This window comes from Psammomys obesus, unplaced genomic scaffold (assembly GCF_907164565.1).
Source record: "Psammomys obesus unplaced genomic scaffold, mPsaObe1.curated_primary_1811, whole genome shotgun sequence".
In the NCBI taxonomy this organism is placed as follows: domain Eukaryota; kingdom Metazoa; phylum Chordata; class Mammalia; order Rodentia; family Muridae; genus Psammomys; species Psammomys obesus.
This window is the reverse complement of record NW_026596046.1, coordinates 17,057,463-17,127,917: the sequence shown is the minus strand read 5'-3', so window position 1 is coordinate 17,127,917 and position 70,455 is coordinate 17,057,463. Positions and strand designations below refer to the sequence as shown.

Here is a 70,455-nt window from a genome sequence, read left to right as displayed (position 1 = left end):
CTTCCATACTGTCAGGTTCTTCATCTTCAGAGGCAACCTACTATAGATTGAAAATGCTTTTACAGTTTCTCATCTTTATCGAACATGCTGCTTTTGTCACTTTTTCCTAAAGTATACCGTATATCAATAATAAATACAGTGTTTCCACTATATTAGCTATTGTAAGTAATCAAAGAGATGGTTGATATATACAATGGATGGATGTAAGTGCATAAATACAATAGGTGTATTCATAAATAGAAGGAAGTTGGACATCTGAAGAATTTGGCAACCAGAGTAGGAAGCTGTAAATAATACCCCACAGATAAAAAAGGGATGGCCACACACAGAAACCACACACACACACACACACACACACACACACACACCCCTAGCCAAGGAAACAGGGTAGGGTGGAATTCTTGAAGGTTGTTAGGAACACATATATAAATCGACATGAAAACCGCTCTGAACCAGCCTAAGCACCAGTTAGTCTAACAAAACTGTAGCCAGACTTTTGATTGCGTTATTGGATTCTTTTTCCTACCTCCCTACACCACCCCTATCCCTTCTATCGCCCCCAGCACTAGGTAGGACAGAAAGAAGGTTAGAGGAAAAGGGGGCATGGATATCATTACACTACTCTTGGTGATTAGGGGTATGGAGTTCCTTGGGCAAGTCTGATCTTTGTCATCAGGATATCCCCAACCAGCAACCAGCAACAGGAGCAAACAGTAGCCAACACCAGCAGCAGGAACAGCAGGGACAGCAGCAGCTGCCACCTTTCTTGGGGCTCTGGCATTTAGATACCCTCTGAAGAGTCCCCAGAATTCCAAATATAAACCATCTTCAGTTGGCAAAATCATGCCCCGGTTAGAGCATGAAACAAATCATAGCTATTATGAACAATCTGAAGCAGCCTCATATCCCACACCTGGGGTTAAAACAAAACCACATTCCCATAACATTTCTGTGTTTTTAAAGAAGCCAAAATTCTCACTATGTAAAATGATCAAAATTCTATTTTTGCCTGTTTTCTTCACCAAAATTATTTGCGCATAGCTGCCTCTGCTATGCTGGTGGCCCAAGCAGGAGCTCTGGCGCAATAAACACATCTAAGTCTGTTGAAGGGCTACTTGGCCTGAGGCTGAGAAACAGTGGGAAGATGTAGATTCTGTCCCCAGTAGCTCAGAGCAATATAAACACAGAGCACTGTCCACTGTGGCAGGTAATATGTCAGGACTTAAAGACAATGCCAGGGTTGGGACCCAGGCAAATGCCCTGAGAGCTGACAAGACTGCCCATGCCATAGATGGATCTGGCATGGCCTCCTGGCTTCCTGACCTTTTCTTGACCCCTTCCAAACTGCCTGGGGCTCACAGGCTCCTCCCAGCATGCTCACACCACAGGATTTCCTCCTGCATCTGTATGTTGAGGCTTTGACACATACTGCATAAGAGAATTAAGGTTGGAGTGTGGCTCAATGGCAGTGCAATCTAAAAAGTTAATTAGGTAGAAAAGAGAATTAAAAGGCAAAAGTTTATACTATCTGAAGAAAAACTAGAGTATTGAGGGCAGGAGGACAAAGGGTCTAACAGAGAGAAGAGAAACCACGGGCAGGGGCATCTCTGTGACAAGCTGGAGACCTAAAACAGGGTAAGTTTCTGGGAGGATATGGGGATGACTCTAGCTGAGACTCCTAGTAGCAGGGGCCATGGAGACTGAAGAGGACACCCTCTAATTAGACAAGACTCCTAGTGGAGGGAGAGGAACACCAACACACCCACAAAAACTTCAACCCAATGTTTACCTTGCCTACAAGATGTGCAAGGACAAAGATAGAGCAGAGATTGAGAGAATGTCCAACCAATGCCTGGCCCAACCTGGGAATCACCCCATGGAAGACAGCCAACTCCTGACACTGTTAATGATACTCTGCTCTGCTTGCAGACAGAAACCTAGCATAGTATTTGAGAGGCTCCATCCAGCAGCTGATGGAAACAGATGCTGAGACTCACTTCCAAACATTAAGTGAGCATAGGAAGTCTTGTAGAAAAGTGGGGAGAAGACTAGAAAGACCTGGAAGTGACAGAAGTCCCACAAGAAAACCAACAGAGCCAACTAACCAGGGCCCAGAGGGACTTGCAGAGACTGAAGCACAAATCAAGGACCATGCATACATAGACTAGATGTAGCCCCCCTACACAGATGTAGCCAATGGGCAGCTCAGGCTTCATGTAGTTTCCCTAGTAAGGGGACAAGGTGAGGGGCTGTCTCTGACATGGACTCTGTTGCCTGCTTTTTTATCACTTTCCCCTGGTGGGTCAGGCCACAGGGGAAGAGGACTTACTCAGTCCTGATGCGACTTGATGAGCTGGGGTGGGTTAGTTGGAGGTGCTCCTCTTTTCTGAGACATAGGAGAGGGGGGAGGGGGACGAGGGAGGAAAAGGGTAGAAGAGGAAAGGAGAGTAGGACTGAGAGGAAAGGGGGAGGGAGAGGATATGATCAGGATGTAAAGTGAATAAATTAATTAATTATTAAGAAAATTAATACGGTCCTGTATCAAATCCATCCCTGTCTATAAGCAACTTTAGCTCATCTCCATGGAGCTGATCTGCAGGGCCAGAGATGCTCTTTTGCTGGCCCTGTTCCTCCTGGAGTCATGGAAGCTTAGTTCCATCCGGAAGGCTCAACATTCCATTCCAGCCTTACCCTAGGGGAACAGTCAATTAGAAGAGCAGAATTCCCCTTGGGATTGATTCCTGCTCTGAGACTCTGAAGCTTGAAGACTCCGGGGACTTGCAGCAGAGCTTCAGCTTTGCCGCCTCTGCGGCTGGAAGGTTTCTGGCAGTCGAAGGGAAGGGTTTTATATTTTGTCTCCTGCTTTTCTTTAGTAGCAAAGGGATGGAAAATGCAGAAAATCCTGTGCTCAGCAAAACCTCCCTCCATAGGAAATAGCTGGAAACCGCTTCGGGATGAGCAGAGGCCAGCAGAGGTGATTCCTGGAGCTGATGGCCTGGTTACATAATGCCGTGGCCTGGTCCAGGAGAGTGAGTTACCACTCAGGGGTTCAGCAAGCTCCCTTCACTGTGCTGAGCTGGGCAGGCTTGCTATTATTAGCCTATTTACTATTGGTTTATTTACTATTCTCTATGTTTATTTACTATTCTCTCCTGCTCAGAGATCCTTTTGTTTTCCTGGGAAAATCAATCATTCCCACTGATGGATGGGACAGGGGCTGAACCTGTCCAGCTTTTTCTTCACCTTGGAGGAGAGGTCTGGCTTAAGTGATAGAGTTTTGCTAGGAGCACATGTTCTATGATTCCAGAGTTCACTCCTGCTCTCGAGACTGCAGACCATCATGAGGGGAGGTTTCCTGGCAGGCAGCATCAGCTGGGGCTAATCCTGTCCTTTCCCCCGCCTAGCAACGACAACACAGAGACACATGATATCAACCAAGCGAGCGTGTCTCACTTGGGTTTCCTTCTGCTTTTCATTCAACCACCCATCCATCATTGATCCCTCTGCCCATTCACTCACTCGTTCATTTGTTCCATGAACGTTCACTGGGCAGCCATGAGGTTTTGGCAACCCAGAAGTGATAATCAGCATCCCACCCCTGCCCTTAATCTTATAGCCTGTTGAAGGGAGGGGCAGTGTGCAGATTTGGCCTGACAGCACCAGGTGCCAGGGAGTGTCAAGACAAAACGTCCCACAGCATTCACGCCATTGGTCTGCCTCCACTGATGCTTGCTTGCTCTCCTGATCTTCAGAGTGCGGGCGTATCTATGAGGTCCTCCACACAAAGGAGATGACTCCATCCTTAAGCTTAGGTATGTAGACAAGGTCATTAGACAGGCAGCCTGAACCATACTGGGGACCCCTAACTGTCCTCAGACTGGGGTTTCTTACCTTGACTATCCTACCCAGAGTTACCCAGGCTCTAAAATGAGATCAGGTGAACAGTGTGCTCTAGCCTCACTGCAGAATTCTACTGGCAGCCACAACATCTGTTTCAGGATTCTCTTGGCAAGCGAGGAAACTGAGGCATAGATGCTTGAGTCATCTCCCCAGTGTTCTCTAGCCAGAGAGGCCAACCTGGGACAGTGCCCAGCTCTCCTGACTGTTACTGGCCAGCTCCAGTCCAGGCACATGGCTGTAATTGCTGACATCCTCACTTCCTAGAACTTTCCCTGGGAGGTCTTACACAGACTGTCTGGCCACAGCCAGTGCTCCTGGGCTAGCAGACCAGAGTGAGCTCATCCTGAGTGGCGTGGCAGGAAAGCCAGCAGCTTGGCCTCAGGCTCCTGTCTGAAGTCACAGATGAAAATAGCTTGCCTGCGGTCTATCGATATCCAATACTCTATCATCAGATTTAGGAAAGCCAATTGAGTTTCTGGGTTTCTCCCAAGAGCCGGGAACTACACAGAAGATGGAGACCCATGGCCCCTACAGACAGGACCCTGGCTCCCGTTCCACTGCTCAGCTCCATCATAGACATGAAACTACCAGTTGACTCACTGGTTCTCCAGGCAGAACCAGGAGGAACATTCTCCTGGAGAATGCATGGGAAATGGCTGAGGATGGAAGGACCCTGGGATTACCCAGAACCTTCCTGTGGGCAAATGGGCAGAGACCAGAGCACCAGGCTGATATTAGTTAGGAACAACTGTTGCTGCTCCAAAGAAGACCTGAGGGACATTGGTCACTGTGCTGACTAGAAAAATTAGCACCTGCCATGTGAGGAAGGCCAGAAGGTGGGGATTCTCCTTCCCAGCTCCATATTGACCAAGCCAACATTTGAAACACAATAGCAGGCTGTTCAAGCCCCAAGCTCCTACCTGGATTCACCCCCTCCAAATATCCTGGTCTTCCCGGGCCTCAGTAGACCTAAAGCGTCAGGTCACAGCCTTTAACCTCACTGTCCTTTCTCTGCTTGGGTAATCAGGTTTCACTCTGAAAGGTGACGATTGTGATGACAAAGAGAAAATATGCTAGGCGAGTACTTTTCCAACCTGAGACTCCATGTTTGGAATCACCTATCATGATTGTTAAAGAAAATTCTGGTTTCTACCCTCAGAGGGTCTGGGCTGGGTCCTAAGATGATGCTTTCTGAAAATTTTCCTGATGTTGCAGGCTGGGTACCATACTCTGAGAAACCACTGTGCAAGACAGCGATTGGGAGGGACCAGTTTATACTAACACAAGTCTCCCTGTGAATACATGTCCAGCTGGAGCCTGACTAGGTAGGTTATGGCCATGAAAATATCTTGGGAGTCCTATACTCTTTAACAATACAATCTTGGGGGAAAGGATGATGTCTATGGCCCCTTCCCTGAATGATACTTTTATGTATATAAACATATTTACCAGAGGATTACATTGGAAGCAACTACATTGAAATCCAGTCTAGCCTGTGGACTTGTGAACTTCCAGGTGACACAGAGGGTTTCAGTAAGCAGGAAGGGAGGAGAATATGAAATTAAGGGGGGATGTAATGAGGCTAGAGATATAAGGAGTGTCAGACAGAGGGCAAAGCCATAGAGTACTTGGTTTCGGATTCTTGGGCCAATGGTTTCCTCTCTCTCTGGTCCTTGGGCTCCAGTGGACTAAGCCCTGGTTGCCTGAGAGTCTGCGGCACTCAGTCAGACCTGTGAACCCCTTAGCTAGAGGGTGTGTTGCCAGCAAGGGCGATGCCTGCATGCCTCCGGCACTGGGGTGGCAGCATGGGTTACAGGATACAGTACGAGCCAGGTGGCCGGGCTCCTCCATTTCTCTGCCAGTGATGACTGTGCAGGCCAGCAGCATCACCCAGAAAAAGGAGACTCTAAGTGGGTGTGACTGATGCTGTTCCACTCTTCCGTGAGGAGTAGCTAGAGGGAAAAGATGGGATGAAGGACAGACAGCTACAGAAGCCACAGTCAGCCCCTCAGCCTTACCCCTGTTGAAGGAAGCCCACTCCAATGAGGAAGCTTGGCCCATCAGTTAGCTCTCCAGAGTCACACTTCCTCCCTCCCTCCCTCCTTCCTTCCCTCTCTTCCTGCTGCCCTCATTCCTCACTGACTGCTCTGAAATTGCATATAGACAGTTGAGATCCAGAGGTTCCATCATCGACTAAGTCAACAATTTTTACTGAAAAATAAAACAACAACAACAAAATCAAAACACTTCTTTCCTGCCCTGTACTGGTCCCTGAGGTCCCAGAGGACTAAATAAACTGAGGCTCAGTCCCTTTCATGGGAGAACATCCAAGCTAGTGTTCAAGAGATATATGGATTGATAGGCATGGGATGAGTTCCTACCGATTGCCAGGTCTTTGAAACAGGGGATTAAAAGCCACATGTTAAGCTATACCATGTCCACTTTACAGATGAGGAGAGTATGACTATGCAGTGTAGATTTCAATTGTGGGTGAAACTGATTTTTACAAAATGTAAAATTTAAGAGAAACAAAAAAAAAAATTTTTTTTTTTTTTTAGAATATCCAAAGACCTTCTACAAGCCCTGAAAGAGTGGCTGTAATTTTAAAAAGACAGTGTTGCTTTGCTTATAGAGAGATGAACACACTGCAACTTTTCTCTCATATGCAGACCGTGTGTGAGTGTGTGTGTGTGTGTGTGTGTGTGTGTGTGTGTGTGTTAAAATTAGAAAGAGATGAAGCTATATGGTATCGGTGTACAACAGAATACTATACAGTAATAGAAAGGAAGAACCAGAACCATCCTTAGATAAATCTCACAATTTTGAATGAAAAAAAAAAAAGACACAAAAGAGCACATACTGTATGTTCACATTTCTGTGGGACTTAGGAAAGGTCCTGATCCAAGGTAGCAGAGGCCAGAGCAGTACTGACCTTGCGAGGGTCCTGATTGGAGGGCTCCGTCTGTGGAAGCAGTGATCTCTGCTCGGACGGTTGCTGCAGAGGCTTATGCTGCTGAAAATGGATCAGTCCCCACATTGCAGGCCCAAAATAGTCCCTGAACCCCAACTCAGCTCAAACAAAATAGAACAGGGCTCTGGTGAGTATACTAGGAGAAGAGAGGAAACACAGGTGTCTAATGGGCCTGGGAGACAAACTGGCGACTGACAGAGGAAAGCCCTAAGAACATTTGGGGAAATGTTCAGAGTGGCTGAAAAGATGCTCGCTCTCACTGTAGAGAGATGAATCTCACAGGGGCTGGTGAGTAATCGGAGGTGGAGACATCACAGAAAACTTTATTATTTCAAAGCAACATTTGTAGATTTTTTTTTTTTTAAAAAAAAGGTCACATGAAACAAGCAGAAAAGAAACAGACTTGTAGCCAAGTACCATGTATAGAAGCAAGCTCACATACAGCAGACCTGTTCAGTTAGGAGTACACTCACACATCCAAGGCAAGCATCAAATACCTAAGTGGGTGACGGGAATGTCGGGGATCAAGGGATAATATGACCCAGTCACTCTGCTCCAAGAGAGGAATGGTGTGTATACAGGTATTCATGTCAGTTTTGTTTTCGGAACTCAACCGTGATAGATGATCCATATGCCCCTCAACAGATAAATAGATAAAAATAGATGGCTGTGTTGCCATCTTAGCAATCAGACGGAGGACCATTGACACAAGCAATTGCATAGCGCTGCAGAGGAAGTCTGTTGTGCGAAAGGACCCACAGGTGTGATTCTGTTACATAAACTGCAGGGAAATACAAAGGCAGAAAGCTGGTGGGTAATTAATTGCCTTATCAGACAGGAGAGCACTTTGGGTAATGAGGAAGCCCACTCTCATCACTATGATGATCTCCTGTCTGGTATATATACATACATAAACTTATTGAATTGATTTTTTTGAGACAAGGTTTCTTGTATCTCAGGCTGCTCAGGCTGGCTTTGAACTCATTATATTGTCAATACTCAGACTTCTGATCTTCAGTCAAGTTCAGGGATTACAGGTGTGTACCATTACATCTGGTTCAAATTACTCACTTTAAGTAGCTGCTGTTTGTAGTGCGTCAATTAAAGCCCTGAAAACAACTAGAATACAAGAAGGAATATGTAGTTAATGGCTAATGGCAACCACGTGCCTTGCACTACAGGCTATAATTAACCTTTTCTAAACTACAGGAGAGAGTTAACACCTGAAATTAATTACTAATGCCAACGCCAGTAGCAAAGAAAAGCAGCTAAAACAAAGAACAAGACTGACGTGCAGGGAAGAATTGCGCATACGTCATAGCTGAGACACTTTGTGGCTTGGATATTTTTCTAGTTAAGGTTTCCTCTGAGTTCGTACATGCAAAAAGTACTTATACCTAGTGAAGAGAGAGGTGGATATCACCACTAACTAACCCTTGACTTTACCCCAGGGAAAGACTCCAAAGACCAAGAGATCAAAGACAAGCCTTCTCATCCAGTCTGGGGGAGAGAGACAGCAGATGGTCATTGTGCTGAGGAAAGTCAAAAAAGGCTTCCTGTTGGAGGCGATGCTTGAATAAGCACAGTTGTTTTGGTCCAGAGTGATCCCGGATGTTAGGTGTTGGTTATTCTGGTTCCCTACTATATTAGAGAGGATAGATGTATGTCAGAGGTGAAGTGGGGAGGTCCAGATAGCAAAAAGCCATTTGAGGCAGGAGAGCATACTGGGAATCACAGATGATGTAGTCTATGACAGACAGTGGGAGTGACTTTTAAAGACTAGCAGAACACTCTTGAAAGCAAGCATGGTTTAGGACTGAGGGAGAGAGTGGTCTAAGAGCATCAGAGGCTCCCTTGGCTGTGCAGTTCAACCTGGTCTCAAAGTTAGGCTTGCTGGGTACCCCTAACCTCAGTCCATCACATGCAGTGTCTGTGGGCAGCCTGGCCTGCCTGATGCATAATCGGTACCAGCTTCCTGTCTTACAGCTGAAGCTGTGACTCCAGTGCTAGACCATTCGCCTTGAATGCTCAGTCTTCAATACGGAAAGGAAGGAAATAAAGACAGGAAGGAAGGAAAGGGAATAGAAAGGAGAGGAAGGAAAAAAAATCCTAATGGTCCCTGTCCTGTTAATTCCTTTCCTAGAATATTGCCTGGCTCTCCTCTATACCTACCCACTAACCCACTGTCCCTACCAGGCCATGCACAGGGGACAGAAAGGATTGTTCTAGGCCAGGTAGACTTTTCGTCCTAGCAAAGTCAGAGTAAGGGTCTTTCCTGGATCGGGTGACTAAAGGAGGCCACCCCTGGTGCTGTGTTGTGAGGAAGATCTATTGTGGGGTCTGGGGAAAACGGTTTTGTTGTTGTTGTTGTTTGTTTGTTTGTTTCATTTCCAGAGCAGAACATTGCACCACTTCATGGAGGGGGCTCTGTGTGACCAAGAGACAGCATTTCCCACCCAGGCAGCTTCAAGTCAAAAAGCCCATTCAGCCAGACCTGTGTGGCCAGCAGGCAGCTCAGGCCCTTCCTTGCACTGTGCTTGGGGGCAGTCTGCTCTGCGGGCTCTCCCTAGGTGCTGGGCCTGGAACTAAATGTTTGTGTGGGTGGTGGTACTGGGGACTCTACCTCCATCCCCTGAGAGGTCCCTGCTTGCTTTCGGGTAGGATTTTTGAGCTACCTGGCCAGTGGAGGGATCCAGCACAGGGCATGGGCTTGGACACAGGGAGCCACTTGGCCTGGGTTCAGCATTCTCAAAAGACCTAGAACACGGATTCTCAACCTTCCTAATGCTTCGACCCTTTAATACAGTTCCTCATGTTGCGGTGACCCCCAACCATAAGTTTATTTTTATTGTTACTTCAGAATTGTAATTTTGCTACTATTACAAATTGTAATATAAATATTTGTGCTTTTCTGATGGTCCTGCTTGATCCTGGTAAAAGGGTTGTTTGACTCCTCCCAAGGGGTTGTGACCCACTGATGATCTAAAGACTTGTTATGCTACTCTTGGAGATGTTTCATATCTAGCCACAGCTTCAAATTCATGTTCATCCCCAAGCTATATCACCTTCAGGCCTCTGAATTAATGCTTAGCTATTCCTTGTGCTTACTTTGGAAACTGTGTGATTGTGCTTCTGTGTGTGTGTGTGTGTGTGTGTGTGTGTGTGTGTGTGTGTGTGTGTGACAGACAGACAGGGTTTTGGACTTTTCTAACCTCAGAAGGCTCTTGGCCAAGGCACCCCACCTGAAGATGGACATGGGGCAGAGGCATTCAGGCAGGGTATCTGAGCTTCTACCAGCCATGGGGCCCGTCAAGGGTTGGATCTTAGCCAGTCATCCTCACAGCAATCCAAGAAGCTGAGGAGGGGCCCTTCCCAGAAATTCGCTGGCTTTCTGAACAATCTGGACCCTGTAGGGAACATCGAGTTTAAATCTGGTACTCACTGTTTTGCAAGGCTCCTGGGCCAAGCATGGTCTGCCTCTCACTGGTTTTGCTACCACCCCCGTCCCTCACCAGATGCTGCTGTTAGCCTCATCCTCACATCAGTTCCCCAGCACCTTTGTTCACACTGTCTGCCTGGACTCAGTTGTTGAGTCTGGGGCCTAGCCTGAGGAACTGGGAAGCCCAAAGCCCCACTGCCCTGGAGTCTTTATGTCTTTAAGAGAAGTTTCTGCTCCTGGTCTATGTGACGTTACTCTGAGCTCGTGGAACAGGCGCTGGCTTAGGATGATTTACTCATCCTGATCTAGAGTATTCTAAGAAGGATATATTCTAGTTTTTTTGTTTGTGTGCTTGTCTTGTTTTCCTGATGCTTCGATAAAATACCCTGACAAAAAGCAACTCGGGCCAGTGCCTTGCGTTGAACACCGTTGATCACAGCAGAGGCAGGTGATCTCTGTGAGTTCCAGGCCAACCAGAGCAACACAGTGAGACCCTGTCTCAAACGGCAACAAAAACCAAAAAAAAACAAAAAACAAAACAAACAAACAACCCCCCCCCACACACACACAAAAACAAAAAAACCTGAAAGAGCAATTTCAGTTCAGTATGATAACTCCATAGATGTAAACAGTGTGTGAAGCTCATGTCAGGGCAAGTAGTATTTTCATCTCTGAAAACACCTGTTAGAGCTGGGTAGTCACGGCTTAAAATTGCCTTTAATCCCAATACTTGGGAAGCAGAGGCATGTGGATCTATGAGTTCAAGGCCAGCCTGGTCTCCAAAGTGCATTCCTAGATGGCCAAGGCTACAGAGAGAAACCCTGTCTGGAAGAAACTAAACCAACCACCACCACCACCATCACCATCACCATCACCATCACCAAATTAAAAAAAAAAAAAAATACCCCAAAACCAAACCAACCAAACAAAACAACAAACAAAGATACCTGTTAGTTCTCTGTGTTGGAGAACCTGTCTTGTATTTTTTCAAACCTTTTTGTGTGTGTGTGTGTGTGTGTGTGTGTATTTTTTTCACACACACAAAAGCCCACAATAGATTGCTGTGAACTAGCGACACCTTGCTACTACAACATGCTACAACTTACCCCTCTTCTCCAGCTGGGTTGTGATGTCTGCCATCTAATGACTCCTCACCCCCAACCCTTCCCAGCCTCCCGTGACAATTGCTCTTTGCTTCTAGAAGATCGGCGCTTTTCTTTTTTGAGACAGGGTCTCATAGAGCCCAAGCTGACCACAAACTCTCTATGTAGCTGAGGATGACCTTGAACTTTCTAATTTTCTGGCCTCTACCTCAGGAGTTCTAAGATGAGCCCTGGGTCACCATGGTGATGCTGGAAATTGAGCCAGGGCCTCACACACTTGACCGACTGAGTAACACTGACAGCCCGGAGTTAAGTTTCTTAGTGTCCTTATACAAGTGAGACCCTGGGGGATTTGTCTTTTCGTTTCTGGCTTACTGTGCTTAACATGGCGACAATGACTTTATTTGAAGTCTGTAGGGAAGAAAATTGGATGTGCTCTGAAGGACACGAAAACAGAAATTTGGGGGGCCAGTGGCAAGGGGCAGTCACAAAGGAAGGATCTAAGGAGGATCTGGCTACGCTCTGGAAGACAGAAAAAAGAGGTTTGGTTTTATTGTTGGTTTCGTTTTGCTTTACTCAGTTTATACTTTGGGGCTTTCAATGATTGCTTCAGTGACCTCCTGATCACTGTTTATGGTCACCTCACCAGAAATGTCTAGGATTCTGTCAGGACTGGGGCCCCTGAAATACAGCCTGTGTCCTGCCTTGGACCATCTGGTTCCTCAGAAAGAACTCTCTGCTGTGTTTCACCTGACGTCTGCTTTTGCCGTTGCTCAGCACCTGAGCTGTCGTGGTAGATGCTTCAGCCAGAGGCCTTCATCGCCGTGTGAGCGAGCTCCTTACCGCCTATTATCCTGGATTGCTGCTCACGCTGGGTTCTCTTGAACTTAGCTGGTACTCAGCCCTGCTCTGTGAGTATACTTGTGGAAGGAATGGTTTCATGAATGACGAGGTAAATGACAGTTGGCCCATCTATAAATCAGATAATCTATGACTTGGCCTTCTTGCTTGGGACCATCTGGGCCGGGTAAGTCTTTGCAGATTATCCACTTTAATATCCTCAAGGATAGTGATTAAGTCACTTCTTGACACGACTTTCCTCCCTGATCAGTGACAGGATCTTGAGAAATTACTACTAAGAGGCCACTGAATGAAAAAGAAATCATTTCCAATTATACGAAGATCCTCGAGAGACACACAGAAGGATAAATAGCACAAGGTTCCCACAGTCCACAACACGCCACAGCATCTGCCAGCCACTTACAAATTATCCTCAGTGACAGGACGGGATGTGTCCCCCATGGCCAATGTCGGCTGTGACATATGCACGTGGATTTTTGCAGCTCTGGGTTTGGACTTGTCCGGACATCTGGCAGCCCATCGACTCAGCTCTCTGAAGGATCGTGTCTGGGGCTCTGCCACAGCATAAAAGAGAGCCTGGAAAGTGACCAGAGGCAAGTAGCCAGGATGGTAGACGATCTGGAAACATCATGAATGCTGAAGAGAATCAAGGATATTATTTGCCAAAAGAGAACGATGTGGCTATTGCTGTGAATACTTCCTCCTGTCTACGCTTGCTCGGACTCTGTGATTTCCCCTGTGTGGGTCTCCAGAGGACCAACCTGCTGTCGGTGGATAGGAGTGAGGGAGGCCGATTTCAGGGCTGTCCGAGGATGGAAGATTGCTTTTCAAGTGAATTATAAGAACACGGAATTGACTGTCCAGTGGGCTAAGGAATGGACCCGACACCTCCGACTCTGAAGGAAAGCCATTGACACTGACTCTGCGCGGGGTAAGGCCACTTCTCCAGCTTGGAGGTCCCAGGACTCTTATAAAGCAGCACAGTGGTGGGAAGAAGGCCCTGTTTTGTGAGCCTAAAAGCCGCTGCGGGTCTTCCTGTGGTTCCTCTCGTTCCTGGCTGCTCTCCTCCAAACATATTTTTCTGTTCAGTGGTTTTGGCCTCCCAACTGAAATGGCTGCAACCTCACTCCTCTCTGTCTGTGAAGGGGGAAGGGAGAGAGGGCTGAGCAGAGAGAGGAGAGAGACAGAGAAGAGGGACCTGAATTCCCTAACAAAGAGCTTAAGAAGTCTGGAGAAGATTATCCAAATAGAGAAATCCCACAATAAGCAAATGTACAGTAACATCCCCCAAACCCAAATTATAAAACAGTGGCAGCCAGACTCCCCATATTGTATCTGTCTGTCTATTCAGGAAGCAGAGCTCTGCCTCCCCTCAAGATTTCTTTAGGAACAATGGACCTGCCTGACCCATGGACCGGCTTCCATGGAGATTAGGTCTAGGGATGGGAAAGTGGGAGCCTTCTAAAGCTCAAACCTTCTGAAAATGGATGAAAGGGAAACTCATGGTCACCATGGCAACAGAGGGCCCCAAACATAACACCCTCCTTCCCACCTGGGGCAAACCTACCCGAGGACAGCCACTAGGCTAAGGTGTGAGATGCTAGAGCCTCCAAAGTGCCGGTTGGTGACGTCAGTAAAGCTGCCGATGGAGTGATTTTTCTTGGAATTATTCAGAGTGTATCCCATAAAATAGAAATTAATCTGTCAGCTGCAATGTCTAAAATAAAAACCTAGTTCACAGCCGCTTTATTTGGGACAACACCACTGCCAACCAGAAACGGCCCTCACCCCCATCCCCGACTCCCGCCTTGGCCCTGGGGGTGGGGGCCCATTGGGCTTTCTTTTCATAGTACCATGAGCTGTCAGAGCCAGAAGGGCTCGAAGGGACCGGCCAACCCCTCATTTTACAGATGAAGTTTCGTTTGAACCTGAGTTCCAAGAGGCCTTGGCATCCAACAGGAAAGCGTTAACATTTTCCAGAAGCAGTTGTCGCCTCTCTGCTGAAGGCTACTTTAACAAGAAAATCCACGTCTTGTTTGAATTAGGTCTCAGGCTCTGGGTGCTGAGACTAGAAGAGAGGTGAGTGAGAGGGAGGAAGTGATGTCACAGGGAACCTCTAATAAAAGCCACTGGACAGAAGGACAGTTGACACCAGAGCCTACCTTCTGGTAGTCATTAGCGTAGAACAAAGAGATAAGGCTGTTTTTCTGGAGCAGCTGATTTGGGGGTGGGGGCAGCGAGTGACCAGGGGCCACTTCAGGAGAGGCATCTGTAGATGGAGCTCAGGAGGTGACAGGACTCATGCAGGAGGTAATGGGAGTCTCTCTGCCTTATTGGATACAGACACTTATTGCATAGGAGGCTAAAGGCTATCCATGTTGGCACTCACCGTGATCAAGGAAGGGGCCAAACTCACCAGACCTCTTCTCAGAGGACTTAAGCCACTAGAAGAGGAAAAAAAATATCCTTTCAGCTGAACCCCCAACACTGCTCTCCACTACAATACTGCTTCCTCCACCACCTATGTCTTACAGGAAAATTGGAGTCAACCTCGTGGAGCATTTATCTCAGAGGAAGGACTCTGATTCCATAGGACTCTAGGCTCCCTCTGAACCCACAGAGACCCTCTCTGCCTGGGTTTCTTTCCCATGTTCCTGTGGTGTGTGGCAGGGGGAAGGGGTGGGGCAGGGAGAGAGGCCGTGCCGACAATTGCAAGTCTGTTCAAAAGCCCAGAGGAAAAAATTAGTACAGACGAAGTAGGAGAAAGAAAATTTCAGTGTTTCCAAGAATACCTAAATAATTGCTGCTGTTCCGGCCCTTGGACTGGCGGTTTATTTGAGTAATAAGTCTGGCATGAATCCTTCATGCCATACTTTGGTCCTGGAGGCCAGACTGGCTCTGCAGTGTCTGCAAGGGATATCCCAAGGGTGTGTGGTATTCTGGACACTCCACACTGAGGCAATGGAATGAAAAGTTGGGTTCTGGAGCTGGAGATATTGGTAGAACAGTCACCTAGCATTCAGGGAGCCCTGGGTTTGATCCCCAGCACTGCGTTAGTCAGGTATCATAACACACGCCTGTAATCACAGTGCTGGGGAGGCAAAGGACCAGCTGTTCAAGGTCTCGATGCATTGGAGGCCAGCCAAGGGGATGTGAGACCATGTTTGGAAGAAAAGTTTGTCTCTATGATGGTTGATGTTGATTGTCAATAACAGGATCTAGAATCACACAGGAGACAAGCCTCCAGACAACCCCTGGGGGTTATTGTGGTTGGGAGTTCGCTTCTGAGCACGCCTGTGAAGGATTATCTTGACTGGGCTAGCCTCTTGCTATCACAAGCAGCATGCTTGTGCGGAATTATCTTGAGTGGGTTAATTGAGGTGGGGAGACTCATGCTTAAAGTAGATGGCACCTGGATTTGGGTCCTGTGCCACATATTATAGAGGAAGCCAGCTGAACAACAGGATTCCTCTTCCTGGCCGTAAGTGCAATGTGACCAGCTCCTTCAAGTTCCTGCCACTGTGGTATTGATACCACACTGGACTGCACCCTTGATACCACACTGGACTGCACCCTTGATACCACACTGGACTGCACCCTTGAGCAGCGGAACCAAATAAGCCCTTTCCTCTAAAGCTACTACTGTCTGAGCATTTCATGACAGCAAACAGGAAAAGTAAGTAAGACACGATTAATGCCAGGTGGTGACGGCGACATTTCACACTGGAGGGACACGTCCATGGACCCACAGGCTCGTCATTTCTGAGCTTCCTGGGCAGTCTTTCCTGGGTGTGAATTTCCTACCATGCAAACTCTTGGCCTGCCTTATTCTCTTACCAGATCTTGGTGCAGAGAAAAAGGGAACACTCCAACTCGCATCAAATTCACCTGGCCTAAGCCAGAGGCTGGTCATTTGTAACACTCCTGCGTATTCATGCTCTCCACAGTGCCTCAGAGGGGTGTGTTAACTTTGGCCATGGTCTTGGGTAGTAGCCATGCTCGTCGTCGTATACCTGAAGTCAGCTCCCGGGAGTAGGGAGGTTTTTGTTGTTGTTGTTTTACCCCCTCTGTGATGCAAAAGGAAGAGTTAGATTTTTGACACCTAACCCCAACCCCAACCCCAACCCTAACTCTGCCATGAAGTGGCTAGTCACCTTTGTGCAACAGGCCTAACCCCAATGCCTGCGCGTCCAAACTCGGCAGTCACCAATAGTCACAACATCGGTGTGAGTGGAGTAAAGACTGGGGGATCCCACAAGTAACGTGAGGGTGCTTATTGACAGGAAAGCAGTTTCTCTTGCAGTATGATGACGATGATGACCATGGTGGTGGTGGTGATAGTGACTAATATTAAGTTCAAGTCTTCTAACGAAGTGGGAATTATTATAATTGTCCTACTTTATAAATAAAGAGAATGGGGCTCAGAGAACTAAAAAGACAATTATTCTCTCTGGCCATGTGATTCCCTGAGCCACCTCGGGGCTCTACAGTTTCCCCTCAGGTGAAAAAAAAAAAAAAAAATTCAGCATTTGCAACTACCATCCTTCAGAACCATGAGCCAAACACATTCCTTTTTCTTGTAAGTTACCCATCTACTCTTTTGTTGTTGCACCAGAAAGTGGACTAAGACAAAATCAGAGACCTCTCAGGTAGTCTCTGTCTTTGATACTGTTGCGCATCGCTGCCATGCAAGGGCACCGTGGGCGGCACCCTACATGCCCCAGCTTCCACTCTGTTGCTGGTTTGCAGGTCCATCTGCCTCTGAGTGAGTGCAGTCTTCACTGCTCACACCTGGCCAGCCAGGACTCTCCAGATCCTGCCTTTTCAGGCTGATTAGCATCTCTTTTCTGAAAGACAGTGTGCCCTTCCATTCCCTGGAACCCTCACACCAGCAATCCGTCACCTCTCCCCACCCCCTTCTCACTCTCAAAATTTTTCAGGAAAGTGGACTCTCTGAGCCATGGCCCACGTGAATAACGTGGTTCTTCCAGAGGATCTACAAGCTCTCTTGATACATCAGCCCATAAGCTATGTGCATCCTAAAGTGGCCAAGGCTTCTGCCTCTACTTCTGCCCTATAAATCTCTCTCTCTTTCTCTTTTTTTTTCTCTCTCTCTCCTTGTCTCCCTCTTCCTCCCCCTTCCATTCTTCTCTCTCCTCCTTGGAAACACAGTCCCTCATCTTTCCTCAGGACCGTTGTGAAATTAACATGGCTCACCCTTATTTATCAGGCACCAACAGAGTGGAGATACATGGCTTACAGTGACTGCTAGAACTCAGATGTACCTTTACCTTCTGGAACAGCTCTGGTTGTATATCTGCCACTATCAGATTAGGAGGAGAAGCTCCTAGATCAGTGATTATCAATCTGTGGGTCGCAATCCCTTTAGGGGTCAAATGACCCTTAGAGGGCATATCAGACACACATTATGACTTGTAACGATAGCGAAATTGCAGTTATGGAGTAGCAACCAAAATAAATTTATGGTTGGACGGTCACCACAACATGAGAAACTCTTTTATTTGTTTATATTTTTAAAATTAATTTATTATTTTATTTATTACAATTTATTCACTTTGTAGCCCAGCTGTAGCCCCCGCCCTCATCCCCTTCCAATCCTACCCTCTCTCCCTCTTCTCCTCCCATGCTCCTTCCCCAGTCCACTGATAGGGGAGGTCCTCCTCCCCTTCCATCTGACCCTAGCCCATCCGGTCTCATCAGGACTGGCTGCATTGTCTCCCTCTGTGGCCTGGCAAGGCCGCTCCCCCCTCAGGGGGAAGTGATCAAAGAGCCAGCCACTGAGTTCATGTCAGAGACAGCCCCTGCTCCCCTTACTAGGGAACCCACTTGGAGACTGAGCTGACATGGGCTACATCTGTTCAGGGATTCTAGGTTATGAGGAATTCTTTTAAACGGTCACAGCATTAGGAAGATTGAAAGCCACTGTTCTAGGTGCTTCCCTGTTATCATTATTTTCATGATCATGGATCCATTATAAACTGAGAATGCCTTCTCTCCATTAGACACTCCCTCTCTCCGTGTCCCTTCCTTCCCTGCTCTCTCCCTTCATCTCTCCCACCCTCCCTTCCTCTCAGACACACTCACTTCTCCCCAGCCCTTGCCTTCTATGATTGTTGGGACAACTAGGCCCCAGTAATTCCTGGTTCAACAGTGTCTGCCTTGCCCAAAGGCTTTCCCTGGTATCTTCTATTGGACTGTATGACAGTGTGCTCCAATCTTCCTGGGTCAGACAAAGAAAAGATGATCATAGGGATGTATGTGGGACATCATTTCTCTGATTCAGGCCTGTGGTCCACTAGTGTTCTTTTGTTCATTGGGGACTTCCGCACTAGGGGCTACAGTAAGGGTAAGCTCTGACTGAGAACCCAAGATTCATCATGCTCACATCTAAGATGCACATTTGGCTTGTGTCTAATGTGTAGCTTGTCTGCTCATTTTCTCTATCTTTCCGTGAACAGATGCCTTTAATTAATTTTTTTTATAGTCTGGGGATGAAACCCAGGCTTCCAATAGATTAGGCAAATGCTTGGCCACCGAGCTACAATTTAAGCCAGAAGCTTTTAATTTAAAAAAATCCAATTTAGCAAAACTTTCTCTTATGGTTATTGCTTTCTGTGTCTTCATCCTGCACCATATTCCCCTGTTATTTCTTCTGAAAGCTTTTAAATATTTAAAAAGTTTTCTCAATATATTTGGTTGTTTTTATTATATTTCTACACATTTATTTTAGAGAGTTCTGGGGATCACACATGTACTGCAGCGTGCCGTGAAGGTCAAAGACCAGTTTGCAGGAGTGTCTCTCTCCCTCCTTATGTGGGTCATCAGGCTTGTCAGAAGTCATCCTTACCCATCCCACCCTCTCACTGGCCCTGGCTTTGTTATTTGGGCATATCCATTTAGGTCTGAGCCATACACAGGATATGGGGTAGAAGACACGACTTGTTTTTCATTGCGTGTGATGTTCAGTTGTCTCGAGAACTTTTTTTTTTAAGTTTGTTCTTTATAAAAAAACTTTTTATTGCTTTTTTTTTGTGAATTCCACATCATACACGCCAATCCCACTCACCCTGCCATCCCTCCATATCCACCCTTTTACTCTGGCAACCTCTCCACCAGAAGAAAACAAAAAACATAAATAAATAAATAAATAAATAAATAAATAAATAAATAAATAAATGGAAACAAATAAAACAACAACAAAAACTACATCTCATCACAGAAGCTGCAATGTGTCACAGTGTGTCCCACAGTACCCCTTTGCCCAAACAACTTTATTTGCAAATGTCCATTGCAGTGAGTTAGTGGTCTGGTTTGAGGCCTCTGGCTTCTGCTACACTATCAATATTGGGTCCTCAATGGGACTCCTCTCGGATAATCTGTTGTTGCCCTGAGTCGGGGAGATCCTGCAGCTTTGGATCTGTAGCAGCAGCCCCTTTATGCACTCCAGCAGTTCATTGAGGGGTAGATGAAGGAGTGGGCCAATTCAAAGCCCTGGATCTGGGTCTGGGTGATAGCTGAATTGTTTTCATCCTGCCAGATGCTTCTGTGCCCTAGCCACCAGGGCCTGCTCCCCTGCATTGCTCCGGCAAAGGAAGGGGCCATTTCACCCAAGCCCATGCCCTCAGGGCTGTTTCTCTCATGCCCACACCACTAGGGCCTGCTCTCCTGAGAGCTGCAGCTTCTGAAGGTTGGGGCCAGCTCTCCCATCCTCATGCTTTTGAGACCAGGTCTTCCATGCTGCCAAGGTGAGGGATAAATTTCCAAGAACTTTTAGTGAAAAAGACTTCTCTTAGCCAGGCTCAGTGGTATATGCCTGTACTCAGGGAGGCAGAGGCAGGAGGATCTCTGTGAGTTTGGGGTCAGCCTGGTCTACAAAGCGAGTCCAAGACAGCTAAGGCTGCACAAAAACAACAAACAAACAAACATACAAACAAAACCCTGTCTCAAAAAACAAAAACAAAAAAGAAAAAGACCTTTCTTTACTCCTTGGAAACATTGTTGAAAATCAGTTGATCTTGTAAATATGAGTCCTATTCATTGTGATTCAATTAAAACAACAGAATGACAAAAGTCCATGACTACAATGGCAATTTCTTGTACTAATTATCAGAATACATTTTTGCAGAGGACAAAAGGTACAGTTTGGTAATTGTTTGCTTTGTTCATACCTCGTTTCTGCTCTGTTTATTTTTTTTTCTTTTGAAATGTAACCTTTATGTTCGTTGGATCTAATCTTACAAATCTGTATTTGCATTTAATTTTAATTTTTATTTCATGTCTTTAATTTTTCTAGTATAATTTTTTTTTAAAGACAGAGCTTTGCTATATAACCAGTCTGGCACAAGTTGCAAACTGGATCTTATCTAGACTTTGGAAACCCTAAATCCTCACCTACCTGTGAAAGGGTTAGACTAACTTTGTAACCTGTATGTCTTCTAAAGCCTATAGCTTTGAATTTTAGGTTCAGGTTAAGCTAAAGCCTCTTAGTACCTTTCCAGAGAATGGAAAAATGTGATCCTATCTGTGAGGACAGAAAAAAAAAAAAAAAGGGCAAGCAAGCAATGACCTTCACTCAGCAAAAAGAAGGACCAGACCCTTGTCTTTGAGATAGTGTTTCTTAGCAACGAACCCTGACTTCTTCTGAGTAGCTTTTGACCTCCAGCCAAAAGTCTGCAGCCCCTAATCTTCAAGGATGAGCTAACCACCCTCACCTTAAATTGCAGCTGCATCCACATTTGGCAGGACTGGCCAAGCTTGAGCACTTAAGACTAACCAATTATCTTACTTTATAGCTTCCTCATCCAATCCTAAATTGCCAAAACTGCAACTTCAAATTTCCCGCAATTTTTCTTTTAAAAACCTAAAGGCCTTTGTCTCCCGGGGCCACTCTTTGCTGACCAGCAGGGGTGACCCCATTGCACAATGGTTGATAAACCTCTTGCTTTTGCAACGAGTCGTGGTCTGGGGGAGTTTCTGGGAAGGGTGTGATCTTGAACTCCTGAGCTGTGAGAAGCAGGTCTTACACTTGCTTCTGCTTCCCAAAGGCCAGGATTGCAGGAGTGTGCCACCATGCCTGGCTTCATTTTTATTTCACTTATAAAATTTTCATTTAATATTTTTGTGTTTCATGTGTATGGGAATTAACCTGCATGGATGTCTTTGCACCACTTGTGTGCTTGGTGCCTAGGGAGGCCAGAAGAAAGTGTTGGATCCCTGGAGTGGTAGGTGCTTATTAGACACCATGTGAGCACTGGGAATCAAACCTGGGTCCTCTGGAAGAGCAGCCAGTGTTCTTAAGTGCTGAGCCATCTCTCACTGTCAGCCTCACTGTTTTTATTTCATTCTTAAGGATGTATAGGTTTACAAGGGAGGGATTATTGATAGTTTGAGGCTGTCTGCTCCATACCATACAAGTCCCATAAGATACAAGCATTCACAATATAATGAGGTTGTACAACCAAATATCAATACCTTGGAGGAAACCTTGGTTTAAAAAGTAAGACAAGGTGAGGTGGTAGTCAGTCACACACACACCTTTAATCTTGGCACTCAGGAGGCAGAGGTGGGCAGATCTCTGTGAGTTCAAGGCCAGCCTGGTCTATAGCTCCAGAACAGCCAAGGCTGTTACTCAGAGAACCCCTGTCTCAAAAAACAAAACAAAAAAAGGCAAGCTAAGCAAGCAGGAAGAGTGTAAGAGCCAGAGCAGGTGGAAGACACCAAGAAAGCAAGGCCCTATAAATCAACATGATCAAAGATGATATGAGCCCACAGAGACTGAAGCAGCATGAACAGGGCCTGCACATGTCTGTACCAGGTCCTCTGCCTATGTATTATGGGCTTCCAGTTTAGTGTTTGTATGGGATTCCCCAGTGTGTGAACAAGTGGGTCTTTGATTCTTGTGCCTTCTCTTGGACTCTTTTCCTTCTGTTTGTTTGTTTTGTCCAATTCCAATGTTATTTTTTTTGTTTTATCTTATTATATTTTATTAACCTGGAAAAGCCTGTTTGTTTTCTAATAAGAGACAGGGGATGAATTCAGATGGGAGTGGAGATGGGGAGGAGCTGGGAGAAATAGAGGGAGGGGAAACTGTAATTAAGATATATTATGTGAGAAAAAAAAATCCATTTTCTTTTCTTTTCTTTTTTTTTTTTTTTTTTTTTTCTTTTTTCAAGACAGGGTTTCTCTGTATAGCCCTGGCTGTCCTGGAACTCTCACTGTAGACCAGGCTAGCCTCAAACTCAGAACATCTCCTGCCTCTGCCTCCTGAGTGCTGTGATTAAAGGTGTATACCATTCCACCAGGCCCAAATCTATTTTCAATAAAGGTGTGTGTGGAGGGGGTAAGCCAGGTTTATCACAGGACTTCACATGATTTTTTTTTTTTATTGTTGGTACTGGGGATCAAAGCCAGGGCCTTATTCATGCTAGACAAAGCTCTACCACTATCTGCACTCCCAGGCTCCTTAAAAATCTTAACTATATTACATATTTTATAAAACTGTCCAAAGGGGAACACAGGATTGAGTGTCTTCTGAACTGACAAAGTCAGAGAACCCTTTCTTCACAAAGCACCTTGAGGACAGGTGCTCTGTGGGACATTTTTGGGGGCAGCCGACTCATGCTGTCGCCCACGAGCAGCACTGCTGGAAGGGAAGTTTCCAGCAGTATTTTCCAGTCTTCGTTTTAGGCATGCTTCCTGCCCCAGAGCTCACAGCCTCTCTGCTCTCCCTGCTCCAGCTGTCCCAAGTATCACAGAACAGATGCTGACTCCATCTCCATCTCCATCTCTTGGAACATTGTCACTATCCTGGAGCCTCCTCTCTCTCTCTCTCTCTCTCTCTCTCTCTCTCTCTTCCTCTGAACTGCACATCTGGGCCTTAAGCTATGTGCTCCTCAAGAGCAGAACTGAACATCGCTTGTGTCTCCAGTGCCTGGTGACAGTAAATGGCTGTTTGATACACAGGTGAATTAAGCTGTCCCTGCTTCACATCTGTCTTGCTTCCATCTTCAGACTTCACGAGTGAGCCACACAACCAGGTGTGCTGATTCTTGAGTTATCTATGGCACCCAATCTCAAATGTCCATGCTTCCTGGGATACTGTTCATTCTCCACATCCAACAACCTTTTTACCCTCGTCCCGATGGGGCACTGACGGGCCCCAAAGGCCTTGACTTAGGTTGTTCCTTCAGTCAGGATCCTTGCCACTTTCTCCCCCTCATTCAACTCTCAGATGAAACACTACCTCTAGAGAGGACATTTCCATATCATTCTCCAATCACATGGCCCCTGACCTGCTTTTCGTTCTTCACTGTATTTATTGTCCTCTGCCCCACTGTTATCTAGTACTTATCTCCCGTGTCCAGCCTCTGCAGTCACTGGACTCCTGGGCTAGAGCAGTACCTCAGACCAGACACAGGACATTGGGTTAAACGAACAACTCAACCCAGTAATCACAGCCAAGGACATCTTTTTACCTGGGACAGCAAAGACACCCCAACACATATCATCTGGATATGGCTGTCACTGTTCAGACTCCCAGGGCAGAGGAAGGCTTCAAGAGACTGGCCTTCTAACATAGGCCGATTCACGAAGGGCGTCCTCCAGCCGCCTGGCCAGATCCACGCAGCAGGACTGTGAAAAGGGTCCTTGTCACTTTTTGACTGTGTGGTCATTCATTGGAGTTGGCTCTCCTGCCACAGAATTTTATATTTAAAAAAAAAAATACAAACCATGTTGAAACCCGCACCCAGGCACAGGTGGTGGGACAGGATGGAGGGGGGAGAGATGAATAAAGACATCTCTTTGGAAAGGTTTCGGGGGAGATGGCAAATGACAGGAGCCAAGTTCATTTCTCTGAACCTGGGCTCAAGGACCCTTCTCTGTACTTCCTTTCCGAAGTGGTCATCGTTGAGCTCTCGGAGTATAGGAGAGGTGAGTGTGAGAAGACAGGAAGCAGCTAACAGGGGCTCAGAGGGCGCAGAGCATGGTTGAAGGGGTCCAGAGATACAGAGAAAGCTATTTCTGCTCTAGGGTGTTCCAAAGCTCTGGAGTTCTTGAACTTCCCTTATAAGTAAGACTTGGGGAGCGTTTGATACCTGAACATTCTACACATCTTCCATATTCCCTATCTCCAAGCTGCCATTTCTTAAGGCTCATCAGCATACCCCTGAACTGTGGAACTAGCTCCCAAACCAATGGCCTGACTTCTCTGGTAGTATATATTGCATTTTTCTGGTCACAAAATGGAGAAACTGTTACTTAAACAGCTTCAATAAAGCATGGTGCTTATAGCTGAAATGTGCCTTCCTGACTGGCATCCAGTCTCTCCAAGTTGGGTCCTATCTGCTGTTCCGGCAGTGCCCCCCCCCCCACCATTGCCCACCTGACTCCGTGTGGTATGTGAAGTCTAGAGAGCTTGGGAGATTCTGCCCAGACCACTCTGCTTCATAGAAGGGACACTCAGAAGCCCTGTGCGATGGAACTGTGCAATCTGGAAGGGCTTCCCAGAAGAAGTGGTAGCGGAGAAGTTAGTGTTAGCAAGGCGAAACGTGAGTGGTGTTGAGGTAAAATGATTTGCTCAAGGAGTGTGTGGATCATGAGTGAGAGAGGATGCCGGTAGATGAATCATGGGAAGACAGAGCTGAGCCTGGGATCCCGCAGCCCAAGGTCTTCATGCTTACCTGGGCTAGGAAACGATGCGTAAGAGGGTACAAGCTAACAGGCTCCCATCAAGACATCTAAATAAGTCCAGGACTTATGAGTGTGCAGCCTCAGAGCAAGACCAGAGGATGACACACCACAGCTAGTGGCAAGAAGAAATGACAGGGCTTCAATCTGTCTCCACCTATGTGAGATTTGGACCAAAACAAAAAACAAAAACAAACAAACAAAACAAAAACTGTCACACACTTGTAATCCCAACACTCAGGAGTCTGAGGCAGAAGGATTACCATGAGTTTAGGGCTATTGTGGGATAGGTGGTGAGTTCCAATTCAGCCTAGGATACAAAGCAAGGTTCTATCTCAACATGCACATGCTAAAAAGAAACCTACAAGGAGTAAGCAAATTCCATGCTTTTTCTTCATGTGGGGTTTGACCAAAGTGTTCATGGCCTCTGAGGTCTCAAAATCTTAAGGAATTATCAAAACGAGTTGCCCAAATTAGCATCATATCTCGCAGGGACCGTAGAGGAGCTAGTACAAATTTATCCTGAACAGATGTTCCCAAACTCAGGATACAAGGAATTTCCACAAGACCATACAGAGTCTTGCCAACCAGAGCTGGGTTTTGACAACTGATAAACAAGGAAACAACCCAGCATGAGGGGAGGGAAGACAGAGTCATGAGGACATCAGCGAGCAGAACTCCAGTCTACAAGAGCTACGGGCGCAAATACCGGAACGCTGCCCAACGCATTAGAGCGGGCGCCATGAAGAAAAGAATAGAGGGATCGGAAAGAGAACTTCAGGGGTTGGCCAGTATCCCCTGAACTCATGGCCACTGGGAACTTCGGATGTGACCCCAATTGGAGAACTTCCACTGCAGACAGATGGAAGGAAGCTGGAGATGAAAGCAGGGGTTGCAATGCTGTGTCTGTAAGCAGAAGCTCCAAAAGGAGGACTGATCGGGGCACCTGGAGCTCCCAGAGAAAGCATAGCCTACCAATACTTTGATTTCAGATTGTATGTGTCGCCCTTTCTCTCCCCCCCTTCTTCTCTCCTTCCGTCTCTCCCTCCCCCTCCTTCTTCTCTCTCCCTATATACATGTATGTTTACGTGCACATGTATTTGTGGATGTGTACTCACACATGTCAGCATATGTGTGGAAACCAGAGGTCAACCTCAGATGTTGTGACAGGAATCATCCACCTTGTTTTCCGAGACTGGGCCTCTCGCTGGTGGGCTGGGCTGGTTGGTCAGTGAGCCCCAAGTACTCACCTGTCCCTGCCGCCCCAGTTCTAGGTCTGCAAGCCTGAATCAACACACGGAGCTTTTCTACATAGGTTCTGGGGACTGAACACAGGTCCTCGTGATTGCAGGACAAGCAGTTTACTGAATGATATCCCCAGTCCCTCATGCTTTCTTGGGAGCATCTCATTACCATAACATGTGATCCTCCTGCTTCAGTCTTCCCAGGAACATATTCCACTAAACCCAAACGTTTCTGAGGTTTCTAAGTCACTGACTTTGTGGTAATTTGTTGCTGCCATCCTAGAAAACTAAGGACACTTTCTAGAGGTATAATGTGTATTTGCTATATTAAAAAAAATACTTTATAGGTCAAGTGTTACTCAATGAATTCTTCATTTTTTTTTCTCTTTTCAATTTTCACAGCCTTGGAAGCTTGTAGTTATAGATAAGGACTGAGCTATCCTGGGTCTCCATAGACAATGGCATAACATAAAGAAGCCGATGTTTGTTCATGATCTGAGGCCGGACCATGCCCAGATATGAGATGTGGGGTAAGACAAGCCCATGACAAACTAAGGGTGCTGGGTGGGGTGAGTAACTGGATTGGGTTAGTCACAGGGTTCACTGATACCAAACCATGGGGTCCAGATTACTCTAGAGCCACTTAGGTCTCAGAAGCTTCCAAGCAGGTGTTTGGGTGTAAACACACCGACACACTCAAATCTTCACTGACACTGACTTCTTCCACAGGCCCTGGACACCAGAGCTCTTTCCTCCCCTCTCTAGGGCCATAGCCTGTCCTTGAGGACAAAGTAGTTGGACCCTTCCCAGAATGTTCCTGGCTCCTGAAGGAGTGTTGTCCATACCAGGGAGCCCTCTTTAAGGGCCTGTATGTATGTGCCTGTGTGATGTCCTTTATGGTGTGTGGGATCCTTTATGGTCACCACTGTTTGGGAGGTTATAAACCATTTTTCTGTCTGATTCCCAGCCACAAGCTAGGCTAGACAAGCAGAGAGGCGAGGAATGGTCCACAATGCAGTCGCTTGTACCCTTGCAGTGAAGAGGCACACATTCATTCCTCACAGGTCCCTGAGGAGTCACCATGCTCGGGTCAGGAGGCTCCCAGGTAATGGTCCCATCCCAGACACAACTCATGAGGTTGGTATGCGTTTATTTCACAAAAACCCTATGTCTTTATATTTTCCTAAACCTCACTGAAGCAACCCCAGATGCCTGCTTCCCTGACTTTGAAGGCTGGTGAGAAATTCTATCTCCCTCCCCTCTGCTTTAGCACAAGAATGCTGAGAAATAGGCTCAGTGTGGGTGCCTCTGAGACCTTCATTGTCCAAGGCTATGACGTGATTCATGACGGCAGCTGCTCCACACCCTCTCTGCGTGGTGGCAGTGAAGGGTCATTTGTCATAACTCCAAAGCCAAGGTCCAGTCCTTTCACTAAATCCACACTTATTGCAACCCTCTTGTCATAGAGGAAGTGAAGCTAGACCCGGAGGAGAAGGATCACTTGTCAAGAGCCGTGGTGTGTTTATCCAATAATTCACCTAAGGTTTCCCACTTCCCGGACCATCGACATTTCCACCAGGCACAGCCTACTTACTACCACTACGGAAGCAACATGCTCAGGCCACATTTATGTCACGCCCCCCCCCCCCCCCGTAGCTCGTGGATCAAATCTACCCAAGGAGGTCACGTCACTGCTGAGTGAGTCAGATCTCCATTTACAACATGGTGGTAACAGAGCTCCCCTGGGCCAGTCCGGGAGCCTTCACCTTCTTCCCACACCTTCTAGACGCTCTGAGTCTTAAGATCCAGCTCAGCTGGGTGACTTCTCTTCCAACAAGCTCAATGCCCTTTCAGAAGGGAGAGATAGCAAACAAAAACCCAGAGCAAGTGAGAGGCAGATCTTGGACCCATGGCAGGGTCTAGGGCTGGGTGAAGGGCTTGATCTATCAGCAAGTCCATGACCAGCTATGGCTGCTCAGTGCTGGATCTATAGCTAGATCTAGGGCTGAGACCATGACTAAGTCTATGGTTGACTCTATAGCTGGGTTAGGGCTGGGATTAGGGATGGTCCATGACTGAACCCATATCATAGGATGGTTATAGCTATGTTTATGGCTTGGTTCAAGACTGACTAGGTCCATGGCTGGAACTGGAACTGAGACCAGTGATCAGTCTACATCTGAGTCCAGGGTCAGATACACAACTAGACCCATGCTGCATCCATGACTGGTACCATACTGGATATGGCTGGGTCCGTGCCTGTGTCCATGGGTTGCTTCTGAGAAACTCTAGTCTGAATCTACAGCTGGCCCCTGGATAGGCTTGAGGCTAGATCTGTGGCTGATAGCCAGATGCCCTGTCCCTGCAGCCACAGTAACCCTTCTATCTTTCCTTCTAGCCAAGTGGCCTCGGAGCCCTACTCCGGGCCTTCTGCTGTTATTGTGAGCAGAGTCAGGTCTGTTCTGCAGTCCCACTTCTCCCACAGCTAATCCTGTGAGTTCCAACCAGCCTTGGCCCTCATCTAAGTCCTAATCTTCCTACCTATGAAACGATCAGACATTCTGAAATTGTGGCCTACGAGCTGGGTCTTATGGGGCCCTAAGTTCTTTGCGTACTCCTTCCAAGGCCTGGCATGGACAACGGAGTTCGCAAGTTGAAATGTTGGCCTCACTCACTGTCTTCTCTAATGGGATCAAGCTGGTATAAATCAAGCCTTCACACAGGAAGGCTGAAACAATCCAGCTGTTCCTCTTTACCGTCTAGTTAACACGTGATATTACGGCCACAGAGAGACTACTCTACAGTTGGAAAAATGAAGATGCTAAAAGAATGTAAGTATCTGATCAAGATACTTGAGCATTTTATTTGAGCTTTAATAAATTCACAATGTCTGAAGGAAAAAAGAGAAACCAAGATGCTTTTTCCTCCCCCTCTCCCCAAGACAGGGTTTCTCTGTGTAGCCTTGGTTGTCCTGGACTCGCTTTGTAGACCAGGCTAGCCTCTAATTCTCTGAGATTCTCCTGTGTCCCCAGAGTGCTGGGATTACAGGCGTGCACCACCACGCCCAGCTCCAAGATGCTTTCTTAATGCTAATAATACGTTTAACCACAAAGCAAAACCACAGAACAATATATTGTATGTAATTTATTACATAGTAAAATAAAGTAATGAAACGAAAGTAAACATGTCAGCACATTCCCAATTTGTACATCAAAACCCTGTGAGGATTTGTTTGTTAGAGACAGAGTCTCCTTATGTAGTCTTGGCTGGCCTAGAACTTGCTACATAGACCAGGCTGGCTTAAATCCACAAGATCTGTCTTCCTCTGCCTCTTAGTACTGAGATTAAAGGCATGCACCACCAAACAAACCTGGCCAATCAGGGGCACAAGTGTATCTTGCTATGAGGTGAGGGGGGTGGTAAAAAGAAGGGCAAATGAAATCCAGGTGAAAGTGAGATTTATATATACCAATACATCTATAGCTCTCTATATAGATATACCACTTTATAGCATTTAAAATGTGAGCCATGTAAATATACTACTCTTTTTAAAGGCTTGTTTTGAATTGGATAGTTAGTTGAGGATGATCTTGAACTTCTGAATCCTCCACCTCCAGAGTGCTGGAGTTATTGACTTTACCAACATGCCGAGCTTGTGCAATGTTGGGGCTCAAATAAGGACCTTGTGGTGCATGCTGTGGATACAGCTCTAACTGAACTGTATCCCCACCTTTTCAAATTAAAATTTAAATAAAAAAATAATACACTAAGTCCAAAAAACGAGAGGGGGGGAGTTGTTAGGAAAAAACCCAGTTGAAACCAGCTGACTAGTTTCTAGATTGTCTTGCAGCCTTGATGAGCAGCTGAACCTCAGGAATAGCCGCAAATGCCTGTCACCAAAGGCAGAAGGGGGAGGGAAAGCCTGGGGTTCAGTAATGCTACCTGTGGGAGACTCCAGGACCTGCCTCTGCCCTTCTGTACACAGCGGCCATGCAGGCACCCTGGTGCCCTAGCCCCGAGAGCTCCTTCCCATCCCCAGCCACCATCACCCTCCTAGGCTCCAGAGGGTGGAGGCTAGTGGCTGCCTTTTCTTCAACCAGCAGGCCAGAAGCAGCCCCACCCACCCGCCAGCAGGATGCAGGCCTGTCTCCAGCCGACGCCAGCTACAGACTGTGGCCTGAGCGGAGTCCAGGACAGAGCCCAGGGCACAGATGTTCCTTTTCTCCCGCTCCCCGAAGAGCTTCTTGAAAAAAGCTTGGAGCCAGCCTTCCTCAATCCACCTTTGAGTGGAGAGAAGAGGGGCCCTTCTCTCCTGCGGCTGTGGGCACCTGGCTGCCCGCCCTCGGGGGCCAGCCACAGGCTGCAGGTCCATGCTACCCTTGTCTGCACTGCTGGCTGTTGGCCGAAATCCCTGCAGAGAGGCAGTGACTGAGAAAGGGCAACACAGATTCCAGTTGGCCTCTGTCTGAAGGTCTCTGGCTGCCTCACACTTTGGGAGGTTTCTGGCTGAAGTGAGGGGCAGACTTGCAAAAATCCCCCAAGTCCCCTGAACTGGGTCCTACAGCCAGATCAGGACACAGGCCCCCGGTCTCAGAGAGGAGGGAAAAACTCAGTGTCCACCGAGATACTCTTCTTACAAGCCAAGCATAACAGTGCACAGGACAGCCTAAAAAGCAAGGTTCTGGGGGTTGGGAGTGGGAGTGGGTTGGGACTAGCTTAGTCTTTAAAGAGCCCTCTGTACAAGCAAGGAGAAGGACCTGAATTCCATTCCTAGCACCCACATTAAAAAAAAAAAAAAGTTGGCGATTGCTGGCAGGGAGGCTCCCTGGCACATGATGAGGTGAAGGCACTTGTAACCAAGCCTGATGAACCGAGTTCAAGCCCCAGGACCCACATGGTGGCAGAGCACTCCACACATTGTCCTCTGACCTCTACACATACACCGTGACATGCACGCACATAACACACACATATGCACACACAATAAATGCAAATTTTGAATTCTATTTAATAATAGTAAAAAGTTAAAAAAAAAAAAAAAGCCAGGAACAGTGAAAGTGCCTATAATCCCAATGCTGAGGAGGCAGAGACAGGAGGTCCCCAGGGCTTTCAAGGAAGCCAGCAAAACTGGTAGACTTCAGCTTTAGTGAAAGATCCTGCCTCAAAAAAATAAGGTGGAGAGACACTCAAGGTCTTCCTCTAGTCACACACACACACACACACACACACACACACACACACAGTATTTACACACCCATATAAACAAATTAATAAAATCCAGGCTCTGTCATGAGCCATGTAATCTGGGTTAGGCAGCATGACATAAAGCTCTGAGCCCCAGTTTCATCATCCATCAAGTAGGATGATAATAACAACATTCCTGAAGATGACGTAGAGATGAGAAGTCATCTAGTCAGACAGCTGGTCTTTAAAAAAAAAAAAAATGAGATTACCCCTCTGCCTCTGGGGTAGAAGGAGCAAGGTTAGCACCAAGTGAAGTTTAAGATTCGGAAGCCAATCACCCTGTTTCAGATTCTAGCAAGCTTTGTCATCTTGGTCAAGTTATTTACATTTTCTATGACTGTGAAAATAGGGATCATGAGTACATGGTACATAGGACTGCTGGGAGGAAAACAACAGTGTTTAGGGCACTGTTAATGCCCTCTTCTGCTCCTGGCTGCCTGGTTCACCCCAGACTTTTCTGGATCTACTTCTAACCAGAGCAGGGCAGGGTGGGACTGTTGATCCAAGCTTTCTCCTCAGGATGAGACACAGGGCCTCTCTTCATCCTCTCCAACCAGCAACTGGTTTTCATGTCTTTAACTCTATGCCTTAGGCAACAAAACCCTCCAAACCACTCATTGTGGGATGGGCAGGTCCCCTGGGCCTCCTGCTCCCTTCCATCCCTAAGGCCCTCACCACCTCTCCACGCCTCTGTGGAGGGAGGCTGCTTCCTTTTGTACTCTCTGTGGTGTCTGCCCCTCTGGCTTCTGGTTGGCACAACTATCAGCCACATGCCATCCTCCAGCCTGCCAGATGACTGCCGTGGTCAAGTGCATGCTGTGCCAGGAGCCTGGGACACATTGGTAAAGAACTGTGGCCACCAATAGCACAGCTGCTGTCTGTCTGGGGCTTCTCTCCACAGGAGCTCCTTAAAGAAATTGTTTGGGCTGAGGGTATAGCTCTGTTGGTAGAGTGCTTGCTTATCTTGCAAAAAGCTCTAGGCTCCTTCCTCAGCACTGGGCACAGCGGCACACAGAGGTCAGTACTCTACTACAAGTGAGTTCAAGGCAAGCCTGAGCTATAGGAGAACTTGTGTCAAAAAATAAGTAAGGATTAAAAAAAGAAAAAAAAAATGCTATGTGATTCTTTCTGATGCGTCGGGAGGAGGGAAAGACTTCTAGAGCATTCTGTGTCTGGACCCCAGTAGAGGCTGGCAGGATCCATGTCTCTTTATTAGTCCCCATTGTTTCCCCCTATTGCCTTGTCTCTGCCTTCTCTCCATAGCTGACTCAGTTTAAGAGTCACTTTTCATACCACCCAAAATGTACCATTTCTTAGGCAAATGAAGGGGAGCAGCCACATTACCCTTTTTGTAGGAAGAATTGCTTTTGCACTGAAACAAGCCCTGATATGATAAGTACATTTCCCTGATCCCACATGGAACAGAATACAGACACTGACACTCATTTCCAAGCAAAATGTGCCACAAACACTAGAACCTAGATGCCCCAGAGCCCAGGCTTTGTCTGTTTTGTTTATGAATATTCTTAGACACTGCCCCCTCTCCCCTCTAACCTTTTGTTCTTACCTAGAGTTAGGGAGTTGGAAGGAATAAGGGTGATACAGCAAGGTAGAAAAAAAAAAAAAAGAACTCAATAAAGCAGCCAAAATTTGTCTACACAGATGCTGAGAACAGGAATCAGCGCCTGAGAGGGAAGAGGAGAGAACGCAGCGACCCCAGGCTTCTCTGGGGAAACAGCGGCTTCGAGAGGACAGAGAGATACAACCATGACCGGAGAGGAGCCCAGGCTCACCAAACACGGCTGTACAGTGGGTGGTGTGGCACCTACTGTTTGGAGACTTCAGTCCAACAGGACGTCCAAATATTGACCCAAGCTTCCAAAGGGGAAAACATTTTTTAATGCCTGACACATGATCAGCCATGAATCACGATGACAGCAGATTGAGTCTGCTATGTAAATAGTGGGGTGTGTCTGCTTGTTATCAGCCTGTGTACGAGGTCCAGCTCTTTTAGATCAAAACAGGAAGCCAAATAAAAACAACAACAAAAAAAGTAATTACAGAGCGATCCTTTGCTACAAGCTCAAAGCCATCATTACTGCTTTCGGAAGTTGTTTTATTTTGTTTTGTTGAGATGAGGTCTCATGTAGCCCAGGCTGGTCCCAAAATCACTACGTCGCTGAGGCTGGCCTTGAGCCTCTGATCCTCCTGCCTCCACCTCCCAGCTACAGGCATTTCAGGCATGCATTACTATGTCTGGTTCATTCTTGCTTTCTTCATCAATCCATTTCTTCGAGGAACAGGTTATATCTCCCCTAAGTGCTCTTTGTTTGTTGCTGAGATCCCAAGTTTTCAATAACTATCTGCTGTCAGTGGTTAGTTATGTGCAGTGAAGATAATAATCCTTTTGCTGCCAAAGGTTCGTTGGGACTGCCCTGCTTTATACAGCCACGTGTTTAGGTATGGATATGATCCTGTTCATTATTTCCTCTTGCTCTGTTTCTTTCATCAATTTATAAAATGCTTACATTTGCCACCTAAAATTATTTGGTCAGAATTTCAGCTTGTAACCTAGGCCTTATTTGCTTTAATCTTGATGAAAATATCTTTCTCCATATTGCTGTTTGCTTGTTTCCTAATGCACCAAAACTCTCTTATTTTTTTATTTTTCTGAGACAGTCTTGCTTTGTAGTCCTGGCTAACCCAGAACTTGCTGTATAAACCAGGCTGGCCTCAGATTTGTATTGATCCTCCTATCACTGCTTCCTGAGTGCTCCCAGGTACTCCTGTGCCCAACTACGGAAATAACTAATATCGACAGCTTTTTTAAAAGAAAACGTTTTAATTTTCTTGCTACTCAAAATGATAAAGTAGTCGCTGTAAATGAAAAGACATTTGAGGGATGACAAGATGGCTTAGCGGTTAAGAACACTTGCTCTTCTTGCAGAGACCTAGAGTTTGGTTCCCAGCATCCAGCTTGGGTGGCCCACAACGGCCTACAACTCCAGATCCCGTGTCTTTGTCATGGGTACCTTCATGGGTACCCACAGAAATGTGCACATACACACACATACATTTAAATTTTTAAATAAATTTGATATAAAACTGATCCCATCAGTTGAAAAGATACATATTCAGCCGGGCAGTGATGATGCATTCATTTAATTCCAGCACTCAGGAGGCAGAGGTAGATGAATCTCTGAATTGGAGGCCAACCTGGTCTACAGAGTTGAGTTCAAGGACAGCCAGGGCTACACAGAGAAACCCTATCTTGGGAGGGTTTACACATCCAAAAACTTCATGCTGACTGATTCAAGTTCATTTACTTGTCATTCAACAATTACTTTTCTGTTCTTACTGTTCCCCTATGAAAATTTCTCTGAGGGTTATTTCCTTAAATTCAGTCTCCTCAGTGGTATTCTGAAAAGTGCTCTCCCAAAATATAGCTGCACAAATCCCTGGGACCTGTGAACCTCCTTTGTTTTGGAAGAAGCCCCGTTTGAGATAGGCCTTGATGTGAGGACATGCTCCTGGTTGCCTGTACGGCCTCTGATGTCATTTCAACTCTCATAAGAGAGAGGTAGGAGAAGATCTTCCACTGCGATCACAAACACAAGGAAGGTCATGAGAAGACTGAGGCAGAGATGCTAGCGATGCTCACAGGCCGAGGGACACATGGAACGCTAGCTGCCACCATAAAGGGAACAAACAAGGCAAGGGAGAGCTCTTCCTTTTTTTTTTTTTTTTTTTTTTTTTTTTTTTTTTGTTAGCTGTGACAGGACAGTATAAAAGAGGGGAGATTTGCTTTGGCTCATGGTTCCCATGGGTTCCACACATGGCTGGATTGCCCCTCTACTCTTCGGCAGAACACCGTGGCAGCGGGAATGTTTGGTAGAGAAGGTTCCTCACTTTTTGGTGACCGGGAAGCAGACGGAGAGGAAGGAATTGGGGGCAGATACAACCTTCAAAGACACAGCTTTTTGTCTTCAGCTGTCTTCAGTCCTAACCCATCTCCCAGTGTGGTACCAGCTGGAGTGTAAGCATGTGCCCTGTGAGCCAGCAGGGAACCTTCCAGACCCAACTCGCCACACCCCCAGACCCTTCGAGGGAAAGCAGCTCTTGCCTTCAGACTTCCAGCCTCCAGCACTGAGGGAATAAACTTTTATTGTTGTAAGCCCTCAGGGTTGTGGCAGTTTGTTGCAGTAGTCCCAAGCGGAGGTGCGGCGAATATAGCCCTATAGCTCAACACCAGGACCCAACTGACTTCCCACCAGGGAGTTTGTAATTCCTCTACTTCTCCAGACTATAATCCAAGATAGCCACGTCCGCACAGCACCCCACTACTCCCTCGGCACACTTGGGACTGTCCTCTTTTTCCCAGCCCATGTCTTCACCCGTGCTCTGTCCCATCGTCTACACGCACGGCCTGAACTTCAGTGGTCCTCTCAGAACGGCATTGTTTCTCAGTTGCTATATAAAAAACGCAACTGAGGGGTGCGCAGCAGGGGCAGGCCTTTGTCGCCGAGCCTGACAACCTAAGTTCCATCCCCCAGGATGCTCATGGTGGAAGGAGGGAACCAACTCCCAGGACTCTGGCCTCTACATACATGTTCCCACACACATATGCCCACATAAACAAACAAACAAATACATAAATGTATCAAAACTCTCGTTATATATCTGACACACACAGAGATGTGTGTCACATTTGTCACCTGAGAAAGAAAACATTATTAGTGTTGAAGTCGCCCTTGTGACTCCTAAACTCCACTCAAATATCTCCATTACGGCATACTAAATTTTGTTTTTCTATAAACTTAACCCCTGAACAATTTTTTAAAAGAAACTAAAACAATGTAACAAATCTTATCACAGCCAACAGTGGCCCAGCTCCCATCACCTACAGAAGCCGCCGTTCTGTGGTGAGCATTTTCAGTGTACGTAACTCTTTCTTCTGGTGATCACCTCTATTTTCTAAGTAGCACCCACATGTTGGGTATTTCCTGTCTGGAAAATCACTGACTCCCTGTGAATAGGTGTGTGTGCACGCATTCCCCACATCCTCCTAAAATAGTTACATCGTTTGGGAGTAAGGGCATTAAATCAACATTTAACATTTGTGATATTATTATGTGAAAATACTACTTACTATTCTTGCACAGTTTTTTTGTTTTGTTTTGTTTTGTTTCTTGGTTTGAATAACTATCTCATTTTTTTTTTTAAACGGGGTTTTCAATGTGCCCATAATTGGTTCAGTTCCAACCAACCAACTCTCTCCTTTTGGAATGATTCCCTTCTCTATTTCACAAGATCCAGGGCTCCTGACAGCTTCCCTGTGCTCTGCGTTGGCTCCGCTCTGGGCTCGGCACATACAGCTTGTTTTTGGAGGTGGCCCTTCCCATTTCACCTAGGAACACCTTTCACCTGTCTCTCAGACAGCTACATTCCTCATTTTCTTCCTTTGTTTGTGTGAAGCACAGCCCCAACCCCCAATAGCTTTTTTAAAAAGGATTCTGAAAAGTAAGTATTTGGAAGTACAGATATATATATTTTGTGCTGGTTGGTCTGGTGCTCAATATGAAGCTTAGACTTGCCTTTAATTCACAGCAATTCTCCTGCCTTAGCCTCTGAAGTGCTGGGATTATAAGCATAAACCATGTCTTAGTCAGGGTTTCTATTGCTGTGATGAAACATTGTAACCAAAAAGCAAGTTGGGGAGGAAAGGGTTTATTTGGCTTACACCTCCACAGCACTGCTCATCACTGAAGGAAGTCAGGACAGGAACTCAAGCATGGCAGAAACCTGGAGGCAGGAGTGGACACAGAGGCCATGGATGGGTGCTGCTCACTGGCTTGCTCCTCTTGGCTTGCTCAGCCTGCTTTCTTATAAAACCCAGGACCACCAGCCCAGGCGTGCCCTCCCCCATCAATTGCTAATTTAGAAAATGCCTTACAGCTGGATCTCACAGTGGCATTTTCTCTATTGAGGTTCCCTCCTTTCAGAGAACATTAGCTGTGTTGTCTCCATTTTCTCTCAGATACTGACTTCCTAGTTGGATCCTTTAACTTTCCTCATCTATTCTATTCTCTCTCTCTGTCTCTGGAAGATATATATGACTTGATACTTTTTGGTACAGAATTTAAAATTACTGCTATATTTTTTTTATTGTAAAGTTGTTTTTTTTTTTTTTTTTTTTTCGAGACAGGGTTTCTCTGTATAGCCTTGGTTGTCCTGAACTCACTTTGTAGACCACTTGTAGACCAGGCTGTCCTTGAGCTCACAGAGATCTGCCTGCCTCTGCCTCCCTGAGTGCTGGGATTGCAAGCATGCACTACCATGCCAGGCTGTAAATAATATTTTTATTGTTAAAAATATTTGTGCAAATTCTCTTGAGTATATTAGTTACAGTTTCCTTACCCCCCCTTTTCTCTTTTAGTTCTCTTCCCACATCCTATCTGTTTTATCTCTTCTCCCCTTCTGTTTGTCTGACTGTGGACGTCACATCCTGTGCCGACCAGTCACACTGAAGAGTGATGCCTTACAAGTCGGCTGCCTTCCTGGTACAATGGCCTTGACAGCCAGGTCACTGGGCAGTGTTTCAGTTGCTTCCCACTGCTGTGGGGAATATGGAGAGGAAAGTCTTCTCTGGGCTAACTGCATGGTCTCGGTCCATGACTGCTTGGTCCTGTCACTCAGAGCCCGTGACGAGCCAGTGCATCATGCTGGAGAGTATGTGGCAGAGCAGCACTTCATGGTGGCTGAAAATCAGAGAGAGACAGAAGAAAAGGGCCAAGGTCTCCAAGGGTCTCCCTCTAGCTAGCGAACCAAATCCCTTCATTAGACCCCATCTCCTAACGTTTCCACAACCTCCTAGTAGCATCCCAGGCTGAGGACCAAGCCTTCAATAAGGAGCCTTTGGGGAAAACTTAACCAGATTCCAAACTACAACCGGAATCCTAGGCAGCAATTTATCTGTAGGTTGTTGCCATTGGCTTGGCCAGCTTCCTGAGAGAAATCCTTCAGTCTCACAGCAGGGAGAAGACGTAAGAGATACATTCGGTGGGTGTAGCATGGAGAATCAATCCTACAGTCAGGAGAGAGCTCCCTCTCAGAATGCTACACTGTCCCCCAGACTTAGCCCCTGACGACGACAAAACTAATCTCAGTTGAGAGCTATATCATTTCAAGGCATTTCAATAGATGGAACCATACAGTGTCTACCTGTTGGGACTGAGTCTTCACTTGCCATAATGTTCTGGAATTGCATGCTATGGACAGAATATCGTTTATCTAAACATTTACTTGTCCAGGACACCCGGTTGCTTCCACCTGGGGAGTATTACGGGGAGGACTGCTAGACACACTTGTGTTCAGGCTCTCGTTGCAAACATGCACTTTTGTTTCTCTAAGATAAAAACCCAGGATCGCAATTGCACACGTATTCTGACTAGAGGCTAAGGGTTAGGGACGGCAGGGTGTGCTGTCTCAGAGGAGCAGCTGACCGCACCTGGTGCGACTCCTCCCCTGCGGTCTCCCACTCAGAGCGAGCCCTGCTGCATGTTTGCTTGTAGCCTCCCTTTGGGCGTTGATGGAGCCCAGCATGTACAGTGCTGTCCCTGACCCTGACCCTAGCCCTCAGAGGAATGTCATCCATCATCCTCCAGCTACGGCTCAAGAACCAAAGAACCAGAGAGGGGACAGATTCTGTTCAGAGTCACCCAGGCAAGAAACAAACCAGCCAAACCCAGTCTGTGTGCTTGCCACCTGGCAGGATCTGCTCTTTTCTCTGCTGCGCCCTTGTGCCGGAGGTATGCCAGTCTGTAAATGCACAGTCCCAGCCATTCCATGTCCCTTGCAGGAAAGGTGCTAACTCCACAGAAAGAATGCTTATTTTAAATCTTTCCCTCACCCCTAGATCTTCTACCAGACATAGGTTGGGGGGGGGGGGTTAGGCAAGCAGAGCTGTTCCAGGCCCCAGAGTGGAAACTGAGTCTAGCCTCAACTATAGAGAATGGGACAGCAGAGGGGCTGGGACCTCCAGCTTACAATCATGGCTTTAGACTTTGTTCCCGAGGGCCTCCCTGGAGCAGAGGCCTCCAGGTTCTGCCACGAAACACATGTGGCTTGAAAGGGAAAGTGCTGGGGCTGGGCCAATGCCCCTGCCTTTTCCTCCGGCTTTCTCATCCCACAGCAGGAAAAGCATATGTTCTTTCCATATAGAGGAGAAATTGTTCCGAGGGTGAGTAAGTCTCCTGGCCATGAAGCTGGCACAGCTCACAGAGCACTGGGCAGGAAGCTGGGCAGCGCTGGTTCCCATTCTTGGAAGCCGGAGCAGGCTGAGTTGGCTGATACCCTCCAAGAGGATGAGATGATTCGGGGGTGCTGGGTTGGGGTGCCTAGGTCGTTGACCTTTTCAGGGCAGGGGCCCAGGAAGATGCTGAGGATCTCTTTTATGGATGGGGAGGGGGAATGCCTTTCCCACTCAGCTGCTGGGCTGGAGAAGAAAAGAACCAGGGGTTTGCCAGCGGCAGGCGACCTACAGTCTGGGTCTGAGTCAGGGGTGACTCAGGTGTATGCTCAACCAGGCAGGGTCATTTCTAGACTGTTGTTTCCAATACTTTCCCGAATTTTCCTCTATGCTTCAGGGCTAGGTGGCAGGGGGTGACTCAGCTTCAATGCCAAATATCCTTCCACCAGCCCTGGACAGATAGATAAACAGATACTTCTCTTTCCTGACTGGGCCAGGTCCAAATTGTTATTCCAATTTCCCCCAATTGATTAAAGACCCTACTATGTGTGGGGTCTGAGGAAGGCGGGGAGGGTGGGCTTGGTACAGGGTATATAGACTGTTGGACTGGTCAGGGGGTCACAGTGAAAACGTTAAAGAAGTATGGGACACAGTCTAGAAAGTCAGGAACTTTGGGCAGAAGAATGAGACAGGAAATCGTCTGGAGATGAGACAAATATGAGACATGGTCCTAAGCATGATCTGAAAGGGTCCACCTAGGGATCCTCTGTTTAAGGAGTCATTTTAAAGTCATCAGACCACTTCAGGCTCAGGATAGACAGCTCCAGGTGAATAAGGGGGCTGGCGTCAGCCAGGAGGTAGTACGCAGCTTAGAGAGCACACCCGTAGTCTTCTAGGCCTGAAGTTGTACACGCTGGCCAGTCTTTCTTTGTAGCCACAACCATGCTCACTCCGGCGGGGTGAGCACCCCAGTTCTCCATGGCTAGGCTTGCTCCTGGGGCATTTCCATCTGGGTCAGAGCAGATGCTGACCTGGTGTCCTTCTCTTTCCCCAAGTCTTGCCCTGAGAGTCCCTTCAGGACAGCTGAGAACAAGAAGCAGGCACCTGGCAAGATTCAAGCTCTTCCCATAGGGTTTGTGCCCTTGGGTAACAGCTAGGCTCCAGGGCATCCAAATGTCCCTTTCTGATAGGCTAGGATCAGACAGTAAAGGGAGGAGGACTTCCGCTATCAGTGGACTAGGGAAGGGACATAGGGGAGGAAGAGGAAGGGAGGGTGGGACCAGGAGGAGATGAGGGGGCTACAACCAGGATCCAAAATGAATACATTGTAAAATAAATAATAATAATGATTTTTTTTTAAAGGAATCCAGGTTTGTCCTGCCTTTCAAGAGAACTTGAAGCCACAGAAAGAACAGTGGGCTGCAAGTTGAAGAGCCTGGGGCCATCTTGGACCTGGGCCACGTCTCAGCTCCTTTTGGAGACTAAGCCCCTGACCGGCCAGCACTTAAGCTGTTTAAGTTTCCTCACAGCTCATCTCAAGGCAGCCTGTTAGGCAGATGGTACGTGACTGCCACCTAGTGGTTAGTGGAAGCCAGACAGGGTAAATGCCGACAGTTTGGGAGGTTCCTAGAAAACAGCAGAAGCAGCAATCATGGGGGGAGAGGGAGAAGGAGTGAACACCCAGACAATGAAAACTGCACTTTCCCATCTTGGGAGAGAGTCCCAAAGTTCCTGGACTTCAGTAGCACAGATGCCAGGCATCGCCACTGTAAAGCACCTTAGGTTTGTGGTGAAGTAAGAACAGACCTGAAGCCCTCAGATCCTAACCTTACCTGTTGCATTGTGTTTTGTGCTGTGTTGAGACGGGGTCTCAAGTAGACTATGCTAGTCTCAAATGTGCTGTGTAGCCAGTGGTGGCCTTGAACTTCTGATCTTCCTGCCTCAGCCTCCCGGGTGCTGAGATTCCAGGTGTACAGCAGCATGCCTGGTTTCTGTGGTGCTAAGGACAGACCCCAGGGCTTTTCCGATGTCAGGTGAATACCCTAACAAATCAGCCTTCTTACCGTGAGCCCCCGTCTGCAAAGCGGGGCTACCTAAGACCCAGCCCGTAGGGCCTCAGACCTTCCTCTGTATAAGTGCTCCAGAAAGAAGAAGCTGGAAAGGTGACCAAGCCCTCCACTGCCTAGGCCAACTGTCAACTGTAGCTGCACGTTGCACTCACCTGTCACTCAAGCAGTATTTTTCAGAGCCAGGATCCCCGCTGAGTGTGTGGTGAGGTCTCTGCTCATTAGAATCAAGTGCAGCTTGCTGTTCTCAGCTGTACCGGTGTCCCTCTGCAGAGCCAAGGAACTAGGAGCCCACTCCTGTAGTAGGGCCGAGGGGTCTGTTTGTTGCTGTTTGAGCTTTGTGCGTGATCCTGATCCTCTGCAGTTTGAAGCCAGGAGGTGCTTTCTGAGGAACCCCAGGACTTGACTGCCCTGTACTCACACTTAGTGTACATCAGGTACTGATGGACCCCCGTAGCTTCTGTTGGTCTGGGCTGAAGCCTCTGTTAGGTAACTAGATATTAGCAGGCTTGGAAAACTTAGGTGCTCAGCCCTCCCTCCCTCATTGTCTGCAGTCTATAAAACAGAGGACAGGGACTTCTCCTCCTAGGCTAATGTGACTCCCTGGCAGCCTGAAGTAACTGTCTGAATCAGGTCCCGTGGAGCCCTGAAGTTCATGAAAAAGGGGAGCCTTCTAATAAAAAATAAAACACATAGTCCACAACACACATCACCTATCCTCCTCCCTGAAGTCAGAGAGAACCAGTCCAAAGAGGTCTATCACCTTGCAGTAGAACAAGGGCCTCAAAGGAATGCTGCTGTTTTGTTCTGGGGATTACAGAAATCATATCAAGCCTGTCTGGTGGGTAGGCCCAGGCACTGGTGTCTTTGGTCTGCTGTCCCCTTGCTGGCGCTTGTTTTGCAATAAATTCTGTTTTCTACATTGCGCTCTCTGGATCATATCCGAATTCTTCCACTGGAAATCACAAGGGCTAGAGATGGGAGTCCAGATGGAAATTCTGACAACCACCCAAGAAATGATGGGAGTTACTGACACTTTGCATGCGCTTACCAAAAGTTGGGGACGGTGCTAAGGGTTGCAGAAGACAGTCTGTAATACCCAGTGAGTTGTTAGGATGTCCAGTTGTACAGCACAGGAAAGTCAGATGACTTGTGGGTCACACAAATGCTACAGGGCAAAGCTAGCCTTCTGACCTAGCTCCCTCATACTCCAGACTTTCTCATTTTACGAATAAGGGAAGGCAGTGGCTCCACACACTTCCGGCGAATCTAGTCTCAAGATGAGGTTGGGTAGACCCCAGAGCAGGAAGCCTAGGAAACAATGCCCCTCCCTGTATATGCAACAGGAACAGGGGGTCCTTAAGACACATGTTACTCAGATTCCAAAGTGGCTTCCTTGGATGTACAGGACTCAAGATACTAAGAAAGGCAAGGGTGAGGCAGGGGGATCGCAAGTTCAAGGTTAACCTGGACAACTTAGTGAGGACCCTTTTCAATGTAAAAAAAAAATGTGGGGTGAATGGGGTGAGTTAGGGTAGCCCAGTGATAGAGTACTTACCGAACTTGAACAAGACCTTGGGTTCAATCCTCGGAACTGAAAAGGGGGAGAAAGAAGGGAGGAAGGAAGACAGGGTGGGGCAAGATGGATCAGCAGATAAAGGCACTGGTCACTAAGCTTGAGGACCTGAGTCTGTTCCTTGGCACCCATGTGATAGAAGTAGAGGACTGACTCCCAAGGTCTGTGCTCTGAGCTCCGTGCCTGGGCCATGGCATGGGCACGCACAAAGAATGGAGGGAGAGAGGTAGGAAGGAGGGAAGAGATAGAGGGAAGGAGGGAGAAAAAAGGAAAGGAAAGAGAGAAGAGGAAGAGAAAGGGAGAGCCGATAGAATGAAAAAGGACTGTCCTGGCATAGACATGTCATGAAGGAGGATATAAAGCTAATTGTTTTTCTAGTGCTCACTCTGCCATGGTTTTTTTGGTCTTGATGGTGGACAGCCCACGAACATATATTGTGAGGGTACAAAATCTGATGTGCTGCTCCACAGCTTTCGTTCCAGGTGGCTACTCTAATTGTATAGACGTTTGAGTTCTTTGAATCTGGTTGACTTGGGTGTGTGATTTTTTTCATCTTTTTTATAAGAAAGGTTAAAATTAAAAAAACTAATAGTAACCAATGGCAAATACATAGAGAGAGGACAGGGGATGTGGCTCAATGGTAGAGCACTTGCCTAGCATACATAAAATACCTAGTTCCAATCTCCAAAAGAAAGAAAAAAAAAGAGCAAAAGTCTATGTTTCTAAGGTCACACATATCTACAATACTAGCACTCGGAGGCTGAGTCTGGACAGCCATGAGTTTAGGTGGGCTTCAAGAAGAATAAAAAAATTAAAAAAAAAAAAAAGCAAGTTCTCCTATTACTGTGATGTCCAGTGCTCTCTTTGCTATGTGCTAAATAAACCCATGGGTGGGAGAGGGAGGAAGGAAAACAGAGAGAGAGAAATGAGGGAGAAAGGAGTGAATGAAAAGGCACTTGCCCGATTTCTGGGTATAAATCTCCATTCTCTGTCACCCTCGTGCACACTGGGTCCTGATCACCATTAGCCCATCTCAGAGAAAAGAAAGACAAAAGAGGTCCCAGTGAATGATTAGACAAAATCAGAGCCATTTATTACTAAAGGTTTTTCCCCCTAAAGCAAAAGAATTGCTGTAATGGGGGAGCAGTCTTGGTATGGGTTTTGTGGTTGACGTCAGGAAGAGGTCTTGTCTTTTTGGAGTGTAAGCCTCTGATCCTTTGACAAGGATGAAGTTCAGTTCCATGCCCCGAGGCAGGACAGCCCTTGCTGCTGCACTCTGGCTCTGAGTTGCTGAGAGATTTTGTAGAGCTCCATTGTGGCCCTGGCATCTTCCACAGAGCTGTGGCCCTGCCAGTTGTTCTGCAGACACAGGGAGGGTGGGAGCTGAGGGGGCTGCCTCTGCAGTCCTGGCCCAGCAGGTGAGCATATCCCTGAGAGCCCTGACAGGGTGTCAGCGGGTGGCTGGAGCCGGGCAGGGCAGGGCAGGGCAGGGCAGCACACAAGAGGAAGTAGGGAACTCCAGTGAGAGGTGGGAAAGCAAGGCTGCTCAGGCGCAGAAAGGGCACCAATAGCAATACTGGCCATTCCTATGTAGAGGGTAAGAAGGGAGGAGGTCAGGGCCTGGCTAGCTGGGTCCTCCATCCCCGAAGAGGCTTGCCAGTACCTGGGAAACAGGAGAAGGGTGAGCCACTAACATAGAAGCTCTTTGAAGAGGGGGCCAGGCCATGGGGTAGAACTGGGTTCTATATATTTTCCAGTGAAGAAGAAATGGCTGCCACCTGCCACCCCTATGCTAATCACTTGGCTTGTGGAACCTCCTACACTCCAGGAGCTACATCTGATCATCCCCAGTTTTAGTGGTGGTCAAAACTGAGGCTCAAATACTGCAAATATTATGGAGCAGGGGCTTATATCCAAGAGCCAGGCCAACTCCTTGCAGCATCTTTTACTTTCTGTGATTTCCAGGTCTGGCCTGAAGCCTTGCCTGCAATTGCAGGGGGCCCAGCAGGCTGTTAACCTGATGTCCCTCTACCAGGGTGGCCTGCTGTTCCTCCCAGGGGCTCCTTCCCCACTACCGTCCAGACTGGGTGCTGGGGAGTCCCAGCTCAGGCAGGCTGCACTATCCCATCCTGTGTTGTTAATAAGCAGGGGGCTGCAGTGTCTCCTACAGCTCAAGTGCTACTTGTCCTGGGTGCCTGAAAAGACTTGCCCCATCACCACCATCACTTGACAGGTGAGGAAACTGAGGACAGGTTTCTGAACTCTCTTGCTTTGCTGTCTGAGGCAGAAGCAGCAGGTGGCTGGAGGACCCTCTTTCAGTCAGCCTGGAGAAGCAGACAGTTCTGGCCTTGGTTTTAGTCCCCTCCTGGGGCCTCAGGCTCTACCTCTTTAAAATGATCCTGGGCACACCTGCCTCACAAGGCATGAAAATATATCCAATCCCAGTATGCACAAGGGCCAAGTACAGAGAGTCTTTCCTTCCCTGTTGGGCTCATGCCCTTGAGGGGAGGGACCAGCCTGTGACAACCCTGATCAGTATGGTCACTGCCCTCAGGCAGGAGCTGGAAGCCAGGGGACAGCAGTGCAGGTGGGAGCTGGTGAGGAGGGTAAACTGAGTCCCTGGAATAACCACAGATAGGGACAGAGCCTAAGGGTCCTACAGACCAGGTTCAAAGCCCCCCAGGACAAGGCCAGAGCTGAGAGCCAGGGGACAGACACACAAATATCCTTAGGGCTCCTGACCCATCAAGCACACTAGATCACAGCATGCCCCAAGGGTACAGGAAAAGCCAGGACCATTATCATGGGTCAGGAGACTAACAGTGGCCAGCCAGGTTCAGGCCCACTCCTGCTCCCAAAACAATTCCTGCAGGTGTGGGATGGGACTTCAGGCCACTAGCTGCTCACCTAGTCAAGTGATCTCCATGCTACAGGCCCTGGCTCATGTACCCCCTCCAACCCTCTCCTCCCTCTCTCCAGACCTCTATGAGTGGTTCTGCAAATGGTGCTGGCCTCTATTCTCCCCATCCCCAAGACACTGCCCCATCCCCCCACCCCACCCCCACTCCTACATTCCAGGTTAGCCTCAAACTTACTACGTGGCTGAGGATGACCGTAAACTTCTGATCTTCCTGTTCTACCTCCCAAGGGCTAGAATTTCCATGCTCGGTTTACGTGGTGCCGGGGGTTGAACATGGGGCTTCGAGCATGCTAGGAAAGCATTCTACCAACTGAGCTCTATGCCCACTGCCCTCCCTTTTATCCGACAATGCCTATGGTCTACCTCCATTCTACCAAGACCTCCTCCCAGACAGGGGCATGGCACGCTCACCTCCAGCGTCTGACACACAGTAAGTGTTCAGTGAAGAGCTAGTGTAGCTGGCCATATACTCAATACCAGCATTCAGTAGTCTGAGGCAGAAGGATTGGAAATATAAGGCTATGTAGCCAAACCCTAGATAAGAAAACAAAGGCTGACTGGGATATAGTTCACAGCAGAGCACTTGCTCGGCTTATGTTCAAGGTCCCGGGTCTGATCCCCAATGCTGAAAAAAATTAAACAAAACAACAACAAAACAAACAAACAAACAAAAAACGTTGAGCAGTGGTAGCTCACACCATTAATCCCAGCACTCGGGAGGCAGAGGCAGGTGGATCTCTGTAAATTTGAAGCCAGCCTGGTTTATAGAGAGAGTTCTAGGACAGCCAGAGCTACACAGAGAAACCTTGCCTCAAAAAAACAAAACAAAAACAAAACTGTTGACTAGGAGGGCTCTTGGGTAGTGTTTGGCTGTCGATGTTTGTCCGCTGTCTGTATCTCTTACTTGGGTGAGGGTGAGTCCTCCCCCCACATACCAAGGAGGTAGCACTTTGGAGCAACACTGACTGATACATGACAGGAACGTCCAGCTTTCAGGTCCCGATATGGCACAGCAGAGGTGCAGGCTGTCTACTACTTCCCTGGGGCTGCAGTGTCACAGGCTTCATAATGCACGGGGTATAAACTAAGAAGCCTGTACCAAGGGTTTTCCCCTGTTCTTCCCTACCAGTGCTCCTGTCATCACCTAGCAAAGAGGCTTTCTGCATTCCCTTCCTGGTCTCTGGGACCCAAAGAGACCCCACACCTACAACATCCAGTCTCTTGGGAGTGGAGGGAAAAAAGTCTTGGGGTCACATGCCTGCACTGGGGTTCCTAAAGTGCTGGTGTGGAGTCCTGCAGGAGGATGCCTAGACCCAGGCAGCTGCAGAGGCTCCTTACCTGAAACCAGCTTAGGTGTGTGGAACTGATCTGCCTTGGGAGGAGGGGAGGGATGGGAAGGAGGAAGAGGAAGAGCCTCACTTTTTAGGAGCAAGGGAGGACAGGAGGACTAAGCGACACAATATGAGAGGAAGGAGGAGGAGGAAGAGCAGGTTACTCCTCATATGACGGGGGAGGAGGAAGATGAAAGAGACAGAAGGGTATCGACCGCAGGGGAGGTTCCTTACCTGGATTCTCTTGTGCAGCAGGCGCTCAGCTAGCACCCGCAGGGATACACGCTTGTAGTGGCCCAGCCTGGCCTCATGCCACAGCAGCTTGTCTGTGAATGTGTCATAGATGGTGTATTTGCTCATGTCCTCCTTTAATGCATCGAAATCGTGCTTCAGGTCGTGGCCCACCACCAGCTTGCCTTTCAGAAGCTGCAGGATCTGTCCGGGAAGACAGGTGGTATCATACAGGTCCATCCTGGGTGCTCCAGGTGGGGTGCCCCGCTTCCCCATAGCCATGGGGCTGGGTGGGGAGGAGTAGCCACTCCTGGAGTTGCTATGTGACCTTGGGCAAATCACCCTCCCTCACTGGAGGGAAGTGAGGTCCAGAGCCCTTCTCAGAGCAGTCTGAGTCTGTGAGGAGCCCTACCCTGGACTGTTGCCGTGGCTCATGGGAATGGCCTGTATGGACAAACAGCACATACATTATATTCTTTAATCTTCTCGGCAGCTGTGCTGGAGCTGGGCAAGTAATGAGTTCCCAAGGTTGTCCATACCCCTTTCAGGAGAATCTGTGAATACATACCTGGAAAGGGGTGGATGGCTAAGGCGCATGTGGAATTTAAGTTGTTAATGGAATGATGATGTTAAAATAGGGAACTTGTTGGCTGGGACTGTAGCTCAGTGGGAAAGTTAGGAGATGCAATCCCTATCACTGGGCATAGGGAAAAAGAGAGTTCCAGAAAAGATCCCCATTACCAAGGGCCTTTATTTTTGAAAGCCAGGGATTCTTTGGTTTGGTTTTGGTTTTGGTTTTGGTTTTGGTTTTGGTTTTGGTTTTGGTTTTGGTTTTGGTTTTGGGTTTGGGTTTGGGTTTGGGTTTGGGTTTGGGTTTTTCAAGACAGGGTTTCTCTGTGTAGTGCTGTCCTGGAATCACTTTGTAAACCAGGCTGGCCTCAAACTTACAGAGATCTGCCTGCCTCTGCCTCCCTGAGTGCTGGGATCACAGGTACCCACCACTGCGCTAGGGATTCTTAATGAGGAGACTTTGTGGGCTGTTGGTAGTTTTGACTATGGAGGAAGGACCAAGGCCAAGATGTCCCAGTCTCCTGAAGCTGGGAAGGGAGCCTGAGAAGCCAGCTTTGCAGACTCCTTAACTTTAGTCCCATAAGGCCCAGGTTGGACTTCTGAAATGAAGAACATTAAGATAATAAGTTCATATTGTCTTAAAGCATTAAGTTGGCTCTGTTCAGCAGGTACAAAAACTAGCTCTGTTAGGAGGGAGGCCAGGGCTTAATAGAATTTTACAAAAGAGAACAATGGAAGCACAGAGGAGTGAATTCCCCAAAGTGTATCTGACCATATGAGATGTCTGCCAATTCCTCCATAGTCCTCTTTAAAAAATAATAATTAAGGGTAGGGTGTGGGTCAGCTGGTAGAGCGCTAAAGTGCCTAGCATTTGAGGATCTAGGTTCTATCCCATACAAATGTGGCATGACGGCACATGCCTGTAATCCCAGAATCTGGGGGAGGGAAGGGCAGGAGGCTCATCAGTTCATAGAGAGATCAGAGCCAGCCTGAGGTACACGGGACCCAATCTTAACAGCAAGTAAACAAAGGAGGAGAGACGGAATTCCCCCTGGCTGGGAAATTCTCCAGGGCTGGGAAAGCCCTAAAGAAAGGTCATACATAGAGAGAAACTGAGAAAATGCAGTACAGCAGGCAGGTAAACTTACACAGAAACTCCTGACCATTGGCCCTAACACTGCCCCTACTACGTAGGCCTGACAGACCACAGACACACAAGCATGATAAATGGCCCATTTGTTTGGACCATTTGCGGGAGGAGGGGCATTTTGCTAAGCACCGTCACAGTACTGGGATTTCCTCACAGAAGGGTAGAGGCAGAGCCTGGCTGCTTGTCACACAGCAGAATGAGCAAGCCTGATTCAGCCTGCTGGGTCAGCTTGCATCTAGCACCCCAGTGGAAGAATGGACAGCCCTTAGGGTGCTCAGCCCCTGCCCTACATGGACTTACAAGCCTCCCCTTGGCCTCCCTCCCACACCCTGGCACACAGAACATCATTCTTTGACTTGGTTGGAAAAGGCATCTGGAAACAAAATAGTGTCTCCCTAGCCTGGGCTTCAAGGCAACTCCCCCTGCCTTCATCTTTCCCTGTATACGATCAGCAGGTTTGTCCCATTATTTGACTAATTGGTGCCCAGATGCAGAGAAGGGCCCACGTCTTGAGGCAGGAAAAAAGGTGCTGCTCCTTTCTATCTGCATCCTGGGTCCTAGCATTTCCCAGATGAGTCTGATTCATAGCACTGGGACCCACTGCAGAGGCATAGGATCAAAGTGCCAGGAGCGGGCCCTTGGCAACCCTCCCCCTGGTTCTACTTCACTGGTCAGTTTGGGAACTCTTCCTGGATCCTGTCAGCTTCTGGGAGCCTGCTACAGTGTCACTTTCCCATACTCTCAATCCTCCACTGGTTCCTGTATCTGACCAGTCACTGCTGGCCATCAGCAGAGGTGGATGGAAATAAGAGGCTAAGAGGACTGGAGAGGACCATGTGCTATCCATCATCTTCAGGAGTGGCCCCTGTGTCCCTTCTTTCCTCTTGCCAGGTTCACGGGCCACTCTGCTTTTAGCTCACACTGCTGTCCTGGGTTACTAGAAGAATGAACTTGCCTCCCCTACCTGGCAGGTCCCTCCCTACCTGGCTGAGGTCTGCAGGGACCTTGCCAGGTGGCAGGGCCCAGCAGCACACAGTGGCCCCAGCAAAGTCATGGGACAGGTTCCAGCTGACTCCATTCCCTGACCACAAACAACTTCCTTCTGACAAAAGCAAGAGAGTAGCCTGTTAGATTTCCCAGAAGTAGAAGGACATGAACCTGCCAGGAAGAAGCCCTGCACCTGATGGCGGACAGTTAGCTCACCCGCTTGTGTCTTTCGACAAGCCACTGCCCTTCTTTGGCTCCCTGTTTCTGATTTGTAGGAGTCTCCAGAGACCAGTGTTTCTCCCCTAGAGCACTGTTGGCATTTGAAGCCAACACCTGTTGTGTCTTTGCTGTGTAACAGGATAGGGGAGGAGGCTATTAACTGCATGCCCCTACCTTTCTTTACATGCTCCCAACCACAGTGACAGCCAGCAATGTCTCTGGCAAGGGAGGAGTACGCATGCACAAAATCTCATCCCATTTAGAACCAGTGTTCCAGACGGTTGGCAGACCTGGTGTTGCGAGAAGGTCCATGACAAAGGCTTTACACTGTAGAAGCAGTAGCATAGCACTACAAAATGATAAAAGGGGCAAAAAAAACAAGAAGAGGGCACACCTGTGAGCCCAGCACTCAGGAAGTAGAGACAGGAGGAGCAGAAGTTCAAGGCTATCCTGGCTTACACAGTGAGTTTGAGGCCAGCCTGGGCTACGTGAGGCCCTGTCTTGCAAGAAGAGTGTAGAGCTGGGTCTCAAAGCCCTATGGTGCTGGGCATACCCAGGGGACCCAAGAAACCCCCAGAGCCCTCCTGACTACCACAGGTTGGCTTACTGCATGCATGAGTTGGGCCTATGCACTGTTCCTGCTGGAAGCCTGTGGTTGAAGAGCTCTGGACAGATAACCTGCCCAGATTCCAGACCTGGCAAACCTTAGATGCTCCTGGAAGGTGCCACTTCCTGTGAGTCTGATAAAGAGCTGGCAGCTTCTCTCATCTGGGGGTCCAGTACACTTTGGGGCCCATAAGTATGATCTGTCTTAGGTTTAAAACATTATAGCTGGCGATGAGGAAAACAGCTCAGTAAATGGCCTGATGTACAAGCATAACAATCTGAGTCCAGATACCCAGAAGCTACTTAGGAACTAGACGCACGTGCACATGTCTATGACCCCAGTGCTGGGGGCTAGGTAAAGACAAGCAGATCCCTAAACTTCATTGGCGAGCCATCCTTTCCAAACCAATGTGCTTCAGGTTCAGTAAGACCCTATCTCAAAGATAAGGTGAGAGGAGACCAAGACACCTCACGTTGACCTCAGCCTCCACACACATTACATCATCTGTACATGCACGTGCACACACAAACAAGTACACACAGACTACACACACAAAAGCATGAACAATGGGTTTGGTAGCACATGTCTGTACCCCCAGCTACTCGGGAAGCTGGGTCAGGAGGTTCAAAAGGTCAAAGCCTGCCTGCTTAGAGTGAGTTCAAGGTCAGCCTGGGAAACTTAGTGAAATTTATATCTCAAAAAGTACATGGAAAGCTGGGTTGTAGCTCAGTGGTCTAGTTTGTTCCTGGTGTGCACAGGGCCCTGGTTCAATCCCCACCACCACAGAAGAAAAAAATAATTCATGGCTGATGAGTGAGATCTAACTGTATGGGGAACATCTAAACTCCCTTCCCCTGCCTTGCCCACTGACTATGTCCAAAATGACAGTCTGGTCTCAGTTCTCGCTGGAAGGTAAATAAAATGATTGCTGGTGGATAAGTCAGTGCTCCCACAGAGCATTCTTCAGGAACCCATGAGAAGGATTTCTGTCTGCCAACAGGATCCACTTCCATTATTTTCCCATGCCTCTAGCAAAGGAGACATATGGCTCTTTATTAAGATACACCTGTAATCGCATACCAAAGCCAATGCTAACCTCCAAGTTCCTCCAATCCCTACCAAAATGTACCTACAGTGCATACCAAAGCCACTGGGCCAAACTTCTTTCTGCCTGAACCCCACAGATAGCCTTGGCAGCTTGAATAATTGTTCTTCTTCACCCACGGAGCAGTTCAGTGTTTCCACTGTGCCTTCCCTTACAGTATTCATGACATGAGTACTGTCATGTCAAGGATGCAAATGTTCAGACTCATGGAAACAGAGAGGCTTTCCCCAGATCTGACTCAGAAGAATGGCAAGATCTCCCTCATTCAGCAGATGTTGATAAAATAATTTACCTTTAGCTAAAAAACAGTTTGTACAGAAATGGTTAGAGTGAGTCCTCCCGCTGGGTGACTGTAACCTGAGACTGATCCCCTGCAGAGACACCCTACCAAGATTAGCCAACATGCCTCATTGTTTCTGGGCTAATGGAGCATCTCCATCAGAGTCCAGGGTCCACCTCCTCACCCCTTTTCTGTTTGTGTGTCTTCTGCATTCCCCATTAATCCAGCCAGGTCAATCCCAAAGCCATGCAAGTTATGGCACAGCTGCTTCGGGGGTGTTGGTTGGCCTCATGTCCCTGAACGCCACGGGCAGCTTGATGCTTGGGTTCCTAGTGTGTAAGTGACCTCCTAAAGGTCTTGGGTGGGGCAGGGGCCAAGTTGCACTAGGATGAGGTGGAGTGGGGCAAGGGGACATAAGATGGGGTACCTGGCCCCTGTTCTAGGAGGCTGGGAAAGGTCAAGCTCAGGGCTGGAGTTAGCTTCAGTTGAGAGGTGAGTCTCTAGCCTGGGCTGCAATGGATGAATAGTTCACTGTTCTGGGCACTGTCGCTTACACTGGACACTGATGCTGAATGGTGGAAGAGAACATTACAGCTCCAGCCCTGAGTCCTGTGGTCTCTATCTGAAAAGCAGGAGTGAAGAAACTAGCTCACTCCTTCTTGCTACTGCCAGAATGAAGAAAGTGGGGTGATACTGCTTAGAGTAGTATCCTGAGCATGGCACTAGACACATATGTACTAGTGTACATCTCTTATCACAGGGCCTTGATGAGGGAGCTCAGAGAGGGGGAGCATCAAGCCTGAGGACACAGAGCAGGCAGGTGGCAGAGATGGGAATGGATCACAAGACAACATAACATGCTTACTCTAGCCCTTCCCTGGGCTGCTGGGGCAATTCACAAAGGGGTGGACTCCGGCTAGAGGCAACTAGAACACAGGTGAGTTCACTCCTAAAGATCAGCTCTGCTCTTCTCCCACAGACATTCCCAGGGCAACTTCCAAGGCCCAAGTGGTATGTCCTTGTTAGGTATGGATGGAATGTCTGGTTGGAGCTGTTTCATGGGCAGCAGGGAACTGGGACAATGAGTGCCTGCTTCCCAGTGAGGCAGTTAATTCCTGAGGACCACCTGGGCTGCGCTAAGGTAGAAATGAGCTCAGGGAGAGTGAATGAGCACGGGTGAGAAGGAAGGAAGGAGAGAAAGAGGGAGTGAGGCGAGAGAGGGACAGAGGGAGAATATACCTCAGTACCTATTAAATGGTAGTAGCACTGTTGGGATTTTGTGTCTCCCCTCCAGCGACCTGGTATACATGTCGGGGCATGTCTATGGAGACCAACCTCAGTTCTTGTAAATGTGAACTTCCCCAAGCTCCTGCTGAATCTGCCCAGAGGTGAAAGGCCTAGGGGAAGTTTCCACTTGGGTTTTGCTTTCCCTTTAATCACACAAAGAAACAGAAAGTTACACCTGGAAGACGTGACCACCCTCTAAAGGGTAAGAACCTTGGGCTTCAAGTGGGCTTCAAGCTGAGCAGGGAGCCTGCTAGAGCCCACAGCACTTAGTTAGGGAACAGTATCTCCTTCAGCCCAGGAGCCTCAGGCCTCTGACACAGAACTAGCTCAGCCACAGAACCTTATCTCACAGGCTCACCTGAGCAGTGTGATCTAAAAGAAAGGGAACACTAGGTGGGGCTTAGTTTATCCATCATAGGACCAGAAAGTTGGACCAAAAAGATGCCCTGAAAACAGCTCCAGATGGTGGGAAACTATCTCATTGGTGGCTGTGATAGGGAGGCCCAGGGCTCTTTCCTCAGAAAGATGAGGAATTTCTCATGGTACAGTCACAGACCCAGGACCCTAGGGAAGGGGCTGAAGAGGAAGGACAACGTTCCCATTCCCGAAACCCCTGCTGGTGGACTCCTGGTCTTTCACTTACCTCCAGCCTGGCTTCGCCAAATGGTGTAGCCCTCACCATGTGCTGAGGCATGATCCCGCTGACTCGGGTTCTATAATCCGTGATCTCTCCCTCAGGCCGGATGTATTTGTCATACAGGATTGTGCCATAGAAATTCACGATGCTGCAGCGGGCAAGGCCACTCACCCTTTGAGGACCTAGCCCTACCATCTCGCAGTCCATAGCCACCACCTCTAGGCTGCATGCCATGCTCCTTGGTAACCCTCAGAAAGTCCTGAAGGATTGGGGGAGGGGGAAGAGGGGAACCAGGGTTTCATTCAAGAACCAACAAGCCTCTGGGCATCCTGGGCCACCATTCTGCCAGACTACACCTAAGCCCTACCCTCTATCTCCAATGCCACCTGGCAACAGGGGAAGCTGGCCTCATGCCACCCTTCAGCTTCTCCGTAGGCCCCAGAGCTCGCTGGTCCTTGTCTGGCTGTCATACCACCAAGAAACCCCCCTTCCCCTGCCTCCCAGGTTGGGCAGCTATGTGGTACCTGCTCTCCTGTCTGTTTCAGTGCCCTGGATTCTCTTCTGCCTCTCTGTTGCCACTTCTCAGCTACTTCAGTCACTTTGAGAAGTGACTCATCTCTGAACTTGAGCCTGTTTTAGTTTCAGTTTCTGGTTTGTTATCAAGGGAAGTTGTGTGGGGGGGGCAGGCCACGGAGGCTGGGCTGCTCCATCTCTTTGAGGAGGGCAGGTGGGGGGCTGGCAGGCTGAGTCAGGGCTGGCTGTGTCAGGGTGCCCTCCTCTGGCCCTGCCCTCCTCCCTTTCAGATGACGTGTCTGACGCGGATGGAGTGGATTGCAACATCTTTCTTTGCTTTTTCACCCTCCACCCGGAGAATAAACATCTCTGGGATTGGAGCCTGGGGAATGTCCCACAACTCTGGGATCTGCTGTCAGTGTGATATTCTGTGAGGTCTTCTGAGGGCAAAGCAAGCTGTTCTTCAGACACTGGGGCCATTCACTGGAAAGGGCAGAAGGGGTTTGGATGGGAAGGGTCTAGTTCCTGGCCTCTGCCCCAGTGAGGACAAAGAAGACTGTAGGGAACCGTTGGTGGCTTCTACCAGTTCAGTAGTGCCTCAGTGGGCCAAGACTACCTGGGTGAGTCTGACAAACAGCAGCAGATCTTGAGATGGCCTCAAGCCAGACCACTCTCCCTACCTAGCTATAGTCTCCTGGGCTAGAACTTAGAATTCTTAGAGTGGTGCCATTATTAGGTCCAAAAGGAAAAAAAAATCCCAAGCACCCCCCCAAAAAAGGACAGGGCCACTGACTTTGTCCAGAATGACAGTCTAGGCTCAGCTCATGTTGGACTATAGCATTTCCGGCATACAAATCAAAGTTTGCACACAGCATTCCTCAGAAACCTGTCAGGTTTCTGCCTGCTAGAATATACCTGTGTTTACATGCCAGCCCATGCTAGCCTCCAGACTCCTTCAGTACCTACTCACATGTACTTGTTCTGCATTTCAGCATTTCAAAGACATGCTTGCCCTTCTCACCTCCAACTCCTCCACCATGCTAGCTCCCAGGCTGTTCCAGCTCACCCCCTCCCCACTTTGTCTAAAGCCAACAATGCTCCCCACTCCCTCCCCGTTTCTCTTGCTATTCTCTTCTCTCCCTTCTCCCTCCTACTTTCTCTGCTCCCAAGAGATGGCCATGGTCTGCTTCTTTCCCCCTCTGCTCTGCTCTTTTCTGGATGCCTCTGGCTGTTCTCTCATAGCTATTACAAGAATCCTCCCTTTAACCATGGAGCCATCACTTCAGTGGTTTCTTTCCTGAGCCTGTTGCTTACACCTATCACAGAGGGAATGTTCAGAATTCTTTTGATAACCAAACTAGGTACACTTGGATCAGAAACAGACTCAGCTTTCTGGAAGGAGTGCTCCTGAAGTACATGCCAGGGTTGAGAGTCAACGGATGGAGCCAGGCTTGCCTTACTGCCCAGGTTTATACAGATTAACAGTCCTCAGCCCAAAGTGACGTCACAAAGACTTGCGGTTTGGAAAAGAACTTCCCAGATCTGTGGTTTCCTTGCCAGACCAGATGTCTGACTTTAACAGATTTCAAAAATCAAATGTTGGGGTTGAGTGTGTAGTTCAACTTGCTAGAGTGTTTAGCATGCAAGAACCCCCGGGCTTGATGCCCAGCACTGCATTAACCGGGTGTGGTGGTTTAGCATGTAATCCCAACACCAGCAGAAGCAGACAGAAAGATCAAGAGTTCAAAGTCATCCTTTGTTTAAGAGTTCAAAGTCACACAGCAAGTTCAAGACTATTCTGGACTAGCTTGAGACCATTTTTAAAAACAACTACTAGAAAGCTTTCATCCGTCCTTTTGCCCCTTCCAGTCTCGTTTAACCCTCTCTGAAGTGTGCCCTCTTCTAGTTTAAACCTAAGCCCTGGCCTTGCTCTGGGTCTTTATTTGGTGACTCCCCAGGCCCACTAGTCTCCACGCCTCCTTCAGATGATGTCACCATCTCCCCAGTGTCAAGACCAGTGACTAGACTCCAGTGGTTCTCAACCTTCCTAACGCTGTGACCCTTAATACAGTTTTTCATGTTGTGGTGACCCCCAACCATAAAATCATTTCTGTTGCTACTTCGTAACTGTAATTTTGCTGTTCTGAATAGTAATGTAAATATCTGTTATGCAGGATGTCTGCTATGTGACCCCTGGGAAAGGCTTAGTCATTATGACCCACAGGCTGAGAAACACTGGACTAGAGGAGCCACTAAGGTTCCTGCTCTAGGTTGGAGTCCTGCAGCAGCACTATGAAGGCATCTTCCTGCATGTTCATGTCTCAGAGTTTGGCATTTGCCGCCCTGTTTCAAGGGCTGCTTTTCTGGGAGAAGAGGGACCTCCTTAGAAGGTCCCAACAAGCCAAAAAACAATTCAACCAGAGTACAACTTCGGGATCACTGAATTTATTGGGCTTACTTATGGAGCATGGGTGAGAGGTTACTCACAGGAGATGTTAAAACACACACACCGGTAAGTCTTCACCCTGTGTGGATGGCATCCCTGTAGCTGCCTAGCTAGCGTGCCAATCTTCCTCAGCTCATATACTTCACTACTGCCTGAGCTCCCAGACCCCATGCAATTAGGGCAGAATTGCATACAAATGGTTGGGGGAGCAGCTGAACTCTCAGATGAGGGCCCAGTGACCCTCCGTAGGCCCTCCCACTGGGAGGGACTACCAATATAGCCAACAAGCATAATTGTAGGCAGGCACAGCTGATCTGTAAAGATAGAGGCCATTTTGTTTGAAGGAAAGGGTTCTTAAAAAAAAAAAAAATTGAAAGGGTTCTGCACCTGCCCAACATTCTGGAAAACGCCTTCCCTACATCATCTGCTTGGCAGTACCCCCTCTAGGCCTCTCTGTGTAAGTGACCTCTTGTCCTCTTCTAAATTCATTCATTCGTTCCTTTGTTCATTCATTCATTCATTGATAAGGTGGTCCCCAGCCCTACTCTTTTCTATAGAACGTGCATGGTAATGAATGCTGTGCATTCTATTTGCTCTCTTATGGTTTCCCACAGAGCTGGGCCTCAGATCCTAGAACCCTGCCTAAATTATGCTGAACTTTTGTCAAGTGTACAGTGTGTCCTGCTGGACTCAGGTACTGGTGATGAACAGCCCTGAAGGAGAGAGCCCTGATCCCAGCCTGTAAGGGGGTTTCCTGTTTCCAGCTTCACCTGACAACATCAAAGGGTAAGCCAAGCCCACAAGCCTTGATCAGGTGATGGCAGGAGTGAATCACTCCGAGCAAACTTGTCAGCCTTCCAAGGACACATCCCGTGGGCTGCTCACTCATAGCTTATAGCTGACCAGAGGCTGCTGGATGGATCTCTAAACTCCACTGAGTCCCGATAATGCACTAAATGGACAACTCATGCTATGCCTCTGGTATGACTTAGTGTTTCCCAAGGGTTCTTTGTCTAAAGGCCCAGTTCAGTGTGGTTGAATCTTGAAGTGTGGACTGGCAGGAGTAATGTGAGGGTGAGTGATAAACAACCCATCCATGAATAGATTACCACCTTCTCTTGGAAGTTCTGGCCCTTTGTGACCTGTTTGGCACTGTCCAAGCCCTCTCCTACTCCCTATCTTGCCTCGTGGTCCTTTCCACATGTACTTCCACTATATCCACCACAGGGTCCTCAGCAGAGCCCTGCAGACCAACACCACGCTTTCCAATTTCCATGACTCTGATTTGTCTTTTGTTTTTTCAGAGTGTTTCTTTGTGTAGCTTTGGCTGTCCTGGACTTGCTTTATAGACCGGGCTGGCCTCCAACTCAGAGATCACCTGCCTTTGCCTCCCTGAGTGCTGGGATTACAGGCATGTGCCAATGCGCCTAGCTTTGTGGTTTATGTCTTAATCAAGTACCACAGCATCAGGTGTTTCGTTATAGAACACAAAACAGGCTGAGACAGTTAACAGCCCCAGAGGCAGCTCTCCCTAGAAGCAACCTGCCCTACATGCTCAACTGTCTCAAACTGAGGCTGAGGCAGGAAGAGCACAAGTTCCAAGTCACCTAGGTCAAAAGGTGAGACACTTCCTCAGAGTAAAACAACTGACGTCCTTATGAACCGTTGAGGAGAATGCAAAATGAGGCAGCTACTGTGGAAAACTGACAGTTGCCTGGTGTGGACAGTATGGTGACCTCTGCTGCTTGCATATTTCTACTGCAGATCACAATTCCCCAGCATCCTTTTACTTTCCTCTTTGGTGATTTCCACTGTTTTGGGTGTTTCCTTATGCATTTTTCCTTTGAGAAATTTTGTATGGGCTTTGGTAGAAGATGTGAAAAAAAAAAAAAACGCAATGTCAATCCCTCTAAACAAAATAATTCTTTGAAAAAGTCTCCACTACTGTGGAACCATACAGCACAATAACTCTGCCTACTCTTACACAAGAATCTCCCTTGTGTTTATTTGTATCAAGAATAGAGAAAGATTAACTGAAAGATGGTTCCAGGAACTCTTAGGCACTTACACCTGGTGCCAAGGATGAATGCACACAATTAGGAGAAACAATGGGCCTGGACCCAGAGCCTGAGGCCTTGGCAGGTGAGGGCAAAAGTTCAGTTGTTAAGTATAATGTGCTCAGGACTGATTTCCTGGATATGTGACTTGCAGGATGAATGGCAAGATCTGGTAAACCACAGGAAACGCAGATTCTATTAAGAAGTTAGAGCCCCCTCTATATACAGGAGCATACACTTAAGGAATTAGGATAGTATAGCATAATGGAAAAAGAGGACAAGATCAGGACCTTTATGAGAACAGGACCATACCGTAAGACTGAGGCACAAAGGAAGGCAATTAGGAAACAGCTCAATGCTTATTGTGCCACATGATACAAACACTGCTGCCCCTTGAGGAATGAGAACTGCTCTCACGGGCACCTCTTGACCACAAAGGCTGACAGTGTGTGCTGACAGCACGCTGGAGGAAGTGTATGGGGGACCTGGTGGGCTTGCTAAGCCTTAGAAAGTAATGGGGACTTAGATGCTTGCTTAACTTACTGTTTTTGCTTCAAAGTAAAATATTGTAATTAAGTTTACTACCTCTCATTTTGGACGTTAGAAATTAGAACTAAAGTGGGTTAAAACAATCTGTGAAAAGATCATAAATCTCTTGGAATCATTAAATCTGCTTTCAACATTACTTGTGATTGAGGTCCCGTGTAAATATAAACTCTAAAAGGTGGAGCTATGTTTTCAATAAACACCCAGCTACCCTCAGATGGTGTTCGTCTCCTCTCTAGACTCCACACCTCCTCTTTGGGACCTGAACCCTGCTGGAGCTTGACTCTGGAAGTTGCCCAAACAATTCAACACAAAATTATCACATGATCCAGCAATTCTGCTACTGGGAATCTATAAGCAGGATAACAGAAATATCTGCATGCCCTATTTATGGCTACTTTATTCACAATAGCCAAGAGGGGATGAGGATTATGCAAGGACAGGTGGACTAATGTTATATATGCACAAAGGGCTCTTATTCCTAAAGGGCAAGCCTAACAGGAATGGCAATTCATGCTTATAATGCCAGCACTGGGTGGGCTGGAGCAGGAGGATCACCTGAGTTCCATAAGGGGTTACATGCAGCTGGGCTCTATCATGAGATTGTGTTTCAACAGCAAGCAAAAATCTCCCAATTTTTTGATGCGAGAACTTAGCTTTGGGAAGAGAGCGAATTAAACAGTATGTTGTACAGTAAGGAACTCACTCTAACAGGAAGTCAGAAACCAAGATACCTCAAGACCAGCATGCAAGCAGGGCCCAGTGCCTTAGGCCAACCCAGCCCTCAAACACCCCTCAGCCCAGGTTGAGCACGCAGAAAGGACCACGTCACCCACTTTTCCAGGTGAGCTTTTTATTCCTGCATAAATGGTCTGGCACCACGAGCAAGCTGATCTCTCACAGTCCTCGTCTCCCGGGTAACAGTTCTACCACCCTCCAATCCGAAAATGAAGCCATTGAACTACTGCCCAGCAGCAAGGCTGGCATTAGCTGCTGCTTTTTAAGGAAATGAGAGCTTGACCCTGGCACCAAGCCAGAAGCGGTGGTGATGATTCGGCCAGCTTCCTCTTCCCCTGGCAATCGTGATTAAGGCTTTCTGCGATGTGGGCCTCAGCTGACAGTGGGAAGTTTGTCTCAGTAGTGTCTCTTTCGGACCCTGTCTGGGTCACTGTTGTCACTTTCCAAAATACAGTGGCAGGATGCTGATGTGAAGCCAGAAGCTAGCAGCAAGACCTACAGAGAACTCTGAACTCCTCTGCAATGCCCTTGCCCTGGCCCCCACCCCATCTGCTGGAAAAGCCAACCAAGTCCTGCTGAGCCACAGCTGCTCAGGAATCAGGCACAGACATGAACAGAACCCATGCACTGTTCATCACTAGGGTACACTCAAAGCACCTAACCACCCCATGAGGTAAGTTTCAGTACTCTTCGCACTTTCCAAGGTTAACAGGCTCAGAGGGGAAGCCACAGGCTTGTCTTAATGTCTCAGTGTAACGTGGCAGTGATGATGTGTCGTGAGCCCTTGCCCTAAAGTTAGCCCTTCTCAGCGGTTCTCAGCCTTCCTAATGCGGAGACCCCTTAATAGAGTTCTCCTGCTGTGGTGAGCCCAACCAGAAAATTATTTTTGTTGCCACTCGTAACTGTCACTTTGCTGTTATGAACTGTAATGTTAAATTCCTGTGTTTTCTGAGGGCCTCAGCGGACCTCTGTGAAAGGGTCATTAGAAACCGCAGAGGAGTCATGACCCACAGGTTGGGAACCTCTGCCTTAGGACCCAGGACATCAAAGAAAGCAAGAGATGAGAAATGGGGAATAAGTGTCTTCTTTAAAGGCCGTAACTCTTTAAGTTACTCTGATCCTGAAAATGTCTGTACGAGAGGTGGCCACAGCAACTGAACTTCACCTGCCAGAGAGGGAGAGGGAGTTCTAGGCATTGATCGCCACCCAACACTCTCGGGGAGGGAAGCTTCATCTCCCTCCCTGAGAGTAGCACAGCACAGGGACTCCAGAAGCTTTGGCCATGGTGGCCAGTGGCAGCCTTGGACAGTCCTATGGCACTTTCCCTGTATCTGCTGGACTGCAGGACAAGGTCTGCCTAGTGTCATTAGCAAAACCACAGGAACGGAGGGAAATCACCCCTTAGGTACAGGAGGCAATGCTGTGAACCAGCATTCGGACCCTGTCTGCCAGGATATCTTCTACCCTGTCTGACAAGGGAGGACCATTCCTGGCTCCCTGCCTCCTGTCTCCCGCTCGCCTGCTCCTTCCTCTCACTCCTTTCCATCCTGGGCCTCTCTTGTTTTGCCACTGGTACTCTGGGCCAGGTCATCAGGCCAGTACTGGTCTTCCATGTATTGCTCCACATCAGTGCTGCTGTCAGGTCCCCTGTCCTCGGGATGGGCCTCGGCATTGATGGCCTCTTGCTGTTCCCACTGCACTTCTACCAGCTTGTAGAGCTCCATGGCTGCCATGGCGTCTTCCACAGATGAGTGTCCCTGGTGACCAACCTGTGGACAGGAGCCAAAAACATCACTACGTGGTAAAGAAATGTGCCTGACCATACCCCAGAAGTGAAGCCAGCCTCATGAGCCTCGTGAGAAGTCATGGGCACATATCCCTGAATGGAGGCTGATACAATTTAGATATGAAATATACCCCCAAAGGCCTGTATTGTGGACTTGTTCTCCTGCTGACAATACTATTTGGAAAGGTACTAGAAACTCTGAGGTGAGACTTGGCCTAAGGAAACAGATTGCCAGGGAAAGGTCCTCAGGAATATTCTGTCTCTGTTTTTTTGTCTGCTTCATATTCACTATGGGGTATATAGCTCCCCAAGCGCCCAGCACTCTGATGTTCTGCCTAAGCGCCTATAAAATTATGAACCAAAACAAGCTTCCCTTTATGATGGGCTAGAGAGAATGCACAGTGGTTAAGAGTACTGGCTTGCTCTTCCCCAGGTCCCAGGCTACACAGCAGCTCACAACTGTGTATAACTCCAGTCCCAGAGGATCTGATGCCCTGTTCTGGACCCCCAGAGCACGTCGTGCATGTGATACACAGACATACAAGCACACCAAACACGTTTAAAAAAATTCCTTAAGTGAGGGGTGGGGTGGTGGTGGTGGAGCACTCCTTTAATCCCAGCACTCAGAAGGCAGAGGCAGGCAGATCTCTGAGTATAAGGCTCCAGCCTGTTCTACAGAGTGATTTCCAGGACAGCCAGGGCTACACAGAGAAATCCTATCTCAAAAAACCAAACAAGGCACAAACAACAACAACAAAACCAAAATTTCTGCTCCAGAAGTTAGAAGGTGGACATGAAAGACAGCAGAGGAGGAGTCACAGGCCCCTTGATCTGAGCCTCTAGAGCTGGTGAGTCAGAACATATCCTATGTGGATACAGGAGACAGCCAGGAGTTAGGTAGGCAAAGTCCTGCAGAGATGCGCCTAGAAGAATTTGACTATCACTGGGAATTCACACAGAGAATGAGGTGGCCACACCAGCGCTGCCTGTGTGTGAACAACAGTTCACATTCCTATCCCCAACTCAGCAGCAATGGAAGTCAGAGGAGCCACCCTCCTTCCCAAGAGATTCCAAACCACATACCTGGATCTTCTTGTGCAGCAGGTTCAGTGCCAGGTCCTTAAGAGAGACCCGAGCTCGGGTGAGGGAGTAGGGCTGGCTGAGCAGGTTTGGGACATAAGTGGTATCCCGGGTCTGGCTCCGAGGGTGGACATACTTGAGGGCCTGGAAGTCATTGTGCAGTGCGTGGCCCACCACCACCTTGCCCTTCAGCAGCTTAAGGATCTGTGAGTGGAGAGAGGAGGCAGGAGACACACCTGAGCTCGCTTACTACTGGTGCATGGACCCCTCTAGAGGGAGGCAGCAGTGAGGAAGGGAGGGGAGAGTCTATGAGCCCCAGTCAACCATGATGCCCCAAGTTTGAATACAAACTCATCTTAGCAGCTGCAAAAGGTATACTATCTATACCATTCCAGGGCACAACTGTGAGGGTCAAAGGACGGCATGGATGTAAGCCATGTTTTCAAGTTAAGAGCAGCTATGCGCGGGCACAGATACTTCTTGGCTGAAGACCTGCTCAGCTCCCAGTGCCACTCAGGTCTCTGCTCCTCGGCCTTCTTGGGGGGCCTCCTATGACCCTCATCTACCTGGGAGCCTGGTCCTTCTTTCAAGCCATCCATACTAAGTATGAACTTGAATTTTACAAGCTTTACACAGTTAGCTTGCGTGATGCTCTAGTTCCTCTCCCGCACAGTAGGCTCCATTTGAACAGTGATGTTCGCCCAGAACACAGCACTTACTGATTTGCTTGTTTGTTGGGCTGGTTCTTTTGAGACAAGGCTCACTCTGCAGTCCAGGCCAGAACTTACATCAATCCTTCTACCTCGGCCTCCCAACCAACTTATTTTCTGATCAATAAAGACCTGCTGAATGAAACCAACAGAACTGTGCCTGGCGCTGGTCGACACCGGGCTAAGTAGAAGCCCTTGTGAGTTCTAAAGGGACAGTTCCTGCTCCTGTGTGCACTGACTCCTCCTTCTTACCCTAGAAACCTGCTCTGCAGTTCTTTGGGCACATCTTGCTCCTCCCTGCCCAGCACCTCCCTCATGCTCAGGGAAAACAGGGCTAAAGGCCTGATAACTCCTGATCATCAGCTACTGGCCTGCCACAGCCTACCTCTCCTAGCATGGGACCCACTGGGATCACCTCATACCCTTGCTGCAATCAAGTGGGGGAAGAGATCAGACCTATCCCACACTATCCCAAGTGAGCAGAAAGAAAGTGAGGCTGCTCCAAGGCTCACCACCAACCACAAATATGGATGGGAGCGGTCAGCATTGAATGGCTCACCACAGATTTACCTTCCTACTGCTTCTACTCATGATCAGGTCTTTCCAAAGACCTGCTTAGGGCATCATGGTATGTGTCTTAGCTGTCTATTGCTGTGATGAACACCATGACAGAAGGGTTTATTTTCAGCTCCACACCACAGTCCATCACTGAGGGAATTAAAGAGATGAACTCAAACAGGGCTGGAAGCTGGAGGCAGGAGCTGATGCAGAGGCCATGGAGGAGTGCTGCTTACTGGCTTGCTCAGTCTGCTTTCTTATAGCACCCAAGACCACAGGCCCAGGGTTAGCGCTAGGCCCTCCCACATTAATCATCAATCAAGAAAATTCATCACAGGCCAATCTGGGGTGTGTGGGGGGGGTATTTTCTCAATTTTAGTTTTTGCTTCTCAAACGACTTTAGCTTTATGTCAAGCTGATAAAACTTGCCGACACAGTAGATGAGGTTTATCCATTTCCTAAACATTCCTGAATATCCCAGTAACCCAGAAACATTAAAAGCAGTTCTGTTCTAATGCTTGTTTTGAAAAAGCTAGTTTGTTCCACTATGACTGTGACAGGGTACAACTTCGCGATGTGAATTTCACCTTTGTTTCTGCATGTTACATCTGAAGAAACACGACATGAGTGTAGAAAACTGCTGACAGCTGAACAGAACAGAAGCAAGAGCATACAACACTACACATCTCAAACATCTGCCAGCAAATTTTTGTCTGCCTGGGTGCTGAGCCACACTAGTCTAATAGTGTTGGACTCAGAGAAACGCTACCCTCACTGCATATAGGCCCCTTTGTGTGAAGGGCGTCCTCCTGCCCGTGTTGCCATAAGCAGCCCCAGGCTCTTCTGAGTCACAGGCCTGACTGCTGGTGTCCCTTGCGTTTCCTAACCATAGGCCAAACTGTAATGCCATCTTTCATGAGTTTTCTGTTTCTGTGGCAGCACCACGTCTTCCGAGTGTTGTGCCCAAACACCATTTCCTTATAAAAGCCCCATGGCACAGAGCAGAGGTAGAGGGCCAGAAGGAGTCAGTGTACAGATGAGCAAGGGGACAGAGTCCTGAAGACAGGGACCATAACCCCTGATAAGAGCTTCCCCTTATCAACACTAGGCATGGTTCTGTTGATTGTACCCAACAGGTGATTAATTAACCTTGTGGGGCAAGCTTGCTTAGCCATCATTTTTAGACAATCATGTCAGAGCCCTAGAATTCTATAGGGACAGAGTCTTCATGGAATACCCTAGGGCAAGGATCCTCGTCTATTTATAAGGCTTTAACTGTTTCCTATGGTCAAATGACTTTGCAGACCCAATATAACGAGATCCCCACTACTAAGCATTTTCCCAAGCACTGAAAAACCAAAGAGATGAGCTAACACAACAGCCCTTGAATGTGACAGGACTGCAGGCAAATTTTATAGATTACAAAGGTTGTGTAAATTGTTGTGCCCTTACCTTTCACACAACCTTTCTACAAGCAGCCCACTGTGCAATCATTCAGAGTGGCAGCCCCTGGATTTATGTTAACCCATTCTCTGGAAAAGGAACTACATGTTTGGAGAAGTACAGTGGCTTCTCAAGGCCCCTCACTCCCCAGTGACAAAGTGGCCACTCAAACCAAGGATTCTCTCCCCAACCTCATTTAGGCCAAACAAAACCCAAGGTCCTCACCTCCTTCTGGGCCACCTGAAAAGGGATAGCCTTGTGCATGTGCTGGCGGGTAATGCCACTCCAGCGGGTGCGGTAGTCCACAATGGGCATTTCAGGCCGGATGTACTTGTCGTAGAGCACGTCACCATTGTAACTCACCACGGAGCATCGGGCTAGCTCACTCACCCGCCCTAGGGGTCCTGTACCCACCATCTCACAGTCAATGGCCACACACTTGCTGGGCCCAGGCCCTGGGGCTTCTCTGGGAGCAGGCCTTTTGCTGCATGGGCCACCACTGCTTGACTTGGCCTTGGGACGATGTCTCCTGCTGCCCAACACCCCTGTGCCTATTGTTGTTTGTGAAGCAGGGGCCAGAGGGCAGGATGCTGGGACCATGCTCAACAGCTCCTGCTCCTGCAGCAAGGCCTTGCGGGCTAGGAACCGCTGGTGTTGCCGGCTTCTTCTTTTGTGTCTTCTCTGAACCACATCCATGGTATTCAGGCTGGTGAGGGATGGACACTGCGCATACTCAGGGGCTTCCCGGGGCACCATGCCAGCCAGCTCACAGCTAGGAGCAACAGCAGCCCTGGATGCTATCTTCCAATGGGGCCGTGTGCTGGAGAGAGAGCACATAGGAAGAAGGGCGGGGAGGAGAATGCCAGGCCACCCTGCCTCTCCATGTTGTTTTAACTCTGCAGCTCAAGCACCTGACTGAAACTCAAGACCTTTACTAAGAACTGCACTCGACCACCACGCATTCCATTCGTGTCTCCTGCACATCCCCTCTGCAGGGATTACGTGGAATCAGTCCACCTCCCCACTGACACCACAAAGTATCATCACCTCACTTTACAGAAAAGAAATGAGGCTGGGATGCTGAGTAACTTGGGATAGAGGCTGACAGGAACCCAGAGACTCCATGCTCTGAACCTCAGGCTCACTTCTCAAAGCTGTAGCTTTCAAGACTGTTAGAAGCATGGAGACAGGGTAGCAAAGGTTACAATTACAGATAAGAGTCCAGCTGAACATCCCTCAACGAAGATCTCAAAATCTGAAACAGGCAGAGCAAGGTTTTCCCTAGGACTTTTACAAACTGCTGCGTTCCTATGTCTGTCTGTCTATTTGTCTATCTCTCTCACACACTCATACACACACCTCGGATATAGTATGGTTCAATAGCTCTCTGCCTCCTTTCTCCAGGGAGGCTGATTCTCTTCCCTACATCAGCTAGCCAGTTATGCTTAGGTCAGAGCTGCCTCTGTCTGGACTCAATGCCCTTCCCAAACTACACCCCTCCAGCTCCTTCAGACCCAGCTCTGTACCACCAAATGCTGTTCTGGAATCCATGCATCTCCCTAGTGTTACAAAGAGGTTCTCTGGGGTCTCCACTGTGCCAGATGCTGGGGCAGGTACAAAGATGGATCCTAAACAGAGAAATCTGGTTTGACCACAGACAGAACTGCAGCAGACGGTGTGCTGAAAACCGGTTAGAGGTTCGAGGAGGAAAAGCAGACGAAGGGCCTGCAGAGGATTCCTAGAAGTCATTTCCGTGTAAAAAGGAACAGTAAACCTACAGGGACGAGAAGTGGGCAGTGGAAACACCAGGGACAAGGGCCTGACATGGGAAAAACCTGGTGCTGAGGCGGAGGGGCCACCAGCAACCTGAGGTCCCCAGCTATAAAGTATAAGATGGATTACAGCTGGGGAGACTGCCTCTTCCTACTACCACTTCATCTTCTGCCACCAACCTTAGTGGTCCTTCCACAACCACAAGCCACCCTTACCTCAGCCTGGTGTTTGCTGGCCAAGCGAGGAAAACCCAAGGACCCAGGTGGGCTAGTAAAATGTGGATCGGTAGCACTGACCCTGGACATTAACTGTCCATCAGAGGAGCAAAGAAATTCACCATGCTTATTGCAACACGTTGGATTTTATGCTCCTCGGTCAACAGGCTGTTTTCCCCAGAGCTCCCTCAAACCAGCAAGCCACAGAGCCTGCTGTGTCTGTTGTCCCTCTCTCGTGGTAGACTCCCGCTTCGGAAGCCCAAGCTGGGCCTCCAGTGGCAGGCCTGGAGGATACTACAAAGATGAGGTTAGACTAGGAGCCCGGGCATAAAATATCACAAGGGTAAGTAGCACAGCAGAGGGGAGTAAAGAGGGAGAGTCCTGTGTTTGCTGATGCCAGCATCTGCATGAGGAGTAATGGCTCAGCGACCCACGCTGACTCACCCACTATCAACTTGCTCATCTGGTCTCCAGCGAGTACCGCCTCTTTTAAAAAGTGGTTGTCAGAACTTCCTCATATCCACAAACCACATCTCAAAACTAACAAATTCGGAATCTCAGCAACGGGAGAAAAACCTGGCCTAGAAGATCTTTTCTGGCCTTGCTTGATCATGGACTTTGGGGGTGGGGAAAGGGTAGGACGGACTTTGCTGTCCCTGCTGGCTAGGTTTGAAAGAAGCTAAAATTAAGATTCCCTTGAGAAAAGGTCTCTGTGACCTCGTATTTGAAGAGATGAAAGTAGTCCTTTCCCACAGTCCCCGGCCCCGTGGACACGTCAGAACCAACAATTACCAAGGGGACCCACTTCCACAGATTGCAGCCCTGAAAGGAGCTCAATTTGGCTGGAGAGCAGCATTCAGAACAAAGCCCTTTCAGCAAGGCCAAGTGCAAATTTTCATCGTCTTAACCCTGGTCAGTATGGCAGGCACTCGGCCTTCAGGTGAAGGTCCCCAGCCCAAGAGGGCTCCAGACGGGAGGGCCCCCAAGAAACTGCAAAGCCAGTGGCCTAAAGGACACGTGCTGCTGGCAGACCAGGTCTCCGTTAGTGAGCCGGTCTCGCAAGAAATAGCCAGACGTCGTCAGGAAGTCACTGTCCCTTAACCATCAACCGCAGGCTTTGAACAGGATCGTGACAATCATCCTAGTTTGAGAAAGCCTGGAGCGACAGGGACCCCGATGCTACACAAAAGCTTACCAGACCGAGGTACAAAAAGCACGAGGAGAGCCCGGCGGCCCTCACCGGCGGCGGCGGCGTCTGGCTGACGCTCATCCTCGGCGCCGCCCCCTCAGGCCCACCGGCCCCGAGCCGGACCGGGACCGCACGAGGCCGCGCCCCGGCCTGGCTGCACACCCTCCCGCCCCGACTGGCGACCGGACCCGGCGGCCTGGGACTAACGGGGCCGTCCCCAGCTTACCTGAAGACCCGGCCGAGGCTTCCCGGCCTACACGTGGGTTCCCCGCCGGCCGCGGCGGCAGCTTGCCCGGACAAGCCCGGCTCCGGCTGTCTGTCTATTGGTTCGCTGTGGCTGAGCGCCCGCCTAAGGCCTCTTCTGATTGGTTGATTCTGCTCCGCCCCAGAAGGGGCGGGGATACAGGGGAGGGCGTGGCCTGTGCCGGGAGAGGGCGGTGTTTAGGAGGTTAGTTAGAAACTGAATGAAATGGGCTCTTCGGCTAGGATTGCCAAGGCCGGCGTCTGATCTCACAAGAAAGTGCCGCACGGAGCACACCCGCATCTGCCAAGGGAGGATTGCAGCCCCTGCCGCCTGAGGGTTCTGAGGACCTGGCTAAATAATAGTATACGATAAACTTGAAAAAATCAGGTTTGCCTCTTCTGCACTGAGTTTTCAACATTGATTTGATTTGATTTTTTTTTTTTTTTTGAGACAAGGATTTCATGGAGCCCAGA

At 48.3% G+C, this 70,455-nt stretch overlaps 2 protein-coding genes across 4 annotated transcripts; both read right to left on the bottom strand.

Annotated features, from left to right (window-relative positions):
• Positions 1 to 44,428: 44,428 nt before the first annotated feature.
• Isg20 (interferon stimulated exonuclease gene 20) lies at positions 44,429 to 55,370 on the bottom strand. Of its 2 annotated transcripts, none has more exons than XM_055623320.1 (4): positions 55,209 to 55,366; positions 54,691 to 54,943; positions 47,846 to 48,046; positions 44,429 to 44,719 (listed from the first exon to the last, which is right to left on the bottom strand). In XM_055623320.1, the coding sequence occupies exons 2-4, from the start codon at positions 54,916 to 54,918 to the stop codon at positions 44,594 to 44,596; spliced, it is 555 nt and encodes a 184-aa protein (XP_055479295.1). In that variant the 5' UTR covers positions 54,919 to 54,943; positions 55,209 to 55,366; the 3' UTR covers positions 44,429 to 44,593. The 2 variants fall into 2 exon arrangements, with proteins under 2 accessions (XP_055479295.1, XP_055479297.1); XM_055623322.1 differs by lacking the exon at positions 44,429 to 44,719 and adding an exon at positions 44,760 to 45,023 and having other exon boundaries at positions 55,209 to 55,370.
• A 5,692-nt stretch (positions 55,371 to 61,062) lies between these two features.
• Aen (apoptosis enhancing nuclease) lies at positions 61,063 to 70,038 on the bottom strand. Of its 2 annotated transcripts, none has more exons than XM_055623507.1 (4): positions 69,745 to 69,932; positions 66,787 to 67,381; positions 63,854 to 64,054; positions 61,063 to 62,753 (listed from the first exon to the last, which is right to left on the bottom strand). In XM_055623507.1, the coding sequence occupies exons 2-4, from the start codon at positions 67,315 to 67,317 to the stop codon at positions 62,517 to 62,519; spliced, it is 969 nt and encodes a 322-aa protein (XP_055479482.1). In that variant the 5' UTR covers positions 67,318 to 67,381; positions 69,745 to 69,932; the 3' UTR covers positions 61,063 to 62,516. The 2 variants fall into 2 exon arrangements, with proteins under 2 accessions (XP_055479482.1, XP_055479481.1); XM_055623506.1 differs by lacking the exon at positions 69,745 to 69,932 and adding an exon at positions 69,965 to 70,038 and having other exon boundaries at positions 61,064 to 62,753.
• Between the last annotated feature and the right edge of the window lie 417 nt (positions 70,039 to 70,455).

Bases quoted from the DNA above. Each gene is read 5' to 3' on its own strand.
- Aen (XM_055623506.1), bottom strand. From the start codon at position 67,317: ATGGTGCCCCGGGAAGCCCCTGAGTATGCGCAGTGTCCATCCCTCACC. The intron at 64,055-66,786 runs GTGAGGACCTTG...CTCCACTCACAG, and splicing joins TTCAGGTGGCCCAGAAGGAG to ATCCTTAAGCTGCTGAAGGG. The intron at 62,754-63,853 runs GTATGTGGTTTG...TCCTGTCCACAG, and splicing joins TGCTGCACAAGAAGATCCAG to GTTGGTCACCAGGGACACTC.
- Isg20 (XM_055623320.1), bottom strand. From the start codon at position 54,918: ATGGCATGCAGCCTAGAGGTGGTGGCTATGGACTGCGAGATGGTAGGG. The intron at 48,047-54,690 runs GTAAGTGAAAGA...CTTCCCGGACAG, and splicing joins TTGGCGAAGCCAGGCTGGAG to ATCCTGCAGCTTCTGAAAGG. The intron at 44,720-47,845 runs GTAAGGAACCTC...CTGTGTCTGCAG, and splicing joins TGCTGCACAAGAGAATCCAG to AACAACTGGCAGGGCCACAG.